This window comes from Quercus lobata, chromosome 7 (assembly GCF_001633185.2).
Source record: "Quercus lobata isolate SW786 chromosome 7, ValleyOak3.0 Primary Assembly, whole genome shotgun sequence".
NCBI classification, from domain to species: domain Eukaryota; kingdom Viridiplantae; phylum Streptophyta; class Magnoliopsida; order Fagales; family Fagaceae; genus Quercus; species Quercus lobata.
In genome coordinates, this window is record NC_044910.1 from 26,474,482 (window position 1) to 26,546,570 (window position 72,089).

Below are 72,089 nucleotides of genomic sequence, written 5' to 3' on the forward strand. Positions count from 1 at the left end.
TATGAACTATGGGAAGGACGTGCACCAAACTTAGGGTACTTTAAGGTGTGGGGTTGTTTGGCAAAGGTTGGAATTCCTGAACCACATAAAGAAAAGATAGGTCCTAAAACCAAGGATAGTGTCATCATAGGATATGCACAAAATAGTCCTGCATATAGGTGCTTAGTTTTGGAGACTAACACCATAGTGGACTAGGGATGCTGATTTTTTTGAGCATATTTTTCCTATGAAGAGAACGAGACTCACTAATGAGTCCTCATCAATCATACCCCAAGTGAGATCAAGTTCGAACTTAGATGAAAGTAACTCAACACAAGAGTTAAGACGTAGTAAAAGACCTAAAAAGGGAACCAACTTTGGGCTTGACTTTATCACTACTTTTCTCATTGAAGATGACCCAAAAACTTATCAAGAGGCCATGAAATCAGTAGATGCAAACTTTTGGAAGGATGCAATCCATAGTGAGTTAGAATCAATTATGGCTAACCATACATGAGAATTAGTTGAACTCCCTAGAGGATGCAAGACCATTGGTTGCATGTTAGGACATATGTGATTCACTTGTTAGAAACATATGTCACTATTTTATGTAATTGACTAATCCTTTGACAAAACGCACTTTATTTGTAATTGGGTAGATCTAGGATGTGTTTAATACTTCAAGAAATTGTGTTTCAAGATCAAGTGTTAAAGCCATGCAAGTCTGTCCAAGAAACAAGCTGAAGAAGTGTTGTTCATTAAAACTCGATAGCTAGCTCGACAGTTAGCTATCTATCGAGACCTGTAGAGCTGTTGAAGCCTGTGGCTCGACAGCAGCTTAATAGATAGGGTATTTGTCGAGGTTTATGAAAAAAAGAATTCCAGTTCTGTTTTGACTCCAATCTGTGGTTATGTATTTGGGTTTTCTTTTCTTACAACCCTAGACATATAAAAGGATTGTTTTAAGGGCCGTCAAAAAGTTCACAAGTTGCACAAGTATTGAGCAAAGTTTGTTCAAGCAAATTGTGACCGGAGACAGAATTTGCCCTAGTTCATCGTTCTTGTGAAGAAGTTGCTATATTTGTGCACCGTAGGGTTTTGTAACTAAGTATCTTCTTGATCTTTATCATTGAGATGGACTGAAGAACTTTGTAGCCAACAACCTTCTCTAGTTGGTGATTGAAGTCGCGTACTAGGATCCGTACAATTGGTTAGTTACGTACTGGGAGCCGTGCATCAAAAGGAGAAATTGTCATTACAGAACAAGTCCAATTGGGTATTGAGGTAAGGGTTCAATTGTAGGTTGGTATAAGGTACTAGGATTCTTTTACTTGTAACCGCTTGTTGTGATAATAGTGGAATTTCGGGAATGGTGACCTTAAAATCACCCGATGGGGTTTTTGTCATGTTGGTTTTACCCATTCATAAACAAATCATCACGTCAAATTTATTTTCCACTGCATACTTTGTTTATTGGTGATTTGTTTGTGCTACCACGTGTTTGCATGTTAATTAACTTAATTAATTCACTTGGCTAAATTAATTGGTTAATTTATCACAAGGGGTCAATTCGTTTTTAGCTTATTAAGTGGTATCAGAGCAGGCACACTTTGATTAGAGTTAATCTTTGCTGTGTTGATTTGTTGACCCTTGTTTGTCATGGATAGAGGATAGTCATTAATTATACCTCCTTTATTTGATGGCATTAACTATGCATACTGGAAAGTACGCATGAGAGCTTTCTTGCAGTCTCTAAATGAGAAGGTGTGGCAAGTTGTAGAGATTGGCTGGACCAAGTCAAAGGAAGCACCAGTTGATTAGGATGATGCCAAGAACAAGGCGGCAAACTTCAACAGCAGGGCATTGAATGCTTTATTTAGTGCAGTCACTAATGAGGAGTTCAAGAAGATATCCTCTACTGAAATTGCTAAGAAGGCATGGACCATTCTCCAAAAAACCTATGAGGGAACTAAGGCTGTCAAAGATTCAAAGTTTCAGAGGCTCACTACAAGCTTTGAAGAAATCAAGATGGAGAAGGATGAGTCGTTCAATGAGTTCTATGCCAAGTTCAAGGACATAGTGAACTCAGCCTTCAATCTTGGGGAAACCATTCCTGAACCCAAGATCGTGAGGAAAGTGCTTAAATCTCTACCCAAGAGATTCCATGCAAAGATCACGGTGATCGAGGAATCAAAGGATATTGACAAGATTCATTTGACAGAATTGGTTGGCAATCTACAGACCTACGAGCTAGGGTTAACTAGAATTGGCAAACGGGTAAAGGCAAGAGCATTACACTAAAAGCCAAGAGTAGTGACGTGGATGAGTCTTCAAACGATGAAGATTCTAAGATGAAGTCCTACATCACCAAGCAATTCAAGAAATTCATGAAGAATGCCAATGGGAAGGGCTTCGATAAGGATCGTAGGTAATCCAGTTCTTCTCAGTTCAAGAGCCAAGACAAAGGGAAGATGGATGCTAGGGATGGCAGTCAGTACATTGTTCCTGCAGGACCTAAGTGCTTTAGGTGTCAAGTCTTTGGTCACATGAAACAAGAGTGTCTTACATATCTCAAGAGCATTGGGAAGAGTAAGGCACTTGCTGCTACTTTGAGCGACATCGAGCTTTTAGGATGATTCCAAAAATGAGGATAATGGAATCCTGAATGCCTTCACTGCCATTGTTAATCCTACTGAGGGGATTGTTGAAGATGTTGATGAAGAAGAGGAATTGGTGGAGTCCAAGTTTGAGAAGATGGATGATTAAGATGATATCCATACAACCTATCAGAAATTATATAAGCTTTTTGAGAAACATGAGAAACTTTATAGGCTGACCACCAAGAAGTTCAGTGATATGGAACTTGATCGTGAAGAGCTTTCCACAAAGTTTGATGAAGTTAATCAAACTATTGGAAAACTGATGTTTGAGAACAATTTCTTGGCTGAGAAGACCAAGAAGCTTGAAGCGGAGCTGTTTCAAGTCAGAGCTCAATTGGAGAGGACTTCAAGTGTAATGCTTGATGAGATGCTCAGTCTTCAGAAATCTGCTTTTGATCGAACAGGTTTAGGGTATGGTCTCTCTTCTTCTAATATTGCTTCTACTAGTACTACTATTTTTGTTCCTCCTAGTAATAATGTTATTGAGAACAATGATGTTAAAACTGATATAGCTAGTAAGAACATAGACAAAGGTAAATCTATCTTAGGAGCACCCTCTAAGCAAGATAAGAAGGAAGTTAAAAACCCCAGGGCTAAGAAGGCTAACTCTCAAAAGCATAAACATAAGAAGCAGCATCTTTGTTATCATTGTGGAGTTGCCGGTCATACTAGACCAAATTGCTATAAGTGGTTAGCCACTCAACAGAGCAACAACATGATAGCATCTGGAAGCCAGAATCAACTTCAATCATCTCTTGCTCCTCTTGGAGATCTTTTCAAAGCTCTTATGTTCCTTTCGAACTTGAACAGTTTCAATTCTTCCCCCTTATCGCCGGTTCAAAGGTTCACTCAAAGGAAAGGTTCTTCCAAGGCATGAAAGGAAAAGGCCTCCAAGTGATTCTATCACTTTTCTCTTTCTCTCTTCTTGTTTTTGTGTTTGCATTACTTGTGTGTTTTGCTTTCAAGTTTTGAGTCAGTCTAGTTTTATGTTTTGCTTTATTTAACATGTTTTTGTTTGTTTTCAGTTTTGTTTATTTTGTTTTTCATATAAAAAAAATGAAAAATCAGAAAAATACAAAAACAGTGTGTGTTTTATGTACACTGGTACTTGTGTACCTTGGATGGCCATTGAAACAAGGTTTTCTAAACTTTTTATCTCTTGTAGCTTAGATGAGCATTTCTATGCACAACTAAGCAAGTGAGCTTTGTGGCTCATGTTTGTGATGAGTAAGGTTAAGTGATCTCTTGTACTTAACACTCGTATCACTCTTTTTGACCAGAAAGACTAGAAAATCCTAAGAGAAAGGCATAAATAACCATCTCACAATTGTTGCCCTCCAATCATGAAATGACATTTGTGTGCTTTGGCATCGCAAAATTGGAATGTCAAAAACTTAACATAATTGGGTATTTCTTTTCTATCTCTTATATGCCTATGCATGATTTGTTTAAAAAGAAAAATATGAAAAGAAAAATAAAAAGCAAAAAGATCAAAATGCTTTAAATATGATTGCAAGCGTGTATTCTAGGAGATGTGGGAGTTATAGGATGTACCTCAAAGGTGATAATCCCCACCAAACAGTTATGATTATGTGTGAGTTAAAGTGATTTTCTCATATCTCAAATCGTCATAACATATATACATTTATGCAATCTTGTGATGTTTTTCACACACAACACGTAATATTCTTTGCTACTCCTGATACATGTGTAGGTACAATGTGATTTAGCCATCACAAGGTTTATATGTGTTAATGTATGCTCACTAAACTGTCTTAACTTATTTTTGAAATATAAAATTGGTTAAACTTGTTTAGTGTGTGTGTGTTTTTGGGATCTATGTGCTTAAAATTGTTGTTGAGAGATGATTTTGAGAGCTTAAAATGTTGTTTGGATCCTTGGTTGAGTGGCATGCTTGATTGCATTCATATCTGTGTTTTTTTCCCTTCTTGAAAAATTGTTTTTAAGCAATCTCGACACCTGGCTATCTATTGAGCTCTTAAGCTGTTTCTTATTGCAATCTTGACACTTCCTCGACAGCTAGGTGGATCGATAGAGAAAGTTCCTGGATCATTGATAGCCTTTCGACAGCTAGTGGATCAATCGAGCTTCTTTTCTTGTGTCTTTGCCTTGTACCTCAACACCTTCTCGACAACTGCATCTGTCAACGTTGTTTTTCTCGACACCTTCCTCGACAGATGACTCGACACCTCTATCTGTCGAGATTTACTGACCTTCTATATAAGGTCCAGCGCGATTCGATTCTCATTTCTCTTGATCTCTCTTTCGATAGCTACGTGTTCTTTCCTCCCAAACCTCTCTCACTCACTCCAAACTACTTCCTCAAGATTTCTTCAAGCTTTTACAAGTTTTTCTTCACTTGGTAAGTTTCAAATCTCTCATTTACATGCATTTTCATGTTTTGAAACCTAGGTTTTGGGGTTTTTGAAAATATTTTGGGTTTTTCAAAATTGATGAGTTATTGTTGAAATTTTGGGATGGGTTTTTACTTAAATGATCTTAAAACTTCATGCATTGCATCTCATGTGTATTATAACAGTATTATCATGCATTTAGATGTGTGCAAATTGATTGTGTGCTGGTAGAATTGGATTGGGTTAAGCCCATGATGTAATTTCTTTTGCATGTCACATGTTCATGCATTCCCCATGCATACGTACTCCTTTTTCAATATACTTGTTATATTTGAAATGGGTTGAGACTTTTCTGATTGTCTCTTTCTCTCCCCTTTTCTTCTGTTTATGTTAATCGTGTCTATGGCACCTAAGCATAAGCCAGCTTTGTCCCGGAACCCTCTTCGTTCCAGGGCATTGTCTTCGTCTTCTGATCCTACTCCTTCTTCTATTCGGTTCTATGATGAGGATGCCCGAAAGGACTTCTCGGAGAACTTTTCTTGACGAGGTGTTCATTCGAAATGCTGAGTCATTTTGGCGGACTTCATCGACACTGACCTACCCGATGTCATTCATAATCGGGGTTGTGAGTCACTGTGTGACGTCCTGGTCACATGTCCATCTGTGCTTATTCAAAAGTTTTACTCCAATATGCATGGATTCGATTATTCAGTACCTCCCTTTTCTACTCAGGTTCGAGGTATGTGTATTGTTGTCACATCACAGCTTGTTGCAGATGTGCTTCATGTTTCGAGGGTAGAGCATCCTGACTACCCTGGATGTGAGCATCTGAGGACTGTGTCCAAAGAAGAGATGATTTCTGCTTTTTGCGAGCGCCCTTTTGATTGGGGTGATCATCAGTTTACACCATGTAAGGTCTTTGCTAAAGGTCCTAGATTCATGAACATAGTGATGCCTTTTGTTTTGCACTCACTCTCTCACTACAACTCTATCACAAAGCCTCATGCTTGATTTTTGTTGTCTCTTCTTGAGCATCTTACTATTGATTTTCCTTCACATTTTATTCTTTCTCTTATAGATATGTGTAGGAATACGGCTACTCGTGATAAGCTTATTTTCCCTTCGGCTATCACGCGAATTTTATGCTATTTTTCTATTCCTTTTCCCTCTTCCGACCATTTTTCTGTCATGTGTGCCATTGACGTCACTATCGTTAAACGTAGTGAGGCGTAGTTTAGGTCACGGCAGTCAGATTCAGCAACTCCTCCCTCCCGTTCAGCTCCATCTCGTTCTGCTCCATCCACATCCACTCCCTCTTCTTCTACAAGCGATGTGTCACTAGGAGACATTATGGCACAGTTGTAGCGCATGGATGCTCGCCTTGATACACTCTTTATAGAGTTGTATTAGGTGAACGTTTGTGTTGGTTGTATTGCACAGCGACAGGCGATCATGGGTAGCTTTGCTCCTGAAACTTCTCCTCCACCTCCTCCAATGGCTTCTGATTCTGAGGATGAGAATGATGATGATGGTGATGACAATGATGCTTCTGATGATGGAGATGCTAGCTCTACCGCTGAGATGTCTACTTGACACTCTTACCCTTTGTCACTTGTGACAAAAAGGGGAAGTAGTTTTGAATATGAGAGTAGTCATTCTTAAGGGGAGAGTTAGTGTAGGACATTTTTCTTAGGGAGAGTGTTGATATTTTTGAGGGATGTAGTGAGGATTACATGTATCTTTTTCTTTTCTCTATTTTAGATACATTTATTCTTGTACATAGGTCTTGTGACCATTATTGACATACATTGTACTTATCTTCTTTATATATGTTAATATATGTTTCTTTCACCTACCCTTGCATGTGTTGTTTCTTTTCTTTCTTTATACACATGGTTCTTATTACTTGTATGCAATCTATTATTTCTGTTTCACACAAAGTTGCCTTGATGTGTTTTGTTTAAAGTGTTTCAGAAATACAGGTTGTCAAAGTCTACTTGTCATAAACTCTCTTCTTGCAAAGTTTTTCAAGAGTTTGTGTTAGGATAGATTTTATTGTATTCAACAAGTGAATATGAGTTGAGTGATTTATGACTTCTCTCATATGTTCATTTGTTTGTTATGGTTTTGTCATAGATTGCCAAAGAGAGAGATTGTTAGGACATATGTGATTCACTTGTTAGGAACATATGTCACTATTTTATGTAATTGACTAATCTTTTGACAAAACGCACTTTACTTGTAATTGGGTAGATCTAGGATGTGTTTAATACTTCAAGAAATTGTGTTTCAAGATCAAGTGTTAAAACCATGCAAGTCTGTCCAAGAAACAAGTTGAAGAAGTGTTGTTCATTAAAGCCTGATAGCTAGCTATCTATCGAGACCTATAGAGCTGTTGAAGCTCGTGGCTCGACAGCAGCTCGATAGATAGGGTATCTATCGAGGTTTATGAAAAACAGAATTCCAGTTCTGTTTTGACTTCAATTCGTGATTATGTATTTGAGTTTTCTTTTCTCACAATCCTAGACATATAAAAGGATTGTTTTAAGGGCCATCAAAGAGTTCACAAGTTGCAAAAGAATTGAGCAAAGTTTGTTTAAGCAAATTGTGACGACAGGAGACAGAATTTGCCCTAATTCATCATTCTTGTGAAGAAGTTGCTTTGTTTGTGCACCGTAGGGTTTTGTGACCAAGCATCTTTTTGATTTTCATCGTTGGGATGAACTGAAGAACTTTGTAGCCAACAACCTTCTCTAGTTGGTGATTGAAGTTGCGTACTGGGATCCGCGCAATTGGTTAGTCACGTACTGGGAGCCGTGCGTTAAAAGGAGAAATCGTCACTACAAAACAAGTTCAATTGGGTATTGGGGTAAGGGTTTAACTGTACGTTAGTATAAGATACTGAGATTCCTTTACTTGTAACCGCTTGTTGTGATAATAGTGAAATTTTGGGAATGGTGACCTTAAAATCACCTGGTGGGGTTTTTGCCGTGTTGGTTTTCCCTATTCGTAAACAAATCACCGTGTCAAATTTATTTTTCACTGCATACTTAGTTTATTGGTGATTTGTTTGCGTTACCATATGTTTGCATGTTAATTAACTTGGCTAAATTAATTGGTTAATTTATCACAATGGGTCAATTTGTTTTTGGCCTATCATTGCAAATGGGTGTTTAAAAAGAAATTAAAAGCAGATGGGTCCGTAAACAAATTCAAAGCTAGACTAGTGGCAAAAGGGTATACTAAAAAAGAAGGGATAGATTACTTTGACACTTATTCACCTGTGACAAGATTAACTACAATTAGGATCTTGATTGCTATGGCCTCAATACATAAATTGATTGTTCAACAAATGGATGTCAAAACAACATTTTTAAATGGTGATTTAGATGAAGAAATTTACATGGACCAACTAGAGGGTTTTGTGGTTCAAGGACAAGAAAGTAAGGTGTGTAAACTTAGAAAATCATTACATGGTTTGAAACAAGCTCCTAAACAATGGCATGAAAAATTTGATAACACTTTAATTTCTAATGGATTTGTTGTGAACGAATCTGATAGAAGTGTGTATAATAAATTCTCTGGTGATAGTGGTGTTATCATATGCCTATATGTGGATGACATGTTAATTTTAGGAACTGACATGGATGTTGTAAAAAGTACTAAAGATCTCTTATTTTCACACTTTGATATGAAAGACCTTGGAGAGGCTGATGTAATTTTGGGAATAAAAATCGTAAAGAATAGTGAAGGGATTACACTTTGCCAATCACACTATGTTGAGAAAGTACTTAAAAAATTCAATCATTTTGATTGTGACCTTGTGAGGACTTCGTATGACCTAAGCATACATTTAGAGGGTCTTCTGTTGCACAATCTGAGTATGCTAAAATTATTGGCAGTGTGATGTTTCTAATGAATTGTACACACCCTGATATTGCATAAGCTATTAGTTGACTTAGTAGATATACACATAATCCTGCCTATGAACATTGGAATGCACTAACTCATCTCTTGAGATATTTGAAAGGCACCATGAATTTGGGTCTTACATATACAGGTCATCCAATAGTATTAGAAGGCTATTGTGATGCAAATTGGATGTCAGATAATGATGAGACCAACTCCACTAGTGGTTATGTTTTCACCCTAGGTGGAGGAGCTATATCTTGGAAGTCTTCTAAACAAACCTGTAATGCTAGATCAACTATGGAGTTTGAGTTTGTTGCTTTAGAAAAGGCAGGTATTGAAGCTGAGTGGCTTAGAAATTTACTTGTTGATATACCAAAATAGGGATAAGCCATTACCATCAATATCATTGCATTGTGATTCCCAAGTTGCAATTGCGTTTGCAAGAAATAAAATTTATAATGGGAAGAAAAGGCATATATGCCTAAGACATAATATAGTGTGGCAACTCATAAGCAATGGTGTAATTTCCATGGAGTTTGTATGGTTAGAAAAGAATTTTGCAGATCCTTTGACCAAAGGGCTAACTAGACAATTGGTCTATGATACATCGAGGGGGATGAGACTTAAGCCCATTAAGTGAATCACCCATGATGACAACCCAACCTATGTCAACAAAACGTTCAATGGGCGTCATGGAGAGATTTAAGATAGCACTATTAGTGAGAATGAGATCTCACTGTCCTTCCCTATGGTGTAGATAGTGCTTACTACCAAACTAGTGAGGTTGAGTTTAAGACTCTTAATGAATTCATAGCCTTTATAGGTGGTGTGTGGTAGTACACACTTGATGAATTCAACTATGTAAGTGTAAAGGTGGGTCCACCTCCTATGAGAGTGAAGGCAAACTCTCTAGAGCACTCATGAAAATCCAGGTGGGGTGCATGGCCAAAATGTGCCAAATCGAGAACTCGTCCAAGAATTCACAAGTAAAGGTGTTTGTATTCTTGTGGTTCATGAAACTGGTTCAAGATCTTGTATCACCAAGATTTTGTGAATTCTAGAATACAAATACCAAGTGTTGATTCAAGTCCACAAGACATCAATACTAATTTCATCTTGTGATTGCCCAATTTGTGAAAAATCAAAAATTTAAAACATGTGGGGGATTGTTAGGTATGTTTTAAAATTGATTGGGTATGTTCAAAACCCAAGCCCATGCTCTAGAATTTTACTTGGATAGTGTGGGAATTTTTGGCAGAAAACAAAACCCTCAATCATCTCATATTTCCTTAGAAAACTAGTCGGCCACACCATCCCCTTTTTTGCAGAAAATACACAGCAGCTTGCTACATCAATGGGATAGAAAAATTCCTTTGTTTTTGCCTTTTCCTTTTCACTCTAATAATCTTTAGCTACTTCCTTTTTAAGAGCTCTAAGACTATCAAATCCTGCATATATGAGATTAGTTGAAAACAATAAAAACACATATTACTTTGATACTTTTGCTCTTTTTTTTTTTATTGAAAATTTTCTCTTGGGCATTTGTGACAAGTTTGAAACTCTGTTTGTGAGTGCATATTAATAGAGTTGCCATTGTATCCTAGAGAGTGACTACTTGAACCATTTGCACTGACGGATTCATTCCAGTGGGGGCGAAATCACTTCTTAAGGATAGTGGATTTAGTTTTGTGCCTCGGCGATAAGTTTTACTTAATTTTTAGTTTTATATGATTTTGCACTTGTCTATTTTGCTTATAAGTCATATCTTGTTTTATTGATATATTATTGATATTGTTTTGTAACTTTGTTAATCAATTTGGACAATTTTCTAAACTATACTTCCAACACATTTAGTTTTAGAAAACGTTTTAAATCTTTTTTTTCCTTAAAATGTTTTACAGACTTTTACGCTATGTTTGGATTGTGGGGAATGTGAGAGAAAGAAAAAGAAAATGAAAGAAGAGAAGATATTTCCCTTATTTTGGTTTCAATGAAGGAAAAAGAAATATTGGGGAATCAGAGTGAAAATATTTTTGCTTGGGCCCACCAAATCTTGTCTACCCAAATTGAGCAGAAGTGGAAGGATAGCAGAAAAAGACAAAATAGTGACTGACCAATTACAAAATTGTGTGGGGTAAATTTCCCAATACGCCATTAAGTGGCTTTCCTTTCCTTCCAATATCCAAACACAATTATGCTTTGATTGGTTACAAAGGAGGGAAGAGAAGAGAAAAGAAATGAATAATAGAAAGGAAATAAGAAAGAAAAGAAAACAAATTAGATCTCTTGTCTATGTTTGGAAGTAATGAGAGAAGGGGAAAAGAAAAAGAATTCCTTTGTGATGAGGCCGAAAATCCCACCAGTAAGCCACACGGTCCTCGCGCGCTACAAATAGCACCTGCACAACGAAAAGAAAGGACCTAACAGAGAGTACCGGTGTGGTACCGGCCAAATACCCTCCGAAGATCAAGTCAGAACTATTCTCATTGCTCTAGAGTGTTAGAGAGGGTAAATTATGCGTACCTTGGTTCGTGAGGGTGCTTGGTTTTTATAGTAGTAGGGCTTGACCCCTTTTCCTTGGAGTAGAAGTATTTTCCTTATAGGAGTCTCCTTGGGCGTATTTCGCGGGATCCTTTTCATATAGGAATCCCTCTTAGGTTTCACGAAACGTGGAGTGCAAGTCATTTACTTATACACGCAAACGTGGTTAGCAAGCATTTTTTGCCGAGTGCCATCAGTCTATGTTGTGCCTTTGGTCTATGTACCGTCATCTTGAGGATGACCTTCGGCTTTATGATCCCATCTGTCTGTGGAGTTCTTCACTTCATAGCACCGTTAGTTTGTTAAACAAAGGCTGACGGCCAAATAGGTACCGTCACCCTTGTCTTTCATTTGACCACTTGTTTTATCCTTATCAGTTGCCCCCTACTCCATACCTCTGTCACTTTTTATACTAACGGGTCATGGAGTTCATGTCTTAGCTGATTATGTTACTTTCTAAAGAGGCGGGAATATTGCTCACATGGGTCTCCTCGAGTCGCCGTGCATTTAATGTTTTGGATAGGTGGCTTGTTTTTATTGGCTTTGCTTCTGATGAAGGCGTCGCTTCGTCTTCCATGCCCTTTTATCCCATATATAAATAGCACCTCCCCCTCATTTTCCTCTATTTCATTCCTGCTGATCTTTGAGATAGAAACCGTCGCCCTTTTTCGTCAGCTTTACTTCTGTCAGCTTATCTGTCACTGTCTTTGAAGCCGTCCAGAAGGCCATCTTACCAGTAAGTTCCATCTCCTCTTTCTTTTTTATTTTTGCCTCATTAGTGAGGACGTCAGTCTAGGTACTTAGATTGGATCTGTCACTTGTAGGTAGTCAGATGTCAAGTGAGGCGTCGTGTGAGGAGTCGTCAGTCTGCGAAGGAGCGGGCTACTACGAGGCCTTTGGTTCTGGTAATGAGTCAGAGGACTTTTTCCCTTCGTCAAAGAGAGAGACGTCGGCCCAATCTCCTGACGGTGATGAGAGTTATACTGAGGGAGTTAATGACGTAGAAGAGGGAAGAGGAGAGGATGGAGGTGAGAGGGGTGATATAGATATTGACGGCGATGATTGCGACGGAGGTGATAGTGACGGGGAGGAGGGACCAAGTGAAGGAACTTCAGAGGGTCCTGGAGATAACCGTCCTTTCATTCTTCCTGAGGATTGGGCCGTCAACAAATTTTTGCCTAGGATGAGTGATAAAGTTTTTAGGGAGTTGCGCACCCGTTACCAAATCCCGGACCATATCCCGATCCGTCTCCCTGAGGAGAATGAGAGTTGTTATTTAGGGAGAACCGCTAACGTGGGCATGTATGATGCCATGTTTGCTGCGGGTCTGAGGTTACCGTTGACGGCCTTGCATCGTCAGCTAGCTGACTTCCTGGGCCTGTCTGTCACTCAAGTTGCCCCAAATGCTTGGAGGACTTTCATAGGGGCTGAGGTCTTGTGGGGCCGTCTAAGTGGAGGAAATCGTCAGCTTACCTTAGACGAGTTCTTTTACTGCTACAGGCCCCATCATATCGCCTCATCTAAGGGGACATACCATTTTAATGCCCGGGAGAAAAATTTGAGGCTGGTATAAGATATGCCAGATTCCAATAGGAACTGGAAAAGTAGGTATTTCTTTGTTGAAGGGACGGATTGGGTTTGCCGTCAGGAGGAATGGCGACGATGCCCCACGGTTATTTTGACAATACTTGGGCTTTTGTCCGAGATTCAGGTTAATCCCGTCAGCTATGTTCCTTTTGTTTTTTTGAAGTGACGCTACTAACATTCCTTCTCTTTTTCCTTTCAGCTTATACCCGTCCTTATATAACCGACGAGTAGGAGAAGTTCATCCGTCGGGTTCTGGAAATTCCTTTGGAGGAGCGTAAGTGTAGGGATTTGATCACCCTTGACACAATTCATTTATATTGTGGGGGTTTAGAGCCGTCAGCTGAAGCTCAAAAGTTGGAGGAGTTCTCTCGTCGACGTGAGTAGATTTCTTATTGGTTTCGTTAGTTTATTCCTCCGTCTCTTATCCTGATGACCTTTTTTTTTTTTTTTTTTTTTTTTTTGTAGAGATGGAGTCTGCCAAACAGAGGATAAAGGCTGCCGCGGCCCGTCAGAAAGAGGAGAAAAGGGTAAAGAAGGTGGGGGGTGAGACCTCGTCAACTCCCAAGGTCGTCAGTAAGCAAGCAAAGAGGAATCCCGATGAGAGTGATGGCCATCCGTCCAAGAAGGCCGCCATCACTCCTGGGGACGGTGCTACAAAGGAGAAATCGCCCCCTAAGCCGAGCCATGGTGCGGGTAAAGGGGCAATGACCACATTGGGTCCCGTCAGCGAGGGCCCTTGCCGTCTCCTGACCCATAAGGATTATGTTGTTGGGGAGGTTAAGTCCTTCATAAAACCGACGGACATAGAGCCTTGTGACCTATTGGAGACAGAAGATTTAGGGGCGTCAGCCCTTTTTGATCTCACCTGGGTATGCTTGTTACCTCTTGGTTGGATTTGATTTTACTTATTCTTTGAACTTTGACTGATGGCTGTATTTTTTCCTTAGGCTTTGGTGCGTGTTACGGCCCTTCAAGACCGTTGTGTTGCAAAGGAGGGAGTTGTCACTCGGGTATGGAAGCACAATACAAATATGTTGAATGAACAAGCCCAGTACAAGGATGCTGTCTGTACGCTGAACAAAGAGCTGAAGGAAGTCAGGGAGAAGCTGGTGGAGGCTGAGCGTCAGAATGACAAGCTTAAAGAGGAGGTGACGGATTTAGGTCAAAGGTTGCAGACGGCTGGGGCTGACGTGGTTAGAGACTTTAAAGAGACGCAATCGTTCATTAACTCTTGCGTCGAATATTACGGCACTGGTTTTGAGGATTGCCTTAAGCAGGTTGCGTCAGCATTTCCAGAGTTGGACCTATCTGGAATTACAATGGATGATGGAGGTGACGGCCCCTCTCAGCCTACTCCAACTCCTGAATCTGACGGGATTGTTGTCCTGGCCCAACCTACTGTAAACCCTTCTCCTTCTGCTTCCAATACCCCAGCTGTGATTGTAAACGTTGAAGATTAGCAAGCTGACGGGAACCCTGCTGACGCTCCTGCTCCTTAACTTTCTTTTATTTGCACTTCAACCTTGTATTTCAATTATTTTGCAAACATTCATTGTATTTTATTTATTTGGCAGACAATTGTTTAAGTGCCTTTTTGGTTTTCTTGGGCTTTTGTTTATATACAGCTGTGTTTATATTTCTTTCCATTGCTTTTATCTCTTAATCAATGATTACTCCATATGAAGTCTTGGTAAACATTCTCGTCTGTTTGGGAATCCGTCAGTTTTTTGAACTGTTGGAAGACTCCGTCGGTATGACTAACGTGCATATTCTTCTTACCTCATCAGTTTCATGGGTTTCCTGTTGGATTTTCGGCCTTGCTCATTATTTCCAAGGTCCGTCAGCTTAGTGACCGTCCAATTATCAGTTCCGTCTGCTGGAGTCCGTCGGTTTACAGCTTCGCCCGTTGGTTGCACTGGTTTTTTTTTTTTTTTTTTTTTTTATATGGTCGTCAATTTCTTAGCCGCCTTACGGGCTTAGTGTAAGCCCGTCGGCCCAATCCGTTTGTGAGACCGTCAGTTTTCTGGCTTTTGGTCTTGATGACCTTGTCATCTTTGTAGGTCCGTTGGTTTTAGGACCTTGTCCGTATGGTGATAGCCTCACCCCTTAGGACCGTCAGCTTTTTAGCTTTGGTCTTGATGACCTTGTCATCTTTGCAGGTCCGTTGGTTTTAGGACCTTGTCCGTATGGTGATAGCCTCACCCCTTAGGACCATCAGCTTTTTAGCTTTGGTCTTGATGACCTTGTCATCTTTGTAGGTCTGTTGGTTTTAGGACCTTGTCCGTATGGTGATAGCCTCACCCCTTAGGACCGTCAGCTTTTTAGCTTTGGTCTTGATGACCTTGTCATCTTTGTAGGTCCGTTGATTTTAGGACCTTGTCCGTATGGTGATAGCCTCACCCCTTAGGACCGTCAGCTTTTTAGTCTGTGTGTTATGGACTTGGTTGTTTTGGTTGTTCACTTTTGTGAACTTAGTTGCCCACTTCTGTGGACCTTTAACTGTAGATTTCTAAAATAGGTACTTTAGCAATTTTGAATAAACTCCTCTTATTGTCATGCTGTAGGAGGCAAAATTTTAAGCCAATTATAAAATGCCAGATCAAAATTTAGTGACAAATTTTAAATTAATATGTCATTAAATTAATGAAATCAAATGATGACATGTGTCATCCAAATTGGCATCACATTGGCATATCAAAATTTGCTACGTGTCATTTGGCCCACAAGATAAATATAAATTTCCTATTCAAAATTTATGGGTAATTATCTTTATTAAAATAAATAATAAATAAAATAAAGATAAATTTTCTATTCAAAATTGGTAGATAATTATCTTTATTAAATAAATTAAATAGAGATAATTATTTATCTTTGTTGATTATTATCTTTATTCAAAATATGATATTTATCAAAATAGATAAATAAAGATAATTATCTCTAAGAAGAATTTGGGCCAATCAAAAGTCTACTACATACTTTCAAGTATATCAATTCGAAGTGGAGCTTATCCTCTAAAATCACTATAAATAGAGGGCATCCCTTCTCATTTTCGACACGAAGTTTTCAAGACGTCAAAGCTCTGGAGAAATTCTGTCTCAAGAACACATGAAGAACATTCAAATAAGTTCTTTGAAGTTCTATTGGAATTAAGCTGAAAAAGCCTCCATAAACTTCAACAAACCTCAAATCCTTGAAGCTCAACGGATCAAGCATCTAAAGCCCCAAAGAACTTCAACCTAAAAGCCTTCATATTCAAAGACTTGAAGAACAATAAATCTCTAATAAGCTTAAAGCTAGAGATTTGTTGTGGAAACCGTTCAATCCATCTTTCAACTAAAGTCAAGAAGATTCCTTGTTCGAGTCAAGTTCAATGAAGATAGAATCAGAGGGTATTCTTTTGTAAAAGAATTGAAATAGAGATTGTACTTGTTATACATCAATACAAATTATTATTTGCAAACCTATTTCTTTTCAATTGTTTGATTTTCTACAATTGAGAAAAATTTGTGTTTACACATGCATTTGTAAATAAAAGTAATTCTAAAACCAAATCCTGCCCTTTGGGCTTAAAACAAAAAAGAGGTATTGTTGCAAAAAACTAAAGTAAATGATAAATTTGAGGAGTAAGACTAAAATTTGCTGGAATGTAAATAAAAAAGGGGTTGGTCTTCATGCTGCCGCTCCTACTGGTAATACTTTCGTAGGTGCTCGGTGTTCCATAGGTGTGGCAGTTTTTGTCCTTCCAACGTCTTCAGGTGGTAAGTTCCTTTCCTCTGCCACGACGTAACTCGGTAAGGTCCTTCCCAATTGGGGCTGAGTTTCCCTTAGGTAGGGTCCCTAACGGCGCCCATGACCTTTCTAAGAACAAGGTCTCCAATTTGGAAGTTTCTGTGTCGGACCCGAGAGTTGTAGTGTCTAGCCATGCGGTCCTGGTATCTAGCGAGCCTTTGTTCTGCTGCTGCTCTGATCTCGTCCACTAGGTTGAGCTATAGTCGCATAGCCTCGTCGTTTTTGTTCTCATCATGGTTGTGCACCCTATAGCTTGTGAGCCCAACTTCGGCCGGGATGACTGCTTCGCCTCCGTACGTCAGTCGGAACGGTGTCTCTCCTGTGGGTGTCCTTGCCGTCGTCCTATATGCCCATAGTATACTTGGCAATTCTTCGGGCCATATACCCTTTGCCCCCTCGAGCCGAGTCTTGATAATCTTGAGTAAGGATCAGTTCGTGACTTCGACCTGGCCATTAGCTTGAGGGTGGGCGGGGGAGGAGTAGTGGTTCTTTATTCCTAACCGTGAGCAAAAATCCCGGAAGGGGTTATTGTCGAATTGCCTCCCGTTGTCCGAGACAAAGACTCTAGGAATGCCAAACCTGTCTATGATGCATCTCCAGACAAAGCTTCGCATGTTCTTCTCTGTAATTGTGGCCAAAGCTTCAGCTTCCACCCGTTTCGTGAAATAGTCAATGCCCACCACCAGGAACTTCAACTGTCGTACTGCTGTAAGGAATGATCCCATAATGTCTAACCCCCATTGTACGAATGGCCATGGGGCCGTCATCGGGGTCAGCTCTTCGGTTGGTTGTCTAATAATATTGCTGAACCTTTGGCATTTGTCACAGGCCCTGAAATAGGCTTTGGCGTCCTTCTGCATGGTGGGCCAATAGTACCCCGCTTGCACAAGCTTGTGTACCAACGATCTAGACCCTAAATGGTTTCTGCAGATTCCTTCATGCACCTCTCTCATGACGTAGTCTGCCTCTTCCATACCCAAGCATCTCAAATATGGTCGGGAGAAGCCTCTTTTGTACAGGACGTCTTTTATTAGGACGAATCTCGCCGCCTGGACCTTAAGTTTCCTTGCGGCCTCCTTTTCGTCTGGTAAGACCCCGTCTTTCAAGTATGAAACTAACGGCGTGGTCTAGCTACTGTCGGAGCATATTTCCTACACGTTGCTAGGATCTATTAGCAGAGAAAGCTGCACGAAGGAGAGTACATTACCAGGGATGACCATTTGTTCTGCTGAAGCGGCCTTTGCGAGGCGGTCGGCTCGCTCGTTTTGTCCTCTGGGAATTTGGACGAATTTGGCTTCTAGGTCATCCACTCTCGCCTTTACTTCATCAAGGTACTTCTTCATCCTTTCGCCCTTGCACTCATAGTATCCATTTATTTGGTTAGTGATAACCTGAGAGTCGCAGTAGATGACTACCCTCGCGGCTCCTACTGCTTTGGCGAGGTCGAGCCCTGCTATCAACGCTTCATACTCTGATTCATTATTGGTAGCAGGGAAGTCGAGATGGACCATACATTCAATGGTGTCTCCTTCGGGCGATAGTAGCACAATGCCGGCCCCTTCGGCTTGTTTGTTGGACGACCCGTCCGTATATATGCTCTAATGAGGGGACTCTACTGCCCCTTTGTCTTCATCATGAGTGAATTCAGCTATGAAGTCGGCGACGATCTGTCCCTTGATGGCGGTTCACGGGCGGTACTGAATATCAAATTCGCTCAGTTATATAGCCCATAACGCCAATCGACCTACAGCCTCGGGATTGCTCATTACCCGTCGTAAGGGCTTGTCAGTCAGGATGTTCACCGTATGAGCTTGAAAGTACGGTTTGAGCTTGCGGGCCGCCGTAACTAATGCAAAGGCAAGTTTTTCCATGGGCCGCCGTAACTAATGCAAAGGCAAGTTTGTACTTTCTCTTCTTCTCTGACTAGGGCAGCACTAACAGCTACGGGGGAGACGGCTAGATAGAGAAAAAGCTCTTCTCCTGGCTGCGACGGGCTCAGCAGTGGTGGGGAGGAAAGGTAAGCCTTCAATTCCTCGAATGCTTGTTGGCATTCGGCAATCCACTCAAAGGATCTCTTTAGCGTTCGGAAGAAGGGCAAACACTTGTCCGTTGCCTTTGACACGAAGCTATTTAGCGCCGCTATTTTTCCGTTGAGGCTTTGCACCTCCTTCACATTTCTTGGTGGTGCCATATCCATAATGGCCTGGATCTTGTCCGGGTTTGCCTCGATTCCCCTCTGAGACACCATGAATCCTAGGAATTTTCCCGTCGTTACTCCAAAGGCACATTTTCCTGGATTGAGCTTCATGTTGTAGAAGCGAAGTGTGTCGAATGTTTCTTTGAGATCTCCCAAATGATCTTCCTCCCTCCGGCTCTTTACTAGCATGTCGTCCACGTAGACCTGGACATTCCTCCCAATCTGTTGTGTGAACATTTTGTTCATAAGTCTTTGGTACGTGGCGCCTGCGTTCTTTAGGTTGAAGGGCATCACTTTGTAACAGAAGAGGCCTTGGCTGGTCATGAACGAAGTTTTTTCCTGATCAGCTTCGTGCATTCGGATTTGGTTATACCCCGAGAAAGCGTCCATGAAGCTCAACAACTAGTGTCGGGCTGTTGAATCTACCAGGGCATCGACCCTCAAGAGGGGGTAGCTATCTTTGGGGTAGGCCTTGTTAAGGTCGGTGAAGTCCACACACATCCGCCATTTCCCGCTTGCTTTTTTGACTATCACTACGTTTGCTAGCCAGTCAGGGTAGTATACTTCCCTAATGAAGCTCACTTCCTGTAGCTTTCGGACTTCTTCTGCTATGACTTGGTCTCGTTCGGGAGTGAACACTCTCTTTTTTTGTCGGATAGGTGGAAAGGCGGGGGATACATTCAACCTGTGCACCATGACTGAAGGGTCTACTCCTGGCATATCTTCATGACTCCAAGCGAATAAGTCTCGATTGCATCTAAGGAAGGTTATGAGCTCCTGACGGATCGTGGGGTTAGCGAGTGTTCCAATTTTGGTCGTTCGGCCAGGATCGGAACTGTCAAGGGGTATCTCTTCTAACTTCTCAACCGGCTCCGTTACCGTCCGGTGCTCTTCTATGCTTAAAGCCTAAACCTGATCCTCCATTTCCATCATGGCTATGTAGCATTTGCGCGCGGCCATCTGACTTCCGCGCAGCTCCCCTACTCCGTAGTCAGTCGGGAACTTAATCATCAGGTGGTAGGTGGAAGTTACCGCCTTCAATGAATTGAGCGTGGGTCTCCCGAGGATAATGTCGTAGGCAGACGAGCAATTGACCACCAAGAATGTCACGTCCTTGGCTATCTGTTGAGAGTAATCGTCTACTATTTCGGACAATGTGACCGCGCCTAAGGGGAATACCCGGCTCCCTCCGAAGCCAACGAGCGGGGCATTTGTCGGAATCAATCGCTCCCTGTCGATCCTCATCTGTTGGAACGCTGGGTAGTATAAAATATCTACTGAACTGCCATTGTCGACCAACACCCGGTGCATGTTGTAGTCTTCTACTCGCAAGCTGACGACAAGCGCATCGTCATATGGATGGTGAAGGCGTCGTGCATCCTCTTCTAAGAACCCGATTATAGGGCCTTCTCTCCGTGCTATCTTTGGCACGACTCCCGTCAACTGAACATTTTGTACCACCTGAAGGTAGGTCTTGCGGGCCTTCTTAGATGACCCGGCAACAGCCGTTCCTCCTACGATCATCCTTATGTCCCCTATCGGGGGCCTCGGTCGCTCATTATCCCGTCGGGGGTGTTGGTCTTGTGCGGGGGGATCCGTTTTCTCCTTGCTAACGAACTTCTACAATTTTCCTTGTCTGATAAGGGCCTTAATCTGCTACTTGAGGTCATAGCAATCAGCCGTATCGTGACCATGGTCGCGGTGGAAATGGCAATACTTATCCCTGGAACGTTTGTTGGGATCACTCTTCAGCTTTCTCGGGAACGTCAGAGCCTCCTCATCCTTGATTTGCATAAGGAATTGATCTATCGGGGCTGTCAACGGAGTGAAGCTCGTGAATCTTCCTCCCAGGGGCTTAGGGCGCCTCTCGTCCCTTCGGTCTCCTGTTCTTGCCTTCTTTCGGCCTTGGTCCTGCCGAGTGTCTTCTTGCCTTTCTCTTTTCCTAGGCCTCTCTTTTCGGGCTAACAGCGCGTCTTCAGCGTTCATATACTTTGTGGCACGATAAAGTACTTCCGACATGGTCTTTGGGTCGTTTTTGTATAGGAAGAATAAAAACTTACCCTTCTTCAAGCCATTCGTGAATGCCGCAACAACTATCTTATCGTTGGCTTCGTCGATCGAGAGTGCCTCCTTGTTGAAGCGGGATATGTAGGCTCTTAAAGTTTCATCCTCTCACTGCTTCATACTCATCAAGCAAGCCGTAGATTTGTTGTACCAATGGCCTCCGATGAAGTGTGCGGTAAATTGAGCACTGAGTTCTTTGAAGGTGCTGATGGAGTTTGGTGTCAGTCGGTTGAACCAAATTCTTGCTGCGCCCTTTAGCGTTGTAGGGAAGGCCCTACACATGATCGCATCTGCTACTTCTTGAAGGTGCATTAGGGTCTTGAAGGTCTCCAGGTGATCCAGAGGGTCCTTGACCCCGTCATAACTGTCTATCTGTGGCATGCGAAACTTACTCGGTAGGGGGTAGGAGTTGACGGTGGCGGTGAACGGCGAGTCGGTTTTGTTCACTAAATCGTCGAGACCAGAAGACACTTGTCCCTTGAGGGCATTCATCATGACCTCCATTTGCTCCTTCATCGCTTGCATTTCTGCGATGATAGGCGGTGGGGCGAAATCCATAAGAGACGGGAGGCTTACGTTTTGTCGCTCCGGTCGGCTTGGGGCATTGCTGCCTTCAGGCCTCTCCAGCTCCCTTCGCTCGGCACTGTTACCTTCCTGGTTTTGCTCCTGAAGGTTAGGCCCTGCATCCCTTTGGCGTAGCTGCTCCTCCAGGTCGTTGTTCTGCTTTGTGAGTCGTTCTACTGCTATCATGAGAGTCTGGACCTGCCTTTCTAATGCGGTAGGTCTCGGTGGTTCGTCTTCCTGAGCGTTGTTGGTGGTAGCCATCGAGCGAGTGAGTACCATGCGACTTTTATGTCCGGGAGGCGATGATCTGGCTCAACGAAAAGAAAGGATCTAGCAAAGAGTACCGGTGTGGTACCGGCCAAATACCCTCTGAAGATCAAGTCAGAACTATTCTCACTACTCTAGAGTGCTAGAGAGGGTAAATTATGCGTACCTTGGTTCATGAGGGTGCTTGGTTTTTATAGTAGTAGGGCTTGACCCCTTTTCCTTAGAATAGAAGTCTTTTCCTTATAGGAGTCTCCTTGGGCGTATTTCGCGGGATCCTTCCCATATAGGAATCCCTCTTAGGTTTCACGAAACGTGGAGTGCAAGTCATTTACTTATACACGCGAACATGGTTAGCAAGCATTCTTTGCCGAGTGCCGTCAGTCTATGTTGTGCCTTCGGTCTATGTACCGTCATCTTGAGGATGACCTTCAGCTTTATGATCTCATCTGTCTGTGGAGTTCTTCACTTCATAGCATCGTCGGTTTGTTAAACAAAGGCTGACGGCCAAATAGGTACCGTCACCCTTGTCTTTCATTTGACCACTTGTTTTATTCTTATCACTTTGTTTGGTTTGCAATAAGAGAGGAAATGAAAATATATATATATATATATATATATGTTTTTTTACTTTTATGCCCATATAAATGTGAAAGATGCATAAAAATTATGAATAAATATGTAATTTCATATCATATTATATTATTTATGTGGGCCCCAGTTTTTAAAAACCATTGTCTCCCTTCAAATCCACCCAAATTGGGCGGATTGCAAATATGTGGGCCTAGGGAATGGGTTTCTACCTTATTGTTATCTGCCATGCTAACCAAACAGAGGAAAGGACAACATTCCCTATTGCAAATATGTGGGCCTAGGGAATGGGTTTCTACCTTATTGTTATCTGCCATGCTAACCAAACAGAGGAAAGGACAACATTCCCTATTGCAAATATGTGGGCCTAGGGAATGGGTTTCTACCTTATTGTTATCTGCCATGCTAACCAAACAGAGGAAAGGACAACATTCCCTATCATTTCTCTTCTCTTCCTCTCTCTTCCAATGTTTCCAAACACACTGTTAAGGAAAATCATTTTCTTTTCCCTTTCCTTTCACTTGTCTTCTCTTTCCCTTTTCCTTTCTCTTCCCTACCCCTAACTACAACCAAACAAAGTGTTATACTGTATTTTTCATGGTCAACTCAAAATATTTATCGGTTTGGCCAAGATTTTTCAATGAAAAACCCCTAAATTTTTTTCCCCCCCAATTACCACCATTTATCTTATTTACAAATTGCTGATTTGGTAAGTGGTTGGCCTAGATGAGAACTAGTAAAAATTTGTTATCTCAACTGTTTATAAAAATGTTGTAAAAAAGTTTGTGACTATAATATTACTCTTAAAATAATCAATGATATTGTTAGAAGGGGCAACGTTTAATTTCATTAAATGAAATTGCTAAAATTAGTACCCATATATATATATATATACTAGTATTTTTTTATTAAAAAAAAAATGGGAGGCAATCCAAGAATACCTCCGTTTCTAAGACAAACAACAAAATTCGCAGCTATTTGAAGTGAAAAGTTGTTAATGATGGCTGATATAAGAATTAGTAAAAACCTGCCAAATTAATGCCAAATTATTTGGTTTGAGTATTTGTTATGACAAATCTTTAGCATTGCTAAAAAAAACAATAAAAAAAACACCAACCAACCAACCAACCAACAATAAGGCAGTGGATATTTGATGAAATCTCCCTTTGCCCACAGATTTCCCACCTCAAATTTTTGTGGGTAAATTACTTAGAAAAAAAGAAAAAGAAAAACTGAATTCCTTGTAGGGTGGGTATTTGACGTAGAGTACAGGTTGTGAGAGATAGGACTTAATAAGATATTATGGATAAAAATTGTACAATAAAAGTTGGAAAATCTCTATCTATCACTTATTAATCAGTTAAATGTCATACATCAAACTGACCAAAAATTGAGCGAAGTCACAGAGTTTAAACCCACGCAGTCATGCCATTTGCCAAATATCAACAGCGGGGTAGTTACTAGCTGAATTTCAGAGGCTGTGGATAAGACCCTATATAAAAAGATCAAAGAGTTTGGGTTGTCTTCTCTCTATTATTGGTTTTTTTTTTCTTCCTTCCTTTAATAGTTTTATTATTTTCAAGTCCAAAAATAACCAATGAGGAACTAATTTTCTTTTTCATCTAGATGTTATCATAGCTTTCATCTCAATATATTCAACGATTAAATGCCATGTGTGCCATTGAATATTGATGTTTTACATTGGTCCTATTTAAGAGAAAGGGTCATGGTCTTCTTGTACAGCCCTTCTTTCCTCGTTTTTGTTTTTGTTTTTTTTAACATTATATTGCACCAACCGCTAACAGCAACTTCTTTCTCCAACTTGGCCTAGAATGTTTTCTTTAGACCCTTTATTTCTTTTGTCTATTTCTGTGTTCTTGTCCATGGATGATCCAAATGGTCATCATATTTGATCCAAAATAAAGTTTGATATTTTGAGAAACAATCACAGAGAGGGAGAAAGAAATGTCGAATTCTATGGGAGTTGGATTCATGGCAGTCTTTGCGGTCTCAGGAAGTGTAGTTCTTCTTGTTCATCAACTCCATAAGCGCCTCCTTTCGGATTTTATGAAAAAGGTTGAATCTGAATATGGTACCATCTTGTACTCCCATGGTAAAAACAAGATAAAGGGTATGTTTTTCTTTCACTTTTACCACTTCTTTTTAATGCTAATATTATGTAATTTAATTTGCAGTTTTGTTAAACCAAAAATAAAATAAAATTTCCATTCTGTAAAACAAAATAACTATATAGAATTTGATTTACTTAATAAGTTTTGATTTTTTCTTCTCAAAAAAAAAAAAAAAAAAGATTTCATTTGATTTTTTTTTTTTTTTTTTTGGGTAGGATCTGAGAAATGTCAATCAAAGAAGAAGGTCCGATTTGCAGATGATGTTGAAGAACCATCATCGAATAATGAGGAATATCGCAAAAGGAAGTTGCTAAAGTATAAGCAGGTTTTGGCAATGAAGTATGTACAAGGCTCTAGCAATGGCAAATAAATAAATAAAAGGCTCTAGTAGTGGTGACAACTTAGAGTATACCATTCCAGCCAACAGGAAAGCTCTATGAAAAGGGATAGTTGAAAATAAAAAGACCCCCTATTTGTAAAATACTAAAATGTAGTTTTTTTTTTTTTTTTGTAGGGGGGTGGATTTTATATTTTATCTAGTGGTTTTTAATCTTCTTTATATGATAGATAGGTGTACAGAGGTGTTGTAAGTATCAGAAATTCCAATAAAGGGCTCTATTATCTTCTTCTTCTATATATTAAGAGGATTTAGAAAGTTAGTTATTTGATGACTAAATTCTCTAAATAACCCCTAATCTTTACAAAATATTACTTTAGTGAGATAAATAACTTAAGATATATAAGTAATTTAAATTTAATAATTTAATGAATAAAAAAATAAAAAACTGCTCAATTTTTCCTACCCACGTTCTCCTATTGCCCTTAAGAATAGGCCACACAAATCACAACTATCTCTAATGCGGGAAAAATCCAAATTTTATACCCACTTAAAATTCAAAACACACTATTATCTTTATTGGTGAAAAATGAAACGCCCAATATGTCCCAATTCATTAAAAAAAAAAAAAAAAAAAAAAAAACTCACTTAAAATTGAAAACACATATTTATCCATATTGCCAAAAAAAAAAAATAAAACAATCAATCTGCCAACAGCCAACCAACCCACGTGCAAAACAAAATCTTCCCATTAATATAGCCAAATACATTTGGATGATCTCTTACTTTATCTCTATATATTTTTAGTCTCTACTAGCACGCTTAGAGACTCTTCTATTTTTTTTAAGGTTAATAATTTGCATTCATCATAATTTGGGGTTACTGAATTATTTAATCACAAAATATTTAGGAATGTGATGAGATATATGCGTTTATGAGTGAAATAAATTTTTTGTATATAAATCTCATCAGGCCCTTAGGTATTTTATGATTAAAGAATGCAGCAACTTTGAATTATGATAAATGTAAATTATTAACCTTTAAAAAAAAAAAGAGTCGCCAAAGGCTTTGTAGTTGAATTGGCATCTTCTTATGCACAAAGTGCTTAGGGGTTTAGGGAGGAAAGGGTTCAAGTTACGAGGTTAGCAGTATGTTGTAATTATTTCTTAAAAAAAAAAAAAAAGTCTCTAGGCACGCGAGTGAGTGCGTGCTTAGAGGCTAGTTGTTATTATTATTATTATTATTATTTGTGGGAATGTAAACATGGGGGTGACTTGTAGGCAATTGAAAATTTGCAGGAATTGGTGGGTTCCAGTTAGCTCAATTGATAAAGTCTCTGATGGTTGTATAAGAGATTTAGGGTTCAATCCCTGCCTACACCAAAAACTGATTAATGTCTTGGTCTGATGATAAAGAGCTATTATCAGGAGTGGATGCCAAAAGTTGAAACTCTCTCAAAAAAAAAAAAAATTATTGTAGGAATTGGTAGATCATATGTTACTTCAGTTGACCAAACTTTGAGAATGATATATGATCCCAGAAAAATGAATTGGCATAACGCGGAATAACTTGTTCTCCAGGTAATAGTCCTCTGTTTTGGGAGACTAAGTACCAAAAGGGTTTTTTTATTTATTTATTTAATCTTAATGAACCTTTATATGTAACATATGGTTCATTCAATAAGCTTCTCCATATATATTCACTCGTCTTGAAAAGTCTATCTTCATTTTTAGACCTTAGTTATATGGAAAATGTTTAGCTCTAAACATGTTTGGAGTCTAAGCTCCAACCACCAATTGAAAAATGATGTGTCTCGTCATGTACAATACGCATGACTCATTGGGTTGATTGAATTAAATGAGTCATATACATCACACATAACAACCACAAATATTATCTTCCTATTGGTGGTTGGAGCCAAACTTTATTTTTTTATATTTCTCTTTCTTATTTCCATCCAAAAAATTCTTCAAAAGTTTCCATTCAAGCAAATTGGAGCTTTTATTTTTCGAAGATTTAATCATTTTAAATTTGACAAAGTTTAGCTCTAAACATGTTTGGAGCCTAAGCTCCAACCATCAATTGGAAAATGATATGTGTCTCGTCATGTGCAATACACACGACTCACTGGGTTGATTAGATTAAATGAGTCATATGTATTGCACATAACAACCACTAATGTTATCTTCCTATTGGTGGTTGGAGCCAAACTTTATTCTTTTATATTTCTCTTTCTTATTTCCACCCAAAAAATTCTTCAAAAGTTTCCATTCAAGTATTGGAGCTTTTATTTTTTTGGAGATTTAATCATTTTAAATTGGACAAAATCTAACTACAAAATTAATTGTACTCTAAGGCTATAACCTTACTCAATATCTTTTTATTATAGGTGAATTTTTACAAATCCACCATTGGATTACATTTTCTTCCTATATCCTTTATGCTTGCAAAATTTCTAAAAAATTAAAAATTAATAGATATGTCATCAATAAATTATTTAAATTGCAAGTTTTTGTAGTTTAAAATTATGCATAAAATATAAGCTTATAGATCATATAGAAAATAATATCCGATTAACACAAAATTTGACATGTGCATTAAGAGCATAAAGAACTTGCAATTCAACGATTAGATTTTCAAAATATATAGTAATGTTTATCTATTCAGTAATGTTGTAAGCTTAAAATACAACCAATTTTGTAGTTAAATTTTGTCCTTTTAAATTTGGTAAGTCATGGATAGGACTTGAGATTGTTGGAATTAGAAACACCAACAAGTATAGTAGATAAGCACAACGGCGTATTGCATGCTAATCCCCAACTTCAAAGGAAATCCATAGCATTGTTTTCTGGCTAAAGTTTGTGACCTGGATTGTATAGTTGTCATTGCACATTTTTTGCAGATCATGTAAACTTGGCATTATACTTTCTTTTTTTTTTTTTTTTTTTTGGAGAAACCAACTTGGCATTATACTTGGATGGGAGTAATATATTAAATGCCATTCAAGTTTCATCAGTATTGTAAAACTGATTACCCCTTTTTAGTGTTTCGGATGGATAATATATATTTTATTTTATTTTTTAAATCTCATTTTTGATAAAATTGTTGGTGTTTATTAAGATTTTTTTTTTTGTAAAAGTGTAATTTAAATTATGTGTAAATAGCATTTCTCTTATTAAAAATAGGAGGGATACTAGGAATACTAAAATTTTACTTTAATATAAACCTTACAGATTGATTTTCCCCCAATCATAAAAAAAGAAATTAAAATATATATTTTTTTATTTTTGTTTAAGTGGTACCAATTATACTTTTACTATCAGTTTGTATGCTCCATTAAAATTTGTAATAATTTTAGCATTTCCCACCAAAAAAAAAAAAAAAGTCACCATGAGTAAATTTGTATGGGTGACATATGACTTTATGATATAGGTGTTTTTCCATTTTAAAAAAGAAGAAGATAGAAAATACTAAATTCTCTCTTTAATATCTAGCCACAGTAGCAACATAAGAATCAAACTTGCATCATAGTTTAGCTTCAGTTGGTTTTTGTATAGGCTTCTTCCATTGTTCCCATCTTCTAGAGTGAGTGTTGGCTGGGGTTGATCTCCTTGACATTTTGTGCTCCAGAAAGATCTTGTATAAACTCTTAACCACCTCTTCATAGGAAAGTAGTTCACTCTCATGAAGGGCTAAGTTTATGGCCTTCGATACAACATCTAATAGACTAATACCAAAACTCCAAACAACAAGAGTTTAGGGGCTGTTTGGATTTTCAGTTTCCATCACCCATAACTCTGTTTCCATCATTCATCACTCAAAAATGGTGGGACCCATGGAGAGAAAGCTTGTTTAGATTTGTTTTCAAGTTTTGTTTCCATCACTCAATTCTCTGATTTTTGAGTGATGAGTTATGGAAATTGAAAACATATTTTAGGTGTTTTTGAGTTATAAAAACAGAGTTATGATGGCATTTTGGTAAATATACACACATTTGAGGGATACACGGTCAGAGACAAGTCACGTCTAGCGCTACTTTTGACAAATCCACCAACGGCTCCTTCTTAGTCTTCACACCAAAAATCAACGCACACAAAAATATCCCACATCCAACCTCAAAGCTCCTCACCCACACCCTCAGCCCAACCACACCTACCGAGCAACCCCACCTCAGCCAACCCGCGCTGGCCCGAGCTCAAACCGACGAACGTGATGCCTAGAAAACCTAGATTTTTTTATGATCTTTCAAGTCCTAGAAAACCTAGATTTATCACCAAATAGAAACAAACAAAACCCACTAAAATTAAACTTAGAAATCTAAACATATGAAGTTCAAGATCAACTTAAAATTTAACATCAAAATCTATAATCAATATTAAAACATGATTTTTACTAGGTTTAGGGATACATATCTCGAAAGAAAAAAAAAATTCAAGTGCTGAACAAACAAAAAGGGGAAATTAGAAACATTTATGGGATAATGATAATTTAAAAAAAAAAAAAAAAATCTTTCGCGGCTATTGAAATTCATCTTCTCATAGTACCGAATAGAGAGAAGAGACAGTGAGAACTACATCTCGTCTTTTCCCCACCATGCCGGCGGCTTCAAGCTCACCATCGAAGCAAATGGAGACCAAGCTAAAGAAGAAGAAGAAGTCGCAGAAGATGAAGATAAAGAAGAAGAAGAAGCAGCAGTTGAGCTAGACGATGATGATTGTGGCTTCAAAAGAGGCCAAAGGTAAAGCGAGTGAAACCTACGAAAGCCAAGGGGTTTCAAGAGGAGATCCTTCATTGGGTTTGTTGAAAGTTTTGGGAGAATATGTGGGCTAAAGGGGAAAAATAAAGTGAAATGGCTGCTTAAGTCTTAATATGTTACACAGGTAGGCTAACTGTGGGCCTAACATTGTGCTCAAGTATGGGTCCCACAAAAAGTAGAAAAAATTGAGTGGTGAGAAGTTGAAAATATGTGCCAAACGGGTGGGGTTTAGGAAATTGGGGTATTTTTAGGAAATTGGGGTATTTTAAGTGATGAGTGATGAGTGACGAAAATTGAATGAGGAGTGATGAGTGATGAAATTTTAAAAACTAAACAGCCCCTTAGCTTTTTGGTCTTCCAGCAGCGAAAAATTGGGAGGGTCTGGAAGAATTTTAACCTATTTTCTTCTAAATTAATTTGCATCCCATCTAATTTAATGTTTATTGACCTCCATACCATAGAGCTAAGTCATAATGTAGTAACAGGTAGAGAGTTGATTCTTGAGCATCATTGCAGAGTCTAGGTCCCTTTCTTGTGCTGTCCGTGGATTCGGTCTAAGGTTGATTAGATTTGAGGGAGTTGGGCCTAGTTCTCTCTACAAAATGGGCTTTGTGAACTGGTCTGTGCATAAAACAACATACTCCAAAATACTAAAGAATAATATATAAAGGACAAAACTTATATACAATACCTTAGGTGCTGTTCCTTAGGTTCCCTTTTTAAAATTCTGTCATGTGACTGCTTAATTAAAAAATACACTTCCATCCCATAAGAAAAAAATCACATGGCAGAATCTTAAGAGACGAACCTAAAGAATAGCACCTAAGTACTGTACCTAAATCTTGCTCATATATAAATAGCCCAATAATTGTTAGCTCAAATACTGTTAGCCCACATATTCAAAACAAACAAAATACTTGCAGGTATATGGTTACGTATAATATATGTATAAGTACTTATGATATGCACTATGCAGAAAACGGGCTAAGAAGATCTCAACCCTAGCCCACATAATTTTAGGGTCCTTTTGGTTGGAGGAGTGGAAAAGTAGAAAGATAGAAAATTAGTGGAATGATAGAAAATATTTGGTTTTCTCTCATGTGTGTTTGGTTGGAGGGGTGAAAAAGTGGGAGGGTGGAAAACACTTTTATTTGGTTGAGGAGAAAAGTGGGAGGATAGAAAATGTAGTTTATATAAATTGACTATTATGTCCTTGTTACATAATATATAAGAAATAGATTTATTTAAACTCATTAAATAATATAAAAATAAACACAAATACATATAAATTTATATTATTTTATTATTATATATAATATAAAATTTATGGGCAATAAAAATTGTATTATGCGTTAACTTTGCTGGGAAGGCATTCTTAAAAAAAAAAAAAAAAAAAAAATTGCTGAGAAGAAAAACATGATCAAAACTAGGCAACAAAAATAATAGGGCAGCAAAAATAAGACAGTAAATATAAATTCAACAAAAGAAGACAACAAAAATAACTGGGCAGCAAAACGTGGAATAGGATGAGGACAAGGCAAAAAAGTAAAGGGTATTTTTATCACACAACAGGCCTTAGCATTTTCACCCTTCTTTTCTCTCCATTTTGGAGAGAAAATTTTTGTGTGGGCTCGGGTGAAAAATGATTGGGCCCCACATAAAAGTTTTTTGTCCTCCTTCCAACTAAACAACACACAAACCTATTTTCTCTCCTATTTTCTCTCCAAAAGTTTCCATCCACCCTATTTCACCTCGAAACAAATAGACCCTTCATGCCTATGGTGGGCACAAAATTGTGAGTTTTGGGATTGAATCGAAATAGCCATTTTAAGAAGTCCACAAAAGGTATGGCTCTTTGAGGAAAGGGAAAGATACCGTAGTAGTGCACACTAACTACTTACTATTTTCTGCTGTGGATACTCTTAGATTTTGTTTGATTTGAGTGATTATAGAGAGGATGGAAAATAAAGGAAAGAAAAGTAGGGAGAAAATTGTGTTTTTGGTTGTTTGGTTGCAGGGGGAAAAGGGGAGAGATTTTGGGGGGCTCATAAGTTTCCTCTCCTACCTACTAAAATATAATCTCTTCAAATTTGGAAGAAAATGGGAGAGAAAAGTGGGCAAAAATATTTGGACAAATTTGCCCACATCCTCTTTTTATTATTCATTTTTTATTTCTTTTTACTAGGCATGAATTTTCCTTTTTAATAAACTTAGGTGATTGCTTTTTTTGGGGGGGGGGGGGGGGGGGTTGGTTGTTTGCCTTTTTTTTATTGAGCATCATTTTTAACAAAGACATATGAGTTAATTTATACAAATTTTATTTTCTGTCCTCCCATTTCTTTTTTCAACCAAATAAAAAAGTTGTTCATCCCTCTACTTTTCCACAATTTCAACCAAACACAAACAAGGGAAACTAAAATTTCTTTTATCATCCTACTTTTTCATCATTTCCTCATTTTATAATCTTTTATTTTTCCATCCTCCGAACCAAATGGATCATTAGTTTTCTTAGATGTCACTCTCTGCTTTCTTTCTTTTTCTCTACTCTTACCTAAAAGGATTGCCTCAATTTTTGTGCTGCCTATTCATGGGTGTTGTCCTTCTCTTTATAGCCAAACTTAGGTGAGTGTTTTCCCATTTTTACCCTTCTTCTCACCAACCCTTTGATTTTCTATGGACCCTTAGCTCCTCATCTTATTCTTTCTCTATTGGCTACTGCCCTCTTTGGATCACCCAACTAAAGGAGTCTTAGTTTTTTTTCATCACAACAAAGATTTCCCCTATTTTTGGGTAGGTGTAATTTTGCAACAAAGCCATCTGACTCATTCCTCCTAAAATGGAAAGCGACTCATAAAAACACTCTAGCAATACTCTTAAGTGTGCACCACTTGGTTTCCACCAACTCCTCCCATTTATGGTATTGATGTTTTCCTGGAAAACCATCTAAAAATAAAAGGGTCTTGCAGAATACCAAACAGAGGCCTTCCCCCCTCCACTAAACCACAATTCTTGAGCTTCAACATCCACGGGTCCTACTCCCCTTGCATGGCTGGGATGTAGAATGGCAAAGCCCAGACTTTACCTTACTTGCATGCCTTAGATTTTTGGTCCTATTTTGCTTCATGCTTTTTTCATTCTTCATACACTCCTTTGTTTCTCTTTCTTCATCCTTTTTGTTTAATTTGTTGTATCTCTTTGAAGGAAATAGGTTGATCTTATCCTTTTATACAAAATGATTTGGGCCTTTATGGGCCAAATATTCATAACTTGACCAATAGAGTCTTGGGCCTAATTTATTTCATCTTGCCCAGGTCATTCTATAGCAAACTTGTTTTGACCTTTTTTTTTTCTTTTCTCATGGTATTTGAGCTATGCTAGGCCTAGATTTACTATTCTTGAAAGATGCCTCTCACAGAGGTCATCTCTTGACTTCATTCCCCATTTAAGGGATGGTGGACCATCCTCGAGTTTCACTAATTATCCCATTTTAATTTTTAAGGTATTCTAACATAGGCGACTTTCTCTTATATTTCTCTTTTAGCCTAAGTGTAAATTTAGGCTTTTATTTCCTCTTGTTTTAGGCTTTTAGAGCATCCTTATCAGCTCATGTAAAGTCCTCTAAAATAGAAAAGGTGCAAGTTTTACACATTTTAGGCAAAAAAACACCCACATCAGTGGGTGTAAAGATGTGTAAAATATACACTCGGATGTGTATATGAATAGTAACCGTGCATAGATGCACGGTTACTGTTCAATGTGTAAATAATTTTTTATTCTTTTTTTCTCTCTCTTCTATCAAATTGCAACAAACTAGCGCGGCAAGGAAGAAGAATATCCCAACGCTAGCGCCAGCGCCACCACCAAATTACAACAAACCCAACCACCAAACCTAGTGCCACCACCAAACACCGCAACCTGGCACAGAAAAATATCCCAAAATCAACAGAAACTCAAAATTCAACCCAACCCAAAATCAACAGAAACCCAAAAACTCAAAATCAATTAAAACTCATCGGAAAACCCAACCCAAAAACAGTACACACCCACCGGAAAACCCAGCCCAACGGAGCCGGATCTGCCGCCCGATCTGCTGCCACTGCTGCCGTTGGGTCTTCCATTGCTACTGCCGGATCTTCCATCGCTGTCATCGGTTGGAGGTGGGAGGCGAAGGATCGGTTGTGGAGGAGAGAGGGAGGGCGAAAGCGAAAAGGAGGCCGAATCAACTGGTGGCTGAGACAGCGACGGCGGCGAGCTGGATCGGTGAGTTGGGAGTGAGCTGGATCGGCTAGGTCGGCGAGCTGTGAGTGAGTAAGGGAAAGAGAGAAACAGGCGAGCTGGGAGTGGAATCGACTGGTGGCTGAGGCAGCGACAGCGGCGAGCTGGATCAACGAGCTGGATCGGCTGGGTTGGCGAGCTGGGAGTGGGTGAGTGAAAGAGAGAAACGGGCGAGCTGGAAGTGGAAAGAGAGAAACGGGCGAGCAGAGAGAAACGGGTGAGCTGAGTGGGTGAGGGAAAGAGAGAATGGGTGAGGAAAGAGAGAAAAACGGTTTTAATACCTAATAAAAAAATAATAATAAATAATATTATTTAATTAGAATAGATTTGTAAAATAGATGAACTGATGTGGGTGTTTTAGAAATGTGATAATGTAAAATAGAAAAAGTAACTTTTTCCGTGTAAAATAGATGATAAATTTACATGAGCTGGTGTGGATGCTCTTAGGCTTGGCCTATTGATCTTTTATACTTTTAGCTCTCTTGTTGGGCCTTTAGGACTTGTTTTGCTTGGATTTTGGGCAGGGGCGATTACAAATACAAGTAAGGGTGGTCCTATATAGGACCACCCTAACTTGCCATAAAAATAAATAAATAAATAAATAAATAATTATACTTTAAAAAAAAAAGGTATAAGATAATTATATTTAAATTAGCATGTTTTGTTTACCCTAAAAAAAAATTGACCACCCTGAGTTGATAATCTCAAAAATTTGGATTCAATAAAAATAAGAGTAATGCTAGGGACATAATAAAATGTCACAACAATTTCACAACATTTCAAAATTAGCATGCCAATTCACACATTGGCTTTTTTTAATCTCTAATTTAAAATTTTTTGTATGCTAATGTAGGAATTGTTGGACATTTTGTTTTGTCTCTAGCATTATTCACAAAATTAATCTTGGTCCCCCAAACATAATCCTTAACCAGTTAAACAAAAATATAAATAAAAGTTCAAATAACAATAAAAATGAGTCCAAATAACATAAAAAATAGCCCAAAAAACAACAAAAAATTGAGAAAATATTCAACAAGTGCTCATTCAAAAAAAAAAAAAAATCTGCTTATAAAAAAAAAAAAAAACTCTAATCATTCGTATTTGTAACTCTTTCAACATTTCATAAAAATAATTAAATAATCACTAATTTCATTTTACTAAAAAAAGCTATCAGTAGAGAGATTGTGGCTATGAATTCTCGTCAGTGACGTCGGGAGCTCTTCTCCTTAGTGGCTTGGCTTGCAATCACAACATGTATCATTCGTTACTCTCTCTCACTTTTTCCATTTTTCTTCTCTATCATCATTTTTGTATAATTTAAATTTCTTAATGACCACTCTAGAAAAATTCCTAAAACTGCCACTACTTTTGGGCTTCTCTTGTTGGACCATAGATATGTGAAAAAAGGGGTATCAACATAGAGTAAACACCTTGCATTCTCAGTAGCCAAAAACTTGAACAAGTTATCCTTTGTTGTGACGATATTTGCTATAGTGCACCAAAAAAGCATCTTGATTCTTGAGTCTGTTGAGTAACACAGTCTTCTATATATTGCCTCCTTAAATCACAATTTGTGTTGTTAGACTTAGCATTTGCTGCCACCTTATACTCTCTCAATTTCTTTTCCAAGTTGTTTTCAAAAAGATTTTTCTAAATTGTTTCTAATGAGTAATTAAAAAGTGTTCATCGTCCATATAAGTCGTCCACAAGAACAAGGTTCGTCCAAGACAATCTTCAAAAAGGAGAAAAGAGAAAGACACACCACAAGCATGAAAGGAGATCGTCAAGACAGATTACTGGTCGTCCAAAGAAATGTTAGTTGTCTACACCACAAGAAGGTGTAGACAAGCAACAAACACTTAGTCAAATTTTAAGTGTTTTTCATTGACCACAAATGGTTAGACCATGATCCTTTATCTCGGAATATGGGGTGAATTCCCTGAAATTTGCTCCATTTTCCCCACTAAGCCCACACATCTCCCACAATGTTAGTGGCATCTGACAAGTAGACCCACTCTAAACTCTCTATAAAATGGACCAAGTCTCACCAAACTAAGGTATGTTCTACTATTCATCCACTCACTATACTTGAGTTCTAGAGAGAAATTTGACTTAACTGTCGGAGGGTCTTTGGCCAGTTCACCCTGGTCACCTTCGATAGTCTTTTTCTTTCTTTTCAGGTCATCCAATCACCATTGAAGCTCGGAGTATTCAACCTACTGATTTTCAAGCATCATCAGTTTCCAAGCAATATTTTTTAAAATTGTTTTCAAAAATGGGTTTCAAAATTGTTTCAAGATGAATTTTACAAGTTGTTCAAAAAATACTCTCTAAGTTGTTTTCAATAATTCATGTGTTTTCTAAAAATATTTTCCTCGAGTAGTTTCCAAGAATCATAAGATTTTGTATTTCTTGAAAATGTTTTATATAAATTATGGGTCTTTTTGTCATTTAAAAAAATACTTTATCCTAAAAACTCATGAAATAGTGTTTAGGAAAATATTTTTTTAGAGGGAGACCCATGCAAAAATGTTTTCCAAAAACCTATGGATTTTTTATTTTGAAAAAATGTTTTCTTAAAAACAAAAACCATGAGATTTCCTTCACCCAACCCTGATATTGGAAATGGGGCAAGCTTTCTTACGAGATTATACAGAGAAATTCAACCATATTAAGATTAGACTTACCTGCTGCACTATCAAGTTGAACAGTCAATCCTTAGTATTGTTGAGCATCAACCCATTTCGTTGTTGTGAATGGGGGTGGGGGGTAGTCCTTCAGGACTGCAATGGAATATTTGTTGCAACTAGAAGCATGAAAGTTATGGAGACCCACACAAAGGAGGAGGCTTAAGTTGTTGCGTTATTTCTCAGCTTAAAATGGGGGATTTTTTTTTTTTCAAAATAACACCCATTTTCAAACAATTTCATTAATTAGCGTTGTTTCCAAGCTATTTAGGAAACTAACATCTCGAGTGTCTAAGACTCGAGTTCACTATAGCAACTCGAGTCTGAGAGACTCGATTTCAATGACGTGGCGTGGAACTCGAGTCTTAAAGATTCGAGTTCCTGATCTGCAGAGAGAGAGAGAGAGAGAGAGAGAGAGAGAGAGAGAGAGAGAGAGAGAGAGAGAGAGAGAGTAAATGAAACTCATAAATCATGAAAAAAGAAGAAACAAAGACAGAAACCCAAAAACCTAGAAATCATGAAGACAACCCAGAAATCACGAAGATAGAAACCCAAACATAAACCTAGAAACAAAACAACAAAGAATAAACCCAAACCATGAAGAACAAACCTAAACCACGGAGACAAAAACAACAAACCAGAGAGATCAAACCCAGGCGACGACAACGAAGGCTCCAAGACGCGGCGGCGATTGAACCCAAGTGAAGAAGGCTCCAGGCAGCAGTGGCGAAGGTTCCAGGCAAAGGTTTTCATCTAATTCCTTCATTTTCTGCTCTGGGTCTTTGGGTTTGTTGATGTTTTGTTAGGGTTTGTTGATTTCTCTCTGGGTCTTTGGGTGAATTTCTTGATTCTTGTTGTTGGTGTTTCTCTCTGAGTCTTTAGGTTTCTTGATTCTTGATGTTTGTTTGCTTTGGTATTTTTTTTGTTTCTTTGGTTGTTTGTAGAAAGTAGAAACTCGTGGATTTTTTTTTTTCCCAGAGGGAGAAGAGGAAGAGATTAGAAGAAGAAGAGACTCACTCCTGGTTTTCTTTTCTGGAACTCGAGTCTTAGAGACTCAAGTTCCACGTGAATTTTCATAGAAATAGAGTTTTTGATACTTGATTTGCTACAGTGATCTCGAGCCTCTATTACTCGAGATGTTAGTTTTCTAACTAGTTTGGAAACGATGCTAACTAACGAAATTGTTTGAAAATAGGTGTTATTTTGAAAGGAAAAAAAAAAAAAAAAATCCTAAAATGGGCGACTAGTTTCAATGTCTACTAGTTAGTAATTGAGTGCTAAAACCCAATATAGGTTAGAGCTGTTACGTGTACAGTTTCATGACTAATGTCAATAGGACACATCCTGGAAGACGCACGAAGTTTTGCAATGTAACTGAGCTTAATAAGAGAAATTATTTACTCATCTCCGAAGGAGTCCTTCCTCTCTCACAACAAGTATGGACCTTAGTATGGGATCCATGATGGTAAGACAATTCATGGTGAGACAAAAGAAAATTTTGGTAAATTTGCAAGGTTAGCGTGATTCTAGTAAGCATTCACATCAATATGTGTATAATAGAAAAATATGTAAGATTTATATAGTTTTGTCTAAAAACAACTCACATCAGTTTGTGTATAATTGTGTAAATTTACAAGTTTGTTATAGTAACTGTGTAATTTTTTTATATATAGTGATATTATTCATTTTGTATTTAGTTGTTTATTCTTTTTTTTTTTTTTTTTACATATCGAGAGGATGAAGAAAGAGAGTGAATGGCAGTTGCTGTGTGTGAAGAAAGAAAAATAATTAAAAAAATCAAGAAAATTAATATTTTAATGAAATATTGTGTAAAATAGATAATCTGATATGAGGTGTTTTGAAAAGTGAGTTTTAAAGAAATGCAGTGTAAAATAGATAATCTGATATGAGGTGTTTTGAAAAGTGAGTATGTAAAATAGAAAAAGTAGGTTCTTATGCTAAAATAGACATAACTTTTTGCACGAACGCTCAATAGGTGTTGCATTTGATTGGCTATTATTGTATTTGGTCCACATTTGTAATGTACAATTTATATAAATTTGTATAATATTTACCATAAAATTTCTATATTTATTTTATTCTTATGCTAAATTTCTATATTTATCTATTATTAAAAAATCAAATAACTGTTTACAATCATTACAGTATTAATAGATTGGATCTTTATTTTATTAATAAATCAATTAAATATAAATATATAATAATTAATTTTTAATATAAGCTTTATAAGAAATATTAGATCTCCTAACGTCAAATAGCATACTTTCATTCTCAAAAAAAAAAAAAAAAAAAAAAGCCTATAATATATCCATTGCAATCAATACGATGACAAATTTAACTAGTTTGGAGACTTGGAGGGGTGATGTTGAGGTGACGATCCATCACGGGTCATTCCAATATAATATCACAATTTGAAAAGTATTATGAGTCACAAATCACTACTTTTATTCATATTTCTTTTTTTTTTTTTTTTTTTTTTGGTTTAATACTTTTATTCATATTTCTTTGTTACATTAGATATTTCTCGAATTGTCTTCCAACCTTTTGCTAAGTCGTAGATTTTTTTTTTTTTTTTTCGACGAGTTATAGGCTCCAAATTATGAGAGTACCAGTCAATACTCGCAGGGACAGAGCTAGGAATCTTTTTTGGGGCCGGCTTCTAAAACTAAAATAAAAGTGTATGAAAACCAAATTATATTTTGTGAGGGATTACTAAACTAAAATTATAGGAATATTTTTAATTCAATTTCTTTTTAAGATCTTTTAATATAATGAGTTTTTTGTATAGATAATATCTTTCATATAAAATTGAATAAATTATATTATTGGGCAACACCACCCTTAATGCAATGCATGTAATAGTGCAACATTTAAAATGAGGGACACCAATCACAAAAAAAAAAAAAAAAAAAAAAAAAAAAAATGTAAAAACATTAATTTATTGGATTATGAAATTTCATCGATCATATTCAGTTACACATCAATTTATAAATATTTTTAGAATAAAATTTATAATAATTTTAACATCTTCCTAAAAACATAAGGCAATATAAACAACACTACTATTATGTATTATACTGCATTCCCATGAAATTTTGACCACGGTGCGAATAAAAATAATAGGGATTTAATAAAAAAGAAAAAAGAAAATTCTTGGAAACTACATAAAATGAGCTCCTCACCATTTGTTTCTAGTCTAAACATTCTCTTCCTTCTCCCTTCTCTGATGAAGCCTGCCAATCAGACCTCAGATCATCTTAAGTCTCAACAGTTGTAAACCACATCAGGTCCTCATCCAAGAAGGTTCTAGGCTTTAAGCTAGCTCTTTTTTTTTTTTTTTTTTTTTTTTAATATATATTTTTAATTTTATAAAGTTTTTCCTAAACTTGCGGGAAGGCCAAAGCCTTCTTTTGTAAGTAACTCTTATTGCATAAAAGCCTCTGAAAATTTTCTAATCTAAGTTCTCAAATCCTAAAAGTGAATCCTCAAAAAAAAAAAAAAAAAAAAAAAAATCCTAAAATTGAGGAGGAGCCAATGAGTAATATTTTGATATAATTCTACTAGAAAATTTCAAAGCCTAAGGGGACCATGGCCTCCATGGGCCCTCCCTTAACTCTGTCCCTGAGTACTCGTATAATAAACAAAAAAGTTTAACAAAATATAATTTTTTTTCTTATATTTTCTTTTTGACATTTATAATTATGATAATTATTAATAGACAGTTATTTTGATTATAATCAATTGACACCACTTACTATTCAGTGTTCAAATCTCCTCTCTTCTCCCTCAGAAAGACTTCTCCTCTTGTAATCTTGTAACCTTTCTCTCTAGACAGTTTTATTTTGTAATCTTGTAACTCTTTAGACAGTTTTATTTTCAAAGCTTGTATTAAAAACAAAAGTTTATTTTCAAGTATTACCAAAGACAGAAGTTTTTATTCAAGTAAGATTTTTCTTGTTTCAGTTTTCATATTCCATATTCCGTTTTAACTTATTTTGAATATATCTATTTTGCTATTTTCTTCTTTGTCATCTATTTTATCATTGTTTATGCTCCCATATTACTGCTGTGCTCTCTTTTGGGTAGTCATTTGGTATTAGAGCCATGGATGGTAGATGTATGAGTTTTATTTCTTTGCAACTAAGAAGTACTAGGAATTTTATTACTGCATAGCCACTACTTGCTCCTTGTTAGAGTTGGTCAGCCTCAAGACTCGTTGGCAAACTGTAGTTTCGCGTTGGTCAGCCCGTTTTTGTTAGCCGACGGACAGGTGTGTGTTTAGGTGGTCCTGCAATGTAGTTTCCCGAGGAGGTGGTCCTGATAGCAAGGATACCAATGGTTAGTAATAGTTCCGCCAGTAATTATTAATTGCTTGGAAATAAAATAAATACGTTTATCAGTTCATCATCTATTTGCTTGTCCACACTTAGGTTAGGCACACACTAATTTGAAACATGAATTATGATGATATAAATTATGATGAAGGTTATAGCATGAGAGATATATACAATAGTTGGTTAAATGATAATATGGATTATGAAACAGATTTTGACAGTGATACTGATGATTATAATTATAACTATAATTATACAAATAATTGGAGTACATACACAGGGGATAAAATCAACAGACAAACTGATAGACACAATAATAGTTTCTTAGACAGGATTAATAAGAAATTGGAATCTTTAGAAGCTATTGAAAGATCCACCACTGTAGAAAGAAAAAATGATAGAAAAGATAATTGGCATGATAGAAAAAATAATAGCTTAGTAAGCACCGACAGATTCATAAATAGTAGTAGAAAAGATGATAGAGGACTAAAAGTAACAAAAAGACCTGTAGTTATAACATATAAAGACAACAAGAAAGACTTTGATGAAAGAAAAGACTATAGTCAAGAAGTGCAAAAGATGATAGACGTAGTGAAAGTAAGAAGTTCAATAAAAAGACAAGAAAATAATAATAGGAAAGATGACATAATAGAAACAATACATAAGAATCTTAGTGCGATAATACAAAAGAAGATAGATATAATTGATGAAGACAAAGAAAGTAGGATAGAAAGACAAAAAGTTAATAGTATTCTTACCAACTCATCCATAACTCTACATAAAGAGTTAGATATAGAAAAAGACATAGTAAAAGAAAGAAACATGATAAAGAAAGAGAAAGAGAGATATAATAATGATAGTCTAGAAAAGGTAGTCAACAAAGAAGAGAAAGATAATAATTCCAAAAAAAGTAATAGTTTTAAAGAAGAAATTAATGAAAGACTAAAATCAATTGAAAGAACTATGGATTATACTCGAGACAATAGTTTAGAAGAATTGGCTAAAAAGATGGAAATTTTAAATTCACCGATAGAGATAAAAGAAATGAAAAAGGACATAACAGTTTTAGAGATTACTAAGTTATCAGATAATGAGAAACCTGACAGACATATTAGAAATATTATTTGTCATAAGTGTAAAGAATATGGGCATACTAAAAAATAATGTGACAGACATAATAAAAATGTAAAACGAATAAGTAAATTAGAATTTGAGAAGGACATAATAAATGAATTAATGGAAATATTTGATGTTAAGCAAAAAGAAATAAACCAAATAAAGAAAAAAGAAGAAATAAAATCAACCAACCCACTTAAAATTAATAAAAGAAAAAGGAAACAAAAAGACATAATAATGAAATTGATAGATAATCTACCCAATCATCTAAAAGACAAAAAAGACTATTTGCTAAAATTGAAAGATTCTATAGAAATACCTGTTGCTTGTATTAAGTGTAGACAATATGGACACCATGTTACAGAATGTGAAAAAGCTAAGAAAGGAAAAGATAAGAAAGAAAAGACAAAAAAAGAAACAAGATAGCATAGATATAAAACCAGTAACTCTACAAGACTTAATGATAGAAGCAAAAATAGTAAAACAAGAAATTAAAGAAGATAATTCCACAGAAATAGATGAAACAAAATATTGTAGAAATAATAAATTTAAAAGAATTTTCTAAACCCATGATAGACCCACCTTTAATAGAAAAAGATGATAGCAATAGACAGAATTTCTTGAGTTTAATTGACAGAGTAATTTTCCAAAAATGGCATACATAAATTACTTTAGTAATTAACAAATAATTCTATTTGACAGAAATTGCTTTAATAGATTCAGGTGCTAATATGAATTGTATACAAGAAGGACTAATACCCTTAAAATATTATGAAAAATCATCTGAAAGATTAACCCAGGCTAATGGAGAAAATCTAATAATTAATTACAAAATACGTAATGTTCATATATGTAATGATGGAGTATGTTTTGAAACTGTTTTCGTTTCAATTAAAGACCTTCCTCCTAAAATTATTTTAGGAACTCCTTTTATGGCTTTGTTTTACCCCTTTTTAGTGACAAATGAAGGAATTAAAACTAATGTGTTGGGAAATGATATATTCTTTAGATTCATTTTACCACTTGTCCTAAAAGAAAATCATTCTTCCAAAAAGGTCACTATTTTAAAAGTTATCAATGAAAGAGGAATCTATAGAACTGAAAGAAGTTTGTCATCTTTAAAGACAGAAATATCACTAGATGACCAATTGATAGAAAATGACAAAAAGAAATCTAAACAAGATAAAGAGACAGAGATTTGTTCCCCATTGCTTTTTTGCATAAGCACCGACATATAGTCCAAACAACTTGTGAAAAAGAATTTAGGGGAAAAACAAAGACAAAAAAGATGGAACTATGCTTATAAGTTCTTCTAGTCAATATGCATGGACTAACAATATGATAGAAGTACCAAATAAAATGATAATAAATGACATATTTACACCCTTTACAGTATCCTTAAATACTCATATAATAGATGTTTTAATAACTAAAGTCTTGACAAATTCTCCTTTACTGATTATTAAAGAAAACATTAATTGTGGTAATCTCTTGAACAAAGACGGATTTAATTTCTTCACAGGAAAATTCAATCATAAATTTTTGATAGATTCTTCCCAGACTATTACAGTAGTTGATAAAAGACTTTATGGAGAAGCTTTATTCTCACAGGATGAGATATAGTAATACATACATGGATAGAATCAAACTAGATTTTAAAAATCTTTTGAATTCCACTTACTTTGACAGACTTCATCATGACTACTCTAAGACCACTACTACCCAGCAAGAGCACAAAGGTGTACAAAGAAAAGTTTGTTCTATTATATATACTTTAAATTTTAAAAATGATTTTCTTATAAAGCATTTTAAAAAGACTTTAGAAAAGGACATTGATAGAAAATTTTTTAAAATAAATTTTACAGAAGCTTTGCAAGAAAATATTTATTTTCAAGATCATTCAAGACATAATCTTTTTCCCAAAACCCATTTGCAGACTACTATGAGTAAAAGAACCTCCTAGGCAGACATGAAAGGAAAGGGCAAGGCACCAACGGTGCAACCCAAACAATTCTGAAAGCCTTCAGTAAGGATTTCAGATGAGCATAAAGGCGTCTCGATAGAGACAATATCCCTTCAGGATACATTGCTAGTAGAGGCAATGTATTCATGTCGTGAAAAAAGTGAAATTTTGCAAGAAGTGCTTTGCACTGACCTCAATTTTTGAGATGGAGAATTCACTGACCTTCCTTTTCGTATTAAACTACTTCTTGATAATTTACAAGCAACCTTCACCCTCAAACAGAAACCTTTATTCCAAAAGACCCTTAAGGCTTTGGAATTATATCTTGTTAACACTGGTGCATTCATTGAAGCATCTGGTTGTCAACTCCTTGGCAAGGAGGATGGAGATTCAAGCTCCACAAAGACAGAATCACAGTCTCCAAAAAGCTATCTTATGGGTACAAGCTTTTCAAAGCTCCACCCTAAGATTCAGCAAAAAACGAGACTTGCCATTAGAACCTTACCCCTTGAAATCCAATAGAATATACTAACTCATAGAGCCATAACAAGTTCTTATGACAAATGGATGCATTTTTTCAAAATATTAGTCTCTACAGCATTTATCAGAATAGAAGACATGACAGACGACATATGGCTATCTCATAAAGCTACATGGTATGAAAGTTTTGGAGAAGCAAATAGAGTTTATAAAGGAACAGGAGACAGATACAATCCCTATTTGGGATTACTTATCAATACGAAGACAGAAGATCCAGTAATTCATGATCCTTTATGGTTATCTGAAATGCTAGAAGCAGGGTTTATCAACAAATTAATCATAACTTCTGGAATTCAGATTAGTTTATTTCCTAAAGTCATCCAAGAAGTGGCTGCAAGATTAGAGGACTTAATTATATGAAGATTACTATTTGGAGCACTCTTCCAGCTTGGGACGATAGCTATTATATGGAAGTTCAGCCAGCACATATTCTGGTCCTTATTCATGATTGGGGTTGTATCCCTGAATACAACTGGTATACAGGAGATACTTATTTATCGCTTGATAATCCGGATGCTCTGGCTCAAGAATGGTCTAATTTCATGAGTAACAAGATTTATGAAATACAGAAAGAATTAGATAGAGGCTTCCACTTATATAACTACACTAACAGAATAGCCATATATGGTCCAAGACCTTCAGCAAGGAGGCTTTCTGGAAAAAGAAAGATTGTTAAGGATCCTAGATTAATGACAACAAAGGATTGTGTCCCTATTTATCTTCCTATTTCATACTGTGTTCTATGTAGTAATTATGGAGTAGTCCATGAGCATGAGCAGTATGAGGATAACTTTGATCCTCTAGATTATGATAACTACACGGATACATATTGATAGACAGACAGATATGCCAAGCAAGACAGAATACTCTTTTGGATAGACAACGGTGACAGATTACTATTCATCAGCATGATAGATCACTATTCAGCAGTACAGATCACTACTCACCAACATGTGTGAATAGCTTCCAGAAAAATCCAAGATAGTCCAGGCAGATACAGACAAATAAGTCACTACTGTTCACTAACATGCATGACAAGAGACTGATAGATTCCCAAACAGACTACTGCTCATCAATAGTCACAATATTCCTTCCACCGATAGTCTAACTTGAGTTAACTTTACCTACTCGGGTTAATTTACCATGATTCACTACATCTATAAAAGAGACAGACTATGAAGACAGAAGACAAGCCTTGAAAGCCTCAAAAGTTTGAAGTTAAGCTTCTAAAATTCCAAGTTTTTAGAAAGTCTGGGTAAAAAAATATAAAATAGGTTTTGATGGTGCAAAATACATTTATTTTTGTATAAGCCAATGAGAATGCTCTTAGAAATATGTAATCTCTTATGTATAAGAGGTGTCCAAAAAATAAGACATATCAAATAAAATGTCAAATAGATGATTGAAAACCAAATTAGTAAGTAAAAGTGTACAACTCTCCCTTAACCATACACATTTGATCACCTTGTCTCTGTAATCAAACAATCTCATTCTCCCATAGATCTAGTCGTCTTCGCCAGCCACACCTTCACCAGAATTCAACGCTGGTAGTCATGATCTCCACCACTATACTTGCAGTCATTTGCAAGACCAGTAAGTATGTGCTTAATAAAACTAATGGAAATCCTTTAAAAATAACCAATAAAAAAAAACCTTGGAAAATAATCAAACTCTCGTACAATCAAAAGAAGAAAAACCCTTAAAATTAAGATGGAAATTTTACTAGGTTTACTTGACTTTGTGGTGTAATACTAATGACATTTACGTTTTTATCCTTAAAATGGTCATATGAGCTGAAGAGTATGGAGGGTTATTTGGTCTTTTTACAGTTATAAACAAGGTGGAATGTGATTGGTTAAGTGTGAGTTGTAAATTTGTAATTAATGAATTGACTTTTAATTGGTAGATTCTCAAAAAATTATTATAAAAAAAAAAAAAAAAAACACAATTTTAATTGGTGTGTCCTTTTATTGGTTCTCTTTCTATATACATTGTAGTGATAATACATTCCACAATGGTGTGTTATTTTTATTGGGCCGCGTTTAATTATTATACATTGTGGGGGATATAATCTTCGAGATAATGGTTCTCAATGGTGGAAATTTTCTCATCATTTTAAATCTAATAATAGCGTGACGCAATGGTTTTAGGCACATAGGGTAAACGAAAATATATATGCGGTGTATGTTCCACGTGTCACATAGCCCTTGGAGAAATAAGCCCATGATTAATTAATTAGATAAATGTGCATCGAATCGAAGAGGATTTTCAGTTAAGGACTTCTGTCCTTGTCCAGATGGAGACGTGCCAGATATGAACTAATTTTAAATAAAGCAATGCGAGCTAGAATCTACTTTTCAAGTTTCAACTACTTTACCGGCAGATTGAAGAGAAAGAGAAATCAAAAATGAAAACATAATATAATATGCTTGCGTGCAAGGACGAGAGAGACTTCTTTATAAAATAGTTGAAAAGTTAAAAAAAAAAAAAAAAAAAAAAAAAAATCAAACACACGGAAAATTGTGATTTATAAAACACAAAGAAATAGTACAGAAAATTTGTTTGAGAGAGAGAGAAAGTAGTCTGAGTGATTAAAAAGGAATATAAAATTTTTAGAAGAGCTATCGTCATCTTGTATATTTTAAAAAATAATTAGAAGAGAAAGGTTGTTTTTGCAAAAACAAATAAACAGTGATGTATGATTAGGTGTAAGAGGTTTTTTTTGTGTAAGAGGTTTTATTTTAGAGTTTTGAGTGTATTTACATTATTGGATGAGAATGCTTTTATACTTTAAAACCGTAACACCTCAGATTAAGAATATTTTTTTAAGTTATTGGAAAAAAATATGAACTTTTAAAATTTTGTTAGTTCATTTTGAAATAAGTATATTAAAATTTGTCATGCCAGTGCCATCAACAATTTTAACAATTATTAAAATGTTAACAGTTAACTTTTTTATTATTATAAATTTAATAGTTATAACAGGGAGGTGGATTTGAACCCAATTCGTTATCTTGTTCTTATCATCCAATTGAATTTTTATGTTGTTGCACTAACACACACACACACAAATATGTATAGACGCAGGGCTTTCATGTGAACCATGAAAAACAAAACTTTTTTTTTTTTTTTTCACTTTTTATTTTACTCTTTCCTACAATTTTTCGGTAAAAAATTAAAAAGTAAAAATAAAATTAACAAAAGAAAGAAAGAAGCATTTGCTACCTTGCTTACTATACCAAACCCTAAGTCACATTATACAAATCTAACTTCAATTCTTCATGTTCAATCATCAATCAACACTTACCTTACACCATCCATGAGCAAACATAAATCAAACTAGGGTCTCATTAACGAACCAAATGTAACCCAAAAAATAAAAATAGAGATAAAGAAAAAGAAATTAAAACATATCAATCAAAAACAACTTAAGGAACCCTAAAATCAAAACAATCATCGGAGAAACAGTGGTGGGGTTAGATTTTTTATTTTATTTTATTTTTTTTCTTCAAGTGGGGAGAGGGCAAGTCAAATATATTAATAGTTTTTAAATCCACAAAATAACACACACAATGACAATATATGGCACGATGACATATTACTCATGATCCGTATTTTAGTACATAAGAAATGCTTGAATACTGGTATACTTTTTTATTCCCTTTATGTAGAAAAATAGTACAACTCTATTGACAAATACAGTTTAAAAAGTTTAAAAAGTTCTTTCCCCACGACAAAATCTCACAAGCCACAACAATTTCACCCAAAAAAAAAAAAAAAAAAAATTAAGGTTTAAAATCGTCATAAGCAAAAATGAAAATGTAATAAAATTAAAAAAAAAAATACAAAAATTTATTACACCTGAAAACAAAGATATTGTTTTGAAAGACTATACAATTTTAACTTATAATGTCTGCTACATGTTGATTGTTTTTTATCATCATATTAAGACATCAATTAGTTTTTTTTGCTTAACATAAGTTTGAACTCCAATTCTTTTATTTAATGACATAAAATTTACCAATTAAAATAATTGGAATCCAAAAATTGAGGTAATAACTAATAGGAAAATACTAAAGACAAACTATTTTATAGACCGCTGATATGATTAGTGCCGGTTCTACACTATAAGCAATTGATGCAGTTGCCTAAGGCCCCAAGTAGAAAATAGACGCCAAATTTTAATTTAATTAAACTCAAATATTAGTCAATAAATAAAATAATATTTTGTAAAAAGAGAGAGAGAGAAATGCTAAGTTCACAACATTTTTCATAACACTTTTACAATAAATCCTAAGTAGCAAGTTGTTACAGATTGTTATAGCGGAAAAAAATAATTTCAATGGTGTGCTCAAATTAAATCTAGTAACAACTTAAGATTTGTTGTGAAAAATATTGTAAATGTAGGATTTCTATTAAAAAAAAAACAAAAAAGAATTCATAATATTTTTCACAATAGTTGAGTTCTCAAACTTTTACTAGTCCTCTCATTTTGGTCCACCACTAACATAACTCTTTTACTTATTACTATCAATCTATTACATCAACATGTATGAAAAGTTTTGTCAAATTTTTTTTTTATGAACTTTCTAAAAAAGTAAAAATCCTACGTTATTCATGTTTGTGGGGCCCGGCCCAATATGATGGGCCATTCCAAATTCAGGCCCGTCCGAGGAGCGTCCTGTCCGAAGAGAAACCACGTATGAAGCATTACTCAATCCCAATAAACGCCAAGGAAACCTGTCCGAGGAGTAACTCTTCCTCGGACCTCACGAAGCCCATACGAGGAGCTCTCCCCAGCCACTTCAGTTCATCCTCCCAACATATAAAATGAATAAAATCCAAAATATCCCATGGAGAGCTACCACCACATTAATTGCGCCCCAACCACCCTCTTGGCCGCATTAATGAGGAAATAACCCCTGAACAGTACCGCCTTGGCCTCTGCAACTCACATGGGGAGAGATGAAGGCGTCTGATGGGACAGCCACTCAAGTAGGTGCTTAGATAGTCAACAAGTGTAGGGTTGAGATGAGAGAAGGGAACTATATAATGTAGTGGAGTCCCTTAGAGAAGAGGACGAAAATTTCTGTATAAGGAACTAAAGAAATAAACTTATACGCGAGAGATCCATTTTCATGTCTTTATTTTCTGCAACCATATTGCCCATGCATCAGACTGAATAGACACGCTGAGGCCAAGTTCTTTGACCTATCCTCTACAAATATTTATTGTGGGTTGCGCTTTGGGCCAGGACCTGATCAATCGAATTTGGGCCAGGAAAATCGTGCAACTACAATTGGCGCCGTCTGTGGGAAGAACTAGAGCATCAGCTAGCACAACGGTCAAGCATGGCAGAACTAGGTCCGCACCAGGAGAATCCTCACCGGGCTAACTCCCAACAGACACAACCCGCCGAGTCCCAGAGGCAAAATAACCCCGTCAACCTAGGCCACAGGGGAAATCGTGAGGGAAGTGTGCATACTATCCGGACAAGCCAGAGTCACACTCAGATAGGTAGTCACGTGTCCCAGAAGCGAAATAGTCACCAGGCCATGCAGCGAGAGATAGATGATCTGAAGAGGAAGCTACGACGAGCACAGCGAAGGCGATCTCCTTCAGACTCAGACAAGTCCTCTAATGCGGAGGATGTGAGTTACCGACGGAGGTCAAGGACCCCCCCAAGTGAAACCTTTACCTACGAAAAGGAACTACGCCCTGTGCGGAAGTATGAGAGCCTATCTAGTAAGGGTTCGGGAAACGACGCCATGAAGAAGGCGTTGGATCAGGTTTCAAGGTCCCCCTTCACGTATAGAATTGAAGGGGCTGAGCTGCCTCGACGGTTCAACCAACCGACGTTCGCCATCTATAGCGGTCGATCAGACCCGGTAGAGCATGTGAGTCAATTTAACCAAAAGATGGCGATCTACTCGCAAAATGAGGCCCTTATGTGTAAAATCTTCCCGTCCAGCTTGGGATCAATGGCGATGAGATGGTTCAACGGCCTAAAGACAAATTCCATAAGCTCTTACAAGCAGCTCACTCGGGATTTCTGCTCTCGCTTTATCACCAACACCAGAGTCCCCAGGCCCCTCGGTTCGCTATTGTCCTTGTCCATGCACGAGGGAGAGACTCTGAAAGCATACTCCGATAGATACTGGGAAGTATATAATGACCTGGATGACAATCACGATGCTGTCGCTATCAGCACGTTCAAAAGCGGCCTCCCCACCGACCATAGCTTAAGGAAATCCCTCACTGGCAAACCGGTTGCCAACGTTGATCAGTTGAGGGATAGGATAGACAAGTACAAAAGAGTGGAGGAAGATCAGCTGCAAGGGAGGGGGAAGGAGAAGGTTATCCATCCCAAAGCAAATGATTTCAGGTCGGAACGGCACAATCATGGTCAGCCGAGGAGAGATTTTTCGCGACAGGCTGGGCAGAGCAACCCGCAAACAGTGAATGCCATATTCAGAGAGCCCGTACAACAGGTACTGGAGAAAGTAAGAGATGAACCCTATTTCCGGTGGCCGGGAAAGATGGCTGGGGAACCTTCCAAACGTAACCAGAACCTGTACTGCCACTATCATCAAGACCATGGGCACACTACCGAGGACTGCAGGAATTTGTGGAATCATCTGGATCAGTTGGTCCGAGAAGGAAAATTACGTCACCTGCTGCACCCATCGAGTGGCCACACTGGCCAAGCAACACAAGAACCTCGAAAGGACGTGACCTTAAGACCACCCACCGGGACGATACATGTCATCTTCGCTGCACCAGGAAGAACGGGACCACCCATCCCCAGGGTGTTAGCTGTTGATCGGCTCCCCTCCGGGAGCAGGCAGAGGGAACACAAAAGGTCAAAAAAGGGGAGCTCTTTGATACTGGGTTTCTCGGATGAGGATAAGAGAGGAACTATTCAACCTCACGATGATGCCTTGGTGGTCACTCTAAGGATTGGGGGCTTTGACGTGAAAAGGGTGTTGGTGGATTCGGGAAGTGCAGTAGAGATAATGTACCCTGATCTATACAAGGGGCTGAACCTGAAGCCAGAAGATTTGGCAGTTTATGACTCCCTTCTTCTTAGCTTCGAGGGAAGAATGGTTATGCCAAAAGGACAAATCCGACTACCCATACAGACTGGGACGGAGGTGGTGGAAGTGAATTTTATCGTCGTCGACGTTTACTCACCCTACACCGCGATAGTCGCCAGGCCATGGATCCACGCCCTGGAAGCCGTAACCTCCACACTTCATCAGAAGGTGAAATACCCATCCAAAGGACAAGTGGAAGAGATCCGAGGAGATCAGGCCGTGTCCAGACAGTGTATGGTGGCCGCCGTCTTACATCAGCCCCATGCCGAGTCCTCGGCCCCTGAAAGTTTATAGCAATCAGCCGCCTCGGCAGAGCAGGATGACGGACTGGCCGAGGAGATAAGGTGTGAAAGTTTAGATAAAATCGTTGTCAACGACGACCCGGAGAAGTTCTTTCTGGTCGGCTCGGAATTGCCCTCTCAAAAAAAGGAGGAACTGGTCGGATTTCTTAGAGAAAATGTCGACGTGTTCGCATGGGAAGCTTACGACGCCCCGGGCGTCGATCCCAGCCTTATTTGTCACCACCTGAACGTCAACCCCTCTTCCACTCTGAAGAAGCAGCCACCCCGACGCCCTTCAAAGGAGCATGCTAGTGCCGTAAAAGACGAAGTGGCAAAGCTAAAAAGAGCGGGGGCTATCAAAGAGGTCTTTTACCCAGAGTGGCTGGCAAACACGGTGGTGGTAAAGAAAAAGACAGGGAAATGGAGGGTCTGCGTAGACTTCACGGACCTGAACAAGGCATGCCCAAAGGACCCATTCCCCCTACCACGAATTGATCGATTGGTGGATGCAACCGTGGGGCACCCTCGAATGAGCTTCCTGGACGCCTTCCAAGGCTATCATCAGATACCACTTGCGCTAGAGGACCAAGAGAAAACGGCTTTCATGACGCCCATCGGAAACTATCATTACAAGGTGATGCCGTTTGGGCTAAAGAACGCAGGCTCAACCTACCAAAGAATGATGACTCGGATGTTTGAACCACAACTGGGCAAGATCATTGAGGTTTATATAGATGACATGGTCGTCAAGAGTAGAAGGGCGTCCGAGCACGTGAAGGACCTCGGAACAATCTTCACCATATTAAGGGAGCACCGGTTGCGGCTGAATGCCTCCAAATGTTCATTCGGGGTCGGGTCTGGGAAATTCCTAGGGTATATGGTCACCCACAGGGGAATAGAAGTAAGTCCCGATCAAATCAAAGCCATTAACAGCCTACAGGCTCCTCGGAACCCGAAGGAAGTACAGAAGCTCACTGGTATGATTGCGGCATTGAACCGGTTCATATCGAGATCGGCGGATCGATGTCGGCCTTTCTACCTCCTGATAAACAAGTGGAAAGAGTTTGCATGGTCGGAGGATTGCGTTCAGGCTTTCCAGCAACTTAAAGACTACCTGTCCCGACCACCCATCATGTCCAGCCCTGAGGCGGATGAGGTGCTGTTTGCCTACATCGCCGTAGCTCCCCACGCTGTAAGCCTGGTACTGATACGGGATGATAATGGGGTGCAGCGACCGGTGTACTATGTGAGCAAATCACTACATGAGGCCGAGGTGCGATACCTACCTTTAGAAAAGGCAATTCTGGCAATAGTGCATGCAACCCGAAAACTTCCTCATTACTTTCAGGCGCACACGGTCATCGTTCTGACTCAGCTTCCCTTCCGAGCAGTGCTTCGAAGCGCTGACTATACAGGAAGGATCGCCATGTGGAGTGCGCTCTTGGGAGCCTTTGATATAAAATATATGTCCAGATCCTCCATCAAAGGGCAGGTCCTCGCAGACTTGGTAGCGGAGTTTGCTGAGCCCTCCATAGAAACAATAACCGAGAAGAGGGACATGGATGGGAAGTCGGTTGGTGCGATCTCAACAGGGAGGAACACGCACTGGAAGGTCTACGTAGACGGCGCAGCCAACCAGAGAGGGTCAGGAGTTGGGATAGTTTTAATATCCCCGGACGGTGCTGCCATTGAAAAATCATTAAGGCTCGGATTCTCGGCTACGAACAATGAAGCCGAATACGAAGCCTTACTTCAAGGGATGACGATGGTTCAAAGGATGGGCGGAAAAATGATAGAAGCGTTCTCGGACTCCAGACTGGTAGTCGGACAGGTGATGGGTAAGCTGGAAGCCCGAGATACTAGGATGCAAGAGTATTTGGGACAAGTTAAGCGGCTGCAGACGAATTTTGAGTCCTTCAATCTGACACACATTTCCAGGAGTGGCAACACCCATGCGGACTCGCTGGCCACTCTCGCCACGTCCTCGGCACATAATCTGCCGCGAGTGATCCTGGTTGAAGATCTAGCCCAGGCAAGTCCCATCAGTAGAGGCCCTGCCAGAGTCCACCAGATCAGAAAGAGTCACAGCTGGATGGATCCCATAAAGAACTTCCTGCAAAACGACGTCTTGCCGGAAGAAAAGTTGGAAGCCGAGAAGATACGAAGGAATGCTCCTCGGTTTTGGCTGTCGGAGGACCACAAACTATATCGGCGTTCCTATTCTGGACCGTACCTACTCTGCGTACACCCAGAAGAATCCGAATCACTGCTTGAGGAGTTACACGAGGGGATTTGTGGAAGTCATACCGGGGGGAGATCGCTGGCACACAGGGCACTTACCTAGGGGTACTGGTGGCCGAACATGCAGAGAGAGGCCCAAGAATACGCTAAGAAATGCGATCAGTGCCAAAGATTCGCCCCGAATATCCACCAACCCGGAGGAGTTCTCAACCCCCTCTCGAGTCCATGGCCGTTCGCACAATGGGGCCTTGATCTAGTTGGACCCTTCCCCAAGGCCGCAGGGAACAAGCGATACATAATAGTCGGAACGGACTACTTCACTAAATGGGTGGAGGCTGAACCATTGGCCAACATTAGGGACGTGGACGCCCAGAAATTCATCTGGAAGAACATCATCACCCGCTTCGGGACCCCGCGAACACTCATTTCCGACAATGGTCTGCAGTTCGACAGTAAAAACTTTAGGGAGTATTGCCGCGAGTTTGGAATCATCAACCGATATTCCACCCCCGCCTACCCTCAGGGAAATGGGCAGGTCGAAGCCGTGAACAAGGTCATAGTGAACGGACTGAAAAAGAGGTTGGACGAGGCGAAGGGGAGATGGGTAGAAGAGCTCCCCCATGTCCTATGGACTTACCGGACGACGCCGCGACGATCGACCGGTGAGACCCCCTTCTCGATGACTTACGGGGCTGAGGCCGTGCTCCCGATTGAGAACAACTTTCCCACGCTGAGGTCTAGATCGTTTACCCCAAGCGATAACGACGAGTTATTGGAACGGAGTCTGGACTTAGCCGAAGAAAGAAGGGAAAAAGCGATGATTCATGTGGCCTATTATCACCAGAAGCTGAGACAAGGGTATGATGCTAACGTCAAACCACGGCCTCTGGGGCCAGGTGATCTCGTAATGAGGAAGATTCTTGGCAGCGCAAAGAACCCCTCTTGGGGCAAGTTGGGGCCCAATTGGGAAGGACCATACCGTGTCACATCCGTGGCCGGAATAGGCGCCTACTACCTAGAAGATTTAGATGAAAAAGCTGTACCTCGACCATGGAATGTAAATAACCTCAGAAGATATTATTATTAATGAGAATGGCTTAGCATACGTTTTTCTTTCATGATTATCCGCTGTTTGCTGGGCTACTGACAATTATTCATAGTTTTAAACAGAACCCAAGTCCTGCATGGCTCCTCGGACCACAAACTTGGGGGAAATTATTACTAATATAAGTTTTAAACAGAACCTAGTCCTGCATGGCTCCACGGACCACAGACTAAGGGGAAATTAATACTTAAGGCAACCATTCCTAGTTTTAAACAGAACCCAAGTCCTGCATGGCTCCTTGGACCACAGACTTGGGGGAAATTATTACTAATATAAGTTTTAAACAGAACCTAGTCCTGCATGGCTCCACGGACCACAGACTAAGGGGAAATTAATACTTCCTGCATGCACTCCTTAAAAGTTGGGCTGGCATCGGACCACAGACTTGGGGGAAATTATACTAATATAAGTTTTAAACAGAACCTAGTCCTGCATGGCTCCTCAGACTAAGGGGAAATTAATACGGCAACCATTCTAGTTTTAAACAGAACCCAAGTCCTGCATGGCTCCTCGGACCACAGACTTGGGGGAAATTATTACTAATATAAGTTTTAAACAGAACCTAGTCCTGCATGGCTCCACGGACCACAGACTAAGGGGAAATTAATACTTAAGGCAACCATTCATAGTTTTAAACAGAACCCAAGTCCTGCATGGCTCCTCGGACCACAGACTTGGGGGAAATTATTACTAATATAAGTTTTAAACAGAACCTAGTCCTGCATGGCTCCACGGACCACAGACTAAGGGGAAATTAATACTTAAGGCAACTATTCATAGTTTTAAACAGAACCCAAGTCCTGCATGGCTCCTCGGACCACAGACTTGGGGGAAATTATTACTAATATAAGTTTTAAACAGAACCTAGTCCTGCATGGCTCCACGGACCACAGACTAAGGGGAAATTAATACTTAAGGCAACTATTCATAGTTTTAAACAGAACCCAAGTCCTGCATGGCTCCTCGGACCACAGACTTGGGGGAAATTATTACTAATATAAGTTTTAAACAGAACCTAGTCCTGCATGGCTCCACGGACCACAGACTAAGGGGAAATTAATACTTAAGGCAACTATTCATAGTTTTAAACAGAACCCAAGTCCTGCATGGCTCCTCGGACCACAGACTTGGGGGAAATTATTACTCATATAAGTTTTAAACAGAACCTAGTCCTGCATGGCTCCACGGACCACAGACTAAGGGGAAATTAATACTTAAGGCAACCATTCATAGTTTTAAACAGAACCCAAGTCCTGCCTGGCTCCTCGGACCACAGACTTGGGGGAAATTATCACTAATATAAGTTTTAAACAGAACCTTGTCCTGCATGGCTCCACGGACCACAGACTAAGGGGAAATTAATACTTAAGACAACTATTCATAGCTTTAAACAGAACCTAAGTCCTACATGGCTCCTCGGGCCACAGACTTGGGGGAAATTATTGCTTATGGTAGATTGGGAGATCACTACTTAAAGGAAACCATTTTAATAACGCGCGCGCAGTCTGGCACCATCGCAACCCTTAGATGCGCAGCCCAAAAACCCATTTTTATCTTGACCGTTTATCTGTATCTACATAGTTGCAAATGTTCAAAGAAGAGCGCTACTGACGTGCATCCATAGTAAGCAAAACGAACATTTTATATTGATATTCCGAGTACATTAGAAGGAGAGGTCCTTACAAAAGAGCGGGAAAATTGGACGACTCTCGGTCAAAAAAGGAAAAAGTACAAAGATCAAAAGCCTAGAGGGCGAAGCCTCAGCAGGAGGATCTCCTTTCTGCTCGGGCTGAGGAGGCGGAACCTCGATGGTAGAGTCTACGACAGGATCATTCGCCATATCAGGCACAAGGACAGCATCAGGCGTCGCCAGATCCTGCTCAGAGGCAGCTTGGACACCATCAGGATGCGCTCGGATCTCCTTAGGATAGAAGATGCTCTCAGGCAGTCTCAGCGCCGAGTCAGCAGGAACTCCTGCGGCGTCGAGGGCACGAGACCATGAAATATCGCAATACTCCCGGCATACCTCGAGGATTTCCTCAGATAGCCTGGCCTCCGTCTCTTCGGCCCCGAGCTGGCGTGCGGCACTCTTCTCAGCCTCTGTGGCCTCTCGGATCAGTTGGGCCTCCTCTTTGGCCCGTCGCAGCTCATCCTCGACCCTTTGCAGAGCGGTCTTGAGATCCTGCACTGCCTGTTTCTCGGTGGCAAGGTTAATTTGGGTCGAGAATAGTTCCTTGCGCTGGTCCTCCGCCTAGGCCTCAGCACTTTTCAAACCAGCCTCTGCAGACTTGCGCCGATTCTCCGACTCCTTGAGCTTGTCCATAAGTTCAGTGTAATCGTGCTGGAGGGACCCCAAGGTTTTCTCCACCTCCGCTCGCGCCTGGTTCTCGACCTCAGCCCGACTGCTGTTACCACGGCAAAATTCCTCAGCCACGAATACCTGCTGGGTGATCTACAAACGAAACAAGATTGCTGTAATCTAAGGTCAAATAAGTTAATGAAACAGTAAAAGGATTACTCACCATCGCGAGATCCCTTTTAAGGGATAGAAAGATCTCGGGCTGAGAGAACCGCCTATAGGCCTCCATATCCCGAGGAAGGAGTAGGGGCTGCTCTAAGGCCTCGGCCACGTAGCCTGCCCGGCCCCGATTGTACTCTCGGATCGAAGTATTGTAGGGGATGGCCACCCCATCCAGCTCCAATCTGGGGCCCCATACATGCGGGGTAGCACGTACATCCGCAAGAGTCTCCTCGTCTCGACTCTCCGAGGAGTTGCCCCTTCTGCTCCTTGGCGCGCGAGTGGTTTTTTGCTGCTTGGTCGGCTGGGCAACCACCTCGCCCTCCTCAGGAGTGTCGGCCGTCCTTTTCTTCTTTAAGTCCGGATTAACCTTAAGGCCAAGGTCTGAGGTATCCGTAGGGGCCACAGGAGGGAGGGTCTTGCCCTGTGGTGGAGTTGGTGCCTTCGAGGACTGTCCTTTCGACAACCGGCCTTTCCCTCGGGAGGCCATCAGCTCCTTTAAAGTTTTTCCTTTTTCTGCCATGGGCTCTATCTCCTCGTCCGAAGTATCGTCCGAGCAAATAACGATGGAAGGAACACCAACTGCAGAATGTCGGTCCCGCTCTCCTTCAGGATCAGAAAATTCCACCAGGGGGGTCTGTTGAACTTCCTCCTCAAAATGAAACTCGTCTATCTCTGCCTCAAGGGAAAGACGAGATGATTCAGCTTCCTCTTCAACCTGAGCGGCAGCACCAGGCTCGTTCGGCGGAGGTAGCTGCTCTGCCAAGTAGGGATATCTAACACCGGGCAACACAACTGGTGGCAGATCGTGTTCAGCTAGGAACCCGTCCCTGGACACGTCAATCCTAGCCAACCTCGGACTACCAGCCCTTATAGCGTGACCGATAGCCTGGAAAGAACTGCTCAGGGGTTGATAGCCCAGAACCAGATGGGCAGCACGCAACTGCCCGTCCTCGGAAACGTAGATCTCCGACCTAAGAAGGTAGTTCAGCGCTGGCACGTTCACAAAGTTTAGCCGAGGGGCGACGTGAATTTTATCTGCAAACAATCAAGGAAAAGAGGATTAGTCCACGAAATCTTCCAATTATAAAGAAAGCAAAAAGTGTAACCCCTCAATGCTAAATCCTATCCCAAAAGGGACCAATCCTAGAGACGCCGCACCTGGGTTTCCTGCCCGAGTTGGACAATGAATATCGTCGAACCACTCCCCAGAAGCAATAAGGAAGTCATTCTTCACTGTCTTATTGGATATTGGGAGACAAGAGATCAACCTAACGTCCTCATTCCGGGATTTAAGATAATACCCCTCATCCCCGAGGCGATGACATTCGTACAGATAAGCCACATCGTGCCAAGTAAGGCCTAGATTCATCCGCTCGTTTAAGACGTCTACACAGCCTAGTATCTTGAACATATTCGGGGCACACTGGTACGGCGTCAACCTATGGTTGAACGAGTACTCCCTTGTAATCCTACGCATGGGAAGTGTCATCCCTCCCTCTATAAAGGCAATCATGGGGATAACGACTTCTCCCGCACGCCTATCTGTCAATATTCCTTCAAGAGGACAGTACCGCAACCTAACCCCCGGGGGAATGTGATATTTAGCCCTAAAAGCCTCCATAGCGGCGGGGGTGTTAACTAATTTCTCAAATCTACCCATCTGGACTGAACCGGGGAACAAAAGTAAAGACTCAGAAAAAAAAAGTAGAGTCCGAGGAGGAAATTGAAACAGCAAGATGAACGAAATGTACTGGTACCTTCACAAAACGTTCAAATGAGGCGCCTGGGAATCCCTCATGGACGAAACGCTTCACAAAAACGGCTACGATGGCGTAACGGTCGCAAGTGTTCGTGTATCTCTGGGGTTTCGATGGAGTTCTCTGGAAGCCTCAAAGGTTTGTGAAATGCAGATAAAGAAGAAACTGAACCCCTATGACGTCTTATATAGCCAAGAAGAGAGAGAAAAGATCGCTCCTGCCTAAAGATACGGAAAAAACGATAGCCGTTCGATCTACGCCACACCGTTGGATGAGGGAACATAACGCCTCCAGAAGTTAATGTCCGCGCCTCGTAAATTGCAGCGCGTCAGAAGTAACGGTCCGCACGCGCGCCACGCGCTCTCCTTATTTCCACCCTCTCCCAAATATCAAAACCCCGTCTTTTCCTCCTCGGAGGGAGATAGAAACCGGAGTTTTGAGGGGCTAATGTGGGGCCCGGCCCAATATGATGGGCCATTCCAAATTCAGGCCCGTCCGAGGAGCGTCCTGTCCGAAGAGAAACCACGTATGAAGCATTACTCAATCCCAATAAACGCCAAGGAAACCTGTCCGAGGAGTAACTCTTCCTCGGACCTCACGAAGCCCATACGAGGAGCTCTCCCCAACCACTTCAGTTCATCCTCCCAACATATAAAATGAATAAAATCCAAAATATCCCATGGAGAGCTACCACCACATTAATTGCGCCCCAACCACCCTCTTGGCCGCATTAATGAGGAAATGACCCCTGAACAGTACCGCCTTGGCCTTTGCAACTCACATGGGGAGAGATGAAGGTGTCTGATGGGACAGCCACTCAAGTAGGTGCTTAGATAGTCAACAAGTGTAGGGTTGAGATGAGAGAAGGGAACTATATAATGTAGTGGAGTCCCTTAGAGAAGAGGAAGAAAATTTCTGTATAAGGAACTAAAGAAATAAACTTATACGCGAGAGATCCATTTTCATGTCTTTATTTTCTGCAACCATATTGCCCATGCATCAGACTGAATAGACACGCTGAGGCCAAGTTCTTTGACCTATCCTCTACAAATATTTATTGTGGGTTGCGCTTTGGGCCAGGACCTGATCAATCGAATTTGGGTCAGGAAAATCGTGCAACTACAATGTTAATTAGTAATAATTTTACATCTAAAATAATATTATAGAGTTTAAGTCATATTTACAATTTTTTTAAGTTATATTATATATATATATATATATATATAGAGAGAGAGAGAGAGAGAGAGAGAGAGAGAGAGAGAGAGGTTCAAGTTACAACTAGTGTAACTTTACAAAAATTACACATTTTTTACACCATAGATTTTTAAAAGATCTAACAGTTGAAAAAAAAAAAATCATTAAATACTATTCATTTTCTCCTCATTACCTAATTAATACTAAAAATTCTTTTCCTCTGTCTCCTTATTAAATTCTTTCCATACCTTTTTTTTTATTTCCTTTTTCTTTCTATCCATAGAGCATAATATCATTTTTTTTCTTTCTTTCCAACCGTTAAAGAGCTCCATATAATTTTGGTGTGGGCAGAAACTTCAGTACATATCTATTTACAATAAATTCAAATGGTACTAGATAAGTTAAGAGACATAATAAGTACAAATCTATTTGCAAGAAATTCAAATGATCTAATCATGGCTATCCCTGAACTTGATTTTTATTTTTTTTTTAAATTGTTAGGAATTCAGATACTGAATAGTACTTGCTCCTTTAAAATTTTATTTTGTTCTTTTCATTAATTTGCTTTATCCAAACGAACATGCTCTCAGTTAACAACTAACCAAAATGCTAAACAATAACTTTCAAGAACTCATAATAGCCACACCACTGTAAACAAGTAAATCCGTAACAACGAAACCACTTCTAAGTTCTCACGTTAACTTGTAGGAGAAAATAATAAAAAATGGACACCAACTTGTTGGAGAAAATAATAAAAAAAGGACACCTACTTGAAACTAACTTCTCCATAGCACTTTCTCACCCAAAAAAAAAAAAAAAAAAAAAACCTTCTCAATAGCATCAGGTAGCCGCACTGATTTTCAAATTGAGTAGAAATGTATGAGGAATTGTAAAGAAAAATTTCTCAAAAAAAAAAAAAAAGGAATTTCAAAGAAAAAGGAAAGAATGAATTAATAAAAAGAAAAAAGAGACATGAGAAATATTTAATGAGGAGAGGGATAATGTGGAAACTATTAATTAGGTAAGTATTTATTGATATAATAGATAAATATGTCTTCTTTTTTAACCGTTTGATCTTTGGGAAATCTATGACTTAAAAAATGTATAACTCTTTTGGAGTTACATCAAGTATAACTTGAACCCATCTCATATATATATATATGAGTTAGGATTAAGTTACACCTGGTGTAACTCTAAGCAGTGTTACACCATTCAATAATTTGTTATTGAATTCATATTTTAGAAATTTTACCGTTGGATTACATATTCTATATGTTTTTAACATGCATGCCAATTTTTATACTAATCAGATGTTATTTACCATTTCATCCATAAACACAATTTTTATGTATTATTTTAAACTACAAATACTTGAATTTAAACAATTGATTGATGACATAACTATTGATATTCGATTACCATAAAATTTTGCAAGCATGGAGAATATACGAAAATAATATAATCCAGCAGTGGATTTGTCAAAATTGGCATCTTATTAAAAAATAATGAGTGGTGTAACATTATTTAGAATTACATCAAGTGTAACTTGAACACAATCTCATATATATATATATATATATATAGGATTAAGTTTAGCTACAAAATTTGTTGTAGCCTAAGGGTACAACCTTACTCAATAAAATAAATATTACTACATATTTTGCATGTTCTTTACGCTCTTAATTTATATATTAAATTTTGTGTCAATCAGATATTATTTGTTATATGATCTATAAACTTATATTTGATGCATAATTTTAAACTATAAAAACTTGCAATTTATTGATGACATAGATATAAACTTTAATTTTTTAGAAATTTTGTAAGCATGGAGGATATAAGAAGAATATGTAATCCAATGGTGGATTTGTCAAAATTTACCCCAATAAAAAGATATTAAGTAATATTGTAATCTTAAGCTACAATCAATTTTGTAACTAAATTTTGTCTATATATATATATATATATATATATACACACACACACATACACTAGCCTCATCACACACGCTTTGTGTGTGTGCAATGATGTTTTTTTTTTTTTTAGTGGTCCTATTTTGTAGTAAAAAAAAAAAAAAAAGTGTTTCTATTTTATATATATAATTTTTATTTTGAGAATCCAATTTATAAGTGGATAAAGAAATTTGAAAATTTACAGGAAAGTGTCTTTATTTTTTAAGCAATGTTTTAGTGGAAGTTAGAGTTATATTTTTTTGGATTGTCCTTTAGTTTGATATTTACTTAAACATAGGGATGTAGGGGTATTTTTTAACTAAAAAAAAAAAAATGAGAATCCCAAACAGGAGAAGCCCCTTAAATAGTAGTACTAACCTCATCATACATGCTTTGTGTGTGCGATGAGGCTTTTTCTTTTTTTCTTTTTTCTTTTTTTTTTCTCTTAGTGTCATAAATTTTCATTCGTTTCAATTTGAGATTTACACATTTTCTCATCTATACTACTATTTAAGGGGTCTCACTTGTTTGGGATTCTTATTTTTTTGGTTCAAAAATACTCCTACACCTCTGTGGGGGGGGGGGGGGTAAAAGACTAATAGGCCCATGTCGATGTCTACATTGGACCAAGGGCCCAACCCAAGGAAAACCCCTCCTTGGCCAAGGGAGAATCCTCCTCAGCTGAGATATAGCCTAGGGTAAAAGAGGCAGCATATCACTAGTAGTGACACTCCATATCGTTCCACAGGGCAGGAAAAGCACTAAAGCAGAAAAGGACAATGGAGAAAACGAAAGTGTCTAAGGGAAAGGCTGTCACTATTGCATTCAGTGCCTTGTGCCTGACAGAGCCATACTTCTCTGTCCCAACAACCACTCCCAACAACTGAAGGGGGAGGGTGATGGGACAAGTATCTACCCTAGGGACCCCATTCAGGAGGAAGAAAACGACTATAAAAAGGGGATAAAGAGAAACAGAAAGGGGGATCCTTCCCCCCCCCCCCCCCCCCAAACAGACTAGAGATACCAGGAAAAGCTCCTCGGAGCATGCCGAGGACCAATTTTCTTTGGTAAACTCGGCCCATGAGGAACACCGTGATGATTGTTGTCCGTACACCAAAGCCCAGCTCTTTGGCCCATTCTCTATGAACTCATTGTATCAGGCTCACTAGTCTAAGGTCTCATGCATCTTGGACTTGGCCTGAAAAAGCATGACCCTACAATTGGCACGGCTGAGCTCCTATCGTCAAACGTCCCTCGAGAGGACCACTTTGGTGGTGCTACAAGCTGCATGAAAGCCACCATCATTTCCAAGAACACACCATCATGGTCGTAGCTCAACCTCCGCTTAGGTCCACACTTCGAAATGTTCGTTACACAGGAAGGATCGCTAAACGAAGTGCAGTTCAAGGGGCTTCTGATGTCAGATGTGTGCACCCATGCGCTTGTCAAGGGACTAATTCTCGCGGGCCTAGCGGTCCGGTTCATTGAACACCCTTCGGAGGTGGAAGCCGAGGGCTAAGCCGAAGTCTTTCGAAGTGGTTAAACGGAACCTTAACTACGTCGGGTACCCTGACCTTTGGCTTTAAGGAAATTAACACCCGCGACAACTCTCCAAAAGCCTAAGTGCTAGACAGAACCAAGGCCTTACATGGTCCTCGGACTCAAACCTATGGGGAAACTAGACACTATAAGATTCTAAGCCTAAGTGCTAGACAGAACCAAGGCCTTGCATGGTCCTCGAACTCAAGCCTATGGGGAAACTAGATACCATAAGATTCTAAGCCTAAGTGCTAGACAAAACCAAAGTCTTGCATGGTCCTCGGATTCAAGCCTATGAGGAAACTAGACATTGTAAGATTCTAAGCCTAAGTGCTAGAGAGAACCAAGGCCTTGCATGGTCCTCGGACTTAAACCTATGGGGAAACTAGATACTATAAGATTCTAAGCCTAAGTGCTAGACAGAACCAAGGTTTTGCATGGTCCTCGGACTCAAGCCTATGCGGAAACTAGACACTGTAAGATTCTAAAACTAAGTGCTAGACAGAACCAAGACCTTGCATGGTCCTCGGACTCAAGCCTAAGGGGAAACTAGACACTGTAAGATTCTAAGCCTAAGTGCTAGACAGAACCAAGGTTTTGCATGGTCCACGGACTTAAGCCTATGGGGAAACTAGACACTGTAAGATTCTAAGCCTAAGTGCTAGACAGAACAAAGGCCTTGCATGGTCCTCGGACTCAAGCCTATGCGGAAACTAGACACTGTAAGATTCTAAACCTAAGTGCTAGACAGAACCAAGGCCTTGCATGGTCCTCGAACTCAAGCCTATGGGGAAACTAGATACCATAAGATTCTTAGCCTAAGTGCTAGACAAAACCAAAGTCTTGCATGGTCCTCGGATTCAAGCCTATGGGGAAACTAGACACTGTAAGATTCTAAGCCTAAGTGCTAGACAGAACCAAGGTTTTGCATGGTCCTCGGACTCAAGCCTATGGGGAAACTAGACACTGTAAGATTCTAAGTCTAAGTGCTAGACAGAACCAAGGCCTTGCATGGTCCTCGGACTCAAGCTTATGGTTCAACTAGACACTGTAAGATTCTAAGCCTAAGTGCTAGACAGAACTAAGGCCTTGCATGGTCCTCGGACTCAAGCCTATGTGGAAACTAGACACTGTAAGATTCTAAACCTAAGTGCTAGACAGAACCAAGGCCTTGCATGGTCCTCGAACTCAAGCCTATGGGGAAACTAGATACCATAAGATTCTAAGCCTAAGTGCTAGACAAAACCAAAGTCTTGCATGGTCCTCGGATTCAAGCCTATGGGGAAACTAGACACTGTAAGATTCTAAGCCTAAGTGCTAGACAGAACCAAGGTTTTGCATGGTCCTCGGACTCAAGCCTATGCGGAAACTAGACACTGTAAGATTCTAAACCTAAGTGCTAGACAGAACCAAGACCTTGCATGGTCTTCGTACTCAAGCCTATGGGGAAACTAGACACTGTAAAAATCTAAGCCTAAGTGCTAGACAGAACCAAGACCTTGCATGGTCCTCAGACTCAAGCCTATGGGGAAACTAGACACTGTAAGATTCTAAGCCTAAGTGCTAGACAGAACCAAGGTTTTGCATGGTCCTCGGACTCAAGCCTATGGTGAAACTAGACACTGTAAGATTCTAAGCCTAAGTGCTAGACAGGAACAAGGCCTTGCATGGTCCTGGACTCAAGCCTATGCGGAAACTAGACACTGAAGATTCTAAACCTAAGTGCTAGACAGAACCAAGGCCTTGCATGGTCCTCGAACTCAAGCCTATGGGGAAACTAGATACCATAAGATTCTAAGCCTAAGTGCTAGACAAAACCAAAGTCTTGCATGGTCCTCGGATTCAAGCCTATGGGGAACTAAGACACTGTAAGATTCTAAGCCTAAGTGCTAGACAGAACCAAGGTTTTGCATGGTCCTTGGACTCAAGCCTATGCGGAAACTAGACACTGTAAGATTCTAAACCTAAGTGCTAGACAGAACCAAGACCTTGCATGGTCTTCGTACTCAAGCCTATGGGGAAACTAGACACCGTAAAAATCTAAGCCTAAGTGCTAGACAGAACCAAGACCTTGCATGGTCCTCGGACTCAAGCCTATGGGGAAACTAGACACTGTAAGATTCTAAGCCTAAATGCTAGACAGAACCAAGGTTTTGCATGGTCCTCGGACTCAAGCCTATGGGGAAACTAGACACTGTAAGATTCTAAGCCTAAGTGCTAGACAGAACCAAGGTTTTGCATGGTCCTCGGACTCAAGCCTTTGGGGAAACTAGACACTGTAAGATTCTAAGCCTAAGTGCTAGACAGAACCAAGGCCTTGCATGGTCCTCGGACTCAAGCCTATGCGGAAACTAGACACTGTAAGATTCTAAACCTAAGTGCTAGACAGAACTAAGGCCTTGCATGGTCCTCGAACTCAAGCCTATATGGAAACTAGATACCATAAGATTCTAAGCCTAAGTGCTAGACAAAACCAAAGTCTTGCATGGTCCTCGGATTCAAGCCTATGGGGAAACTAGACACTGTAAGATTCTAAGCCTAAGTGCTAGACAGAAACCAAGCGTTTGCATGTCCTCGGAACTCAAGGCCTATGCGGAAAACAGGCCACTGTATAAGATTCTAAACCTAAGTGCTAGACAGAACCAAACCTTGCATGGTCTTCAGACTCAAGCCTATGGGGAAACTAGACACCGTAAGATTCTAAGCCTAAGTGCTAGACAGAACCAAGACCTTGCATGGTCCTCGGACTCAAGCCTATGGGAAAACTAGACACTGTAAGATTCTAAGCCTAAGTACTAGACAGAACCAAGGTTTTGCATGGTCCTCGGACTCAAGCCTATGGGGAAACTAGACACTGTAAGATTCTAAGCCTAAGTGCTAGACAGAACCAAGGCCTTGCATGGTTCTCGGACTCAAGCCTATGCGGAAACTTGACACTGTAAGATTCTAAACCTAAGTGCTAGACAGAACCAGGACCTTGCATGGTCCTCGGACTCAAGCCTATGGTTCAACTAGACACTATAAGATTCTAAGCCTAAGTGCTAGACAGAACTAAGGCCTTGCATGGTCCTCGGACTCAGGCCTATGGTGAAACTAGACACTGTAAGATTCTAAACCTAAGTGCTAGACAGAACTAAGGCCTTGCATGGTCCTCGGACTCAAGCCTATGGGGAAACTAGACACTATAAGATTCTAAGCCTAAGTACTAAATAAAACCAAGGCCTTGCATGGTCCTCGGACTCAAGGCTATGGGGAAACTAGACACTGTAAGATTCTAAGCCTAAGTGCTAGACAGAACTAAGGCCTTGCATGGTTTTCGGACTCAAGCCTATGGGGAAACTAGACACCGTATGATTCTAAGCCTAAGTGCTAGACAGAACTAAGACCTTGCATGGTCCTCGGACTCAAGCCTATGGGGAAACTAGACACTGTAAGATTCTAAGCCTAAGTGCTAGATAGAACCAAGGCCTTGCATGGTCCTTGGACTCTAGCCTATGGGGAAACTAGACACTGTAAGAGCCTAAGCCTAAGTGCTAGACAGAACCAAGGTCTTGCATGGTCCTCGGACCATACAACTAAAACAAGTTAAAGGTACGATTATCATCGGAAACACAGAAAAGAACCCTAATATCCAGCAACCCCCTCGGACGGTTCATTTCGAATTACACATCCTTAGGCGGTCACCCTGTTCACAATACAAAACGTGCGGTAGTTATCCCGGTTATTCTTGTATAGTTAACTTATTTAAAGTCAGCACTGTTGTGCTCATCGATTTCGATAAATTCAAAGTAATAACTCTACCGACCAAGGCATTAGTTCTACATATGGTTCGAAAGAAAAGGCACCAGCACATCCATTCACAAGATAATTATTACAGAAGAGAAAAGATACGTAAAATGCAATAAAATCATCTTCTATTAGATAAAGAGATACTACAATATGCATAAAAGGGCTTAGACAAGCTTATAATCATAAGCTAACTAAAAAAAAATAAAAAAGGAATACACGGGGACGATAGATCCTTTAATTTTGCTCTAACAACGACTAGGCAAGTCTGGATGGCACCAGTGATGGAAGAGAAGAAGAATCAGAAGCACCTGGGTGGCACCAGTGATGGAAGAGAAGAAGAAGCGAAGGCACCTGGGTGGCACCAATGATGGAAGAGAGGAAGAAGCGAGGATGCCCAATCCGCATACCTACTCTAGCAGTAACCGAGCAAGTATCATTCTAGCAGCAATGGAGCAAGCACGGATGATACCGGTGATGGGAAATCTAGACCCTTACGTGTATGACATATGGCACCGGATGGAGGTCCCAATGCTATCACACCAAAAATCTGATGCGACCTCCACCTACTTCGGATTTTGGCTGAAGGAAGAAGAGGCTCCTTTCTTGCCTTGTCGAGGAGAAGAAAGGTCTTGAGCCTTTGTCTCCCTTATCCTGACCGGGCCATCTTGAATCTCGGGGACACCCAAGGCTTTTGAAAAGGGTTTGGTTCCTTCACTCTCACCTTAACCATGATCATTTCACTCCCTAAATCTCAGTCACTCTCATAGTAGGGACTTTGGGAACACTTGAGGAGTTAGAAACCTGAAAAATTCAAGGGTTTGCAAATAAAGGGGGACTATCTCCCACTGTGCGTCTTATATAGGGGATGAATCTGGAGGCAATCAATTCGCCCTAAAACCCCAAGAAGGAATTACAAATGAGATCATTCTTGCTCGAGTTCCAAAGGCTGTCACCTCGTGAAACGGCCCTAATTAAAGCGCGTCTCGTAGCCAAGGAACTGAAGAGACTCTGGCATTAATGGAGGGCAAGATTTGGCAAACTGTGACAAAGGCCCGATGTCACCAAAACCCTCCTCTCTGTCCAAGGAGCCGGACAGCAGGATTTTAAGGGGCTATTGTAGGGGGGGTAAAAGACTAATAGGCCCATGTCGATGTCTACATTGGGCCAGGGGCCCAGCCTAAGGAAAACCCCTCCTCGGCTAGGGGAGAATCCTCCTCGACTGAGATATAGCCTAGGGAAAAAGAGGCAGCATACCACTAGTAGCGACATTCCATATCATTCCACAGGGCAGGAAAAGTTTTAAAGCAAAAAAGGACAACAGAGAAAACGGAAGTATCTAAGGGAAAGGCTGCCACTATTGCATTCAGTGCCTTGTGCCTGACAGAGCCATACTTTTCTGTCCCAACAACCACTCCCAACAATTGAATGGAGAGAGTGATGGGACAAGTATCTACCCTAGGGACCCCATTCAGGAGGAAGAAAATGACTATAAAAAGGGGATAAAGAGAAACAAAAAGGGGGATCCTCCCCCCCCCCCCCCACAACATACTAGGGATACCAGGAAAAGCTCCTTGGATCATGCCGATGACCAATTTTCTTTGGTAAACTTAGCCCATGAGGGACATCGTGATGATCATTGTCCGTACACAAAAGCCCAACTTTTTGGCCCATTCTCTACAAACTCATTGTATCGGGCTCACTGGTCTAAGGTCCCATGCATCTTGGGCTTGGCCTGAAAAACGTGACCCTACAACCTCTATGTTTAAGTAGAGACAAAATTAAAAGAATATCCAGTAAAAATACAACTCTAACTCCCACTAAAACATTGATTAAAAAATAGGGCTACTCTTTGTTGATTTTCAAATTGCTTTATTCCACTAATGAATTAAATAAATTAGATTCTCAAAATAAAAATTATATAAATATATATAAATAAAAGCATAGTTTTTTTTTTTTTCCTACAAAATAGGACCACTTAAAAATAAAAAATAAAAGCCTCATCGCACGCGTGAAGTGTGTGATGAGGCTATTTAATGTTACACATTTAAAACTATTAATACAACCAGGAGTGTCATAAGTCTTAATGGTCCTATTTTGTAGCAAAAAAAAAAAAAAAAAACATGTGTTTTTATTTTATATATATCTATACTACTATTTAAGGGTTTCTCCTGTTTGGGATCATCATTTTTTTTGTCTATATTTATACTACTATTTAAGAGGCTTTTTCTATTTGGATTCCTCATTTTTTTAGTTCAAGAATGCCCAAACACCCCTATGTTTAAGTAGAGACAAAACTAGAGGATAATCCGGCAAAAATGCGACTTTAACTCCCATTAAAACATTACCTAAAAAATAGGACCACTCTCCTGTTAATTTTCAAATTGATTTATCCACTTATAAATAGGACCACTCTCCTGTCATGAGTCTTTGTGGTCCTATTTTGTAGTAAAAAGAAAAACATGTGTTTTTATTTTATATATATCTATATTACTATTTAAGGGGCTTCCTCAGTTTGGGATCCTCATTTTTTATTTATATCTATACTACTATTTAATAGATTTCTCCTACTTGGATTCCTCATTTTTTAGTTCAAAAATGCCCATATATTCTTATGTTTAAGTAGAGATAAAACTAATGGACAATTTGGTAAAAATGCGACTTTAACTCCTATTAAAATATTGCCTAAAAAATAGAACCACTTTCCTGTTAATTTTCAAATTGATTTATCCACTTATAAATTAGATTCTCAAAATAAAAATTATATATATAAAATAAAAACATAGAGTTTTTTTTTTTCTTAAATAAAAAAAGCTTCATCGCATGCGTGAAGCGTATGTGATGAGGCTAGTTTAAATAACTCATTAGGTAATATTAACTAAGTCATATTACTATTAAATATATAATATTAGACTCATCACACGCACTTTGCATGTGCAATAATTTTTTTTTTTGGTTTAGTGTTATGATATTTAAAAGTAATATATAAATAACCGTGTGTATTTTGTTTTTTAAAGAAAGAGATAAGATAATGTGAAATAATGTTTAAAAATGAGCTAGTGATAGTTTCCTAAGTTTTAGGCTGAATGGATAAGATTAAAAAAAAAAAAAAAAACACACCTAAAACTTAGGAAAACTAAAATACTCTTTTAACCAGTTTGTGTTTTTTAATTTAAAATTATTTAACTAAATGATAGAGGTATTTTAGAGAGTTTAAGAATTTGTGCAAATGTATTTTGTACGCAAAAAGTTGAAAACCAAACTAGGAATCCAAATAGTATAGAATAGAATAGATAGATAGATAGATGACTTAAAAATGGCCAAAATGGGCAAATGCCCTTTTTTCGGAAATTAAACATCTTTGTGCCCTCATTCTGAAACTAAATAGGGAAATGCCCCTCTTTTGTAACTCGATAATCCTAAAATCGAGTTATATGAAATACTCGATACTCCTATAATCGAGTTATATACAGGTTTTTCCCGCACTGCTGGCATTTTTTTTTTTTGAATCTCTACGTAACTCGATTTTTAAAAATCGAGTTAGTTATACTGTTATAAACCCTGATTTCGTACTGTCTTTGTGTCAGGTGGAGTGTTTCAATGTAACTCGATTCTGTAATATCGAGTTATAAAGTATACTTGATATCCGTAAAGTCGAGTTATTCTCTTATAATTTCTGCACACCTTCTCCCACTCAGTGTGCCTTGCTCTCTGCTCAACTGAGGACGCTTTCTGCTGAACTGAGTTGGAACTCCTCCACGGATCAACAGCGGCTTTCTTCAAACTCAATTGAAATTTGTATCACCTCAGGTAAAAAATTCACATCACAATTTTAGGGCAATGTTATTTTCATTTGATATTGTACTAAATTTTGATTTTTTGGGTTGAATGAATGTGAAGTAAGTACATTGGTGTGATTTTGGTTATTTGTT

At 38.8% G+C, this 72,089-nt stretch overlaps 2 protein-coding genes across 2 annotated transcripts in view; both read left to right on the forward strand.

The window, feature by feature from the left end:
• The first annotated feature begins 24,070 nt into the window (after window positions 1–24,070).
• Window positions 24,071–25,284, forward strand: LOC115953820. The gene is made up of 2 exons (XM_031071619.1): window positions 24,071–24,654; window positions 24,871–25,284. Exons 1-2 carry the CDS (start codon window positions 24,489–24,491, stop codon window positions 25,023–25,025), a joined length of 321 nt encoding a protein of 106 aa, XP_030927479.1. The 5' UTR covers window positions 24,071–24,488; the 3' UTR covers window positions 25,026–25,284.
• Window positions 25,285–71,790: 46,506 nt separating this feature from the next.
• The window catches only part of LOC115953926, a 1,177-nt gene continuing 878 nt past the window's right edge, over window positions 71,791–72,089 (forward strand). Inside the window, exon 1 of the mRNA XM_031071755.1 lies at window positions 71,791–71,967. The gene's annotated coding sequence lies outside the window, so the exon portion shown is untranslated. The remainder of the gene's footprint in view (window positions 71,968–72,089) is intronic.

Coding starts and splice junctions, on each gene's coding strand:
- LOC115953820 (XM_031071619.1), top strand. CDS start 24,489: ATGTCGAATTCTATGGGAGTTGGATTCATGGCAGTCTTTGCGGTCTCA. Junction 24,655..24,870: donor TGGTAAAAACAAGATAAAGG/GTATGTTTTTCT, acceptor TTTTTTGGGTAG/GATCTGAGAAATGTCAATCA.